Source organism: Gavia stellata, chromosome 33 (genome assembly GCF_030936135.1).
Source record: "Gavia stellata isolate bGavSte3 chromosome 33, bGavSte3.hap2, whole genome shotgun sequence".
Lineage (NCBI taxonomy): Eukaryota > Metazoa > Chordata > Aves > Gaviiformes > Gaviidae > Gavia > Gavia stellata.
The window spans coordinates 2,373,191-2,442,723 of NC_082626.1; the positions used below are offsets into that span (position 1 = coordinate 2,373,191).

At 59.5% G+C, this 69,533-nt stretch overlaps 1 protein-coding gene across 3 annotated transcripts; it reads right to left on the minus strand.

The window, feature by feature from the left end:
- Positions 1 to 13,764: 13,764 nt before the first annotated feature.
- Positions 13,765 to 47,560, minus strand: MEF2D (myocyte enhancer factor 2D). 3 transcript variants are annotated; one of them, XM_059832269.1, is made up of 10 exons: positions 47,419 to 47,560; positions 41,574 to 41,777; positions 34,536 to 34,673; positions 30,603 to 30,813; positions 27,797 to 27,853; positions 23,941 to 24,131; positions 23,546 to 23,566; positions 19,977 to 20,106; positions 15,604 to 15,835; positions 13,765 to 14,116 (listed from the first exon to the last, which is right to left on the minus strand). In XM_059832269.1, the coding sequence occupies exons 1-10, from the start codon at positions 47,470 to 47,472 to the stop codon at positions 13,786 to 13,788; spliced, it is 1,569 nt and encodes a 522-aa protein (XP_059688252.1). In that variant the 5' UTR covers positions 47,473 to 47,560; the 3' UTR covers positions 13,765 to 13,785. The 3 variants fall into 3 exon arrangements, with proteins under 3 accessions (XP_059688252.1, XP_059688254.1, XP_059688253.1); XM_059832271.1 differs by lacking the exon at positions 23,546 to 23,566 and having other exon boundaries at positions 19,977 to 20,103; XM_059832270.1 differs by lacking the exon at positions 23,546 to 23,566.
- Between the last annotated feature and the right edge of the window lie 21,973 nt (positions 47,561 to 69,533).

Genomic DNA, 69,533 nt, shown 5'->3' on the forward strand with positions numbered 1-69,533 from the left:
GCATCCAGCACAGGCGCCCGCTGGTTATTTCCACCCCAGCACGAGGCGAGGAAAGGAGAGCCGGGCTCTGCTGCGACCCCGCGGGACAGCTCCGCCGGGGGGGTCTTTCTGCCCCGGGAAGGCCCATCCGATAATATTTACAGCGAGTAGCTCCCGGGCAGAGGAAGAAGCCGGGCTCCTCTTCTTTGGGGCAATTTGCTCCCATTTTGGCTTAGCCCCTCCTGGCCCCTCAGCGAGTCTCCGTCCCCCAAAAAAGCAGGTTTTTGTGAAGCGGGGGAGCCCTGCTGATGAAACCCCAAGTCGTACGACGACAGCCCGACGTTTAACAAGAAGTTTGCGATTTCCCGGGTCTTTCGCCCTCCAGACCCGTCTCGTCGCCCACCCCGGCTCCCCCCGGACTGTGGCGTGGGCCCCATCCATCCCTCCCCGCACCCACCTCCCACCGAGACGCCGTCCGCCAGCCCCGGATTTCGGACCCGGACCCAAACGATTTCTCCTTTTCCCCTTTTTTAACCCCCAAAAAGCCGAGCCCAAGCACCCCCTAAATAGGGGAGAAGCTTTCGGGCGAGCGGAGACACGCCGTCCCCGACCTGAGAGCTCATCCACCGAGGCAGGACAACGCACCCCAAAGGGCTCGGCGGGCTGCAGCCCCCTGCTAGAGCCAGGCCTGAGGGGACGGTGAGGGTCGCAGCTTACCCGGCCTCTCATAAAAGTCCCCTCCGTTCTAGCAAATAACCTTTCTGTCCAGGGACTCGCAAAGTTTGCTTTCTCCCTCCGGGGTTAGGCACAGCAGGCGCGAAAGAGAAAGCAGCCGCTTGTAGGAGGTTCCCTCGGCATAATAACCTCAGAGGAGTTTAGGTCTAAAGACTAAAAGGCTCTATTTACTTTCACTGACAAGGAACAATCTAAGCAGATGTCCTTTGATGGGATTAGTTATTAATCCTTGAATCATGGGTAAATGGGAAAATGATCCATTATTTTCCGCAAAATCCTCCACGACTTTAGATTTCAAGGATGGGGTGGAGGATTGTGAACAGAAAGGTCTCGACCCGTCTGGTTTTGCCGGTTTAAAATGTATTTTTACAGTTTGTGCCGTGGAGCGTGACTCGGAAAGAAAATAAAATTTAAAAAAAAAAACAAACCAAAAACACCACACGGAAAAGGTTTTTGCTTCCGCTAATGACCGAGAGCAAGGCGCTGTGTCAGACGTTTACCGGTGTACAGGCCCGAGCATTCCTCAGATAATAATACCGATGATGACAATATAATAATAACAATATCATCAATAATATCAATAATAATACCAATAATATCAATAAGACAAGTAATAATACCAACAATGTCAATAATAATATGAAAACCACCAATAATACTAGCAATAATATCAATAATAATATGAATGATACAATAATAACATCAATAATATCAACAATATCAATAATAATATCAAGAATATCAACAATATCAACAATATCATCAATAATATCAATAATAATGCCAATAATAATATCAATAATAATAATAATAATATCAATAATGATGATGATGATGATGCTAATCCTCCCCAAAAGCACACTTGGCGCTATTCCCCGAACAGCTTTGGCGTCTCCGCCTAAATGTTTAGATCCTTCCGCCGCCTCTGTGCCACGCTAGCGGCGAACCCCAAGCCGAGCCGCACGGCGCGATGCTTCGCGGGCGGGCGTGGCTTTGTGTCGGCCGTGTCTTAGAAGCGCTGTTTTATAAATAGGGTGTGTAGGTGGGTGCGATGCGCTCGGGAGAGGGAGGTATGGAAATAGCTGGTGCGACACGCCGGGTTGTCTCAGGGGACCGATTCCCACCGTGCGTAAGGCTGCGCGGGTGCTTTCTGCTGCGGCTGCAGCTGGAGCCACGCGAGCATCGGTCCCCGGGCTGGGTGGGAGACGCAGCGGCACCCAGCGCCGCCGTCCCACGCCGAGGGACCGGAGCACGCGCTGGCGGAGCTCACGGCCGTGGGTCATCCCAGCCCCTCGCCCCGCTCCCTGGAGACGGGGAGAGCGGAACCAGGCGCCGCACATGAAGCAGAAACCAAAGTTCCCGGCAGTTTACCCATCCCTGGGCGCTGCGGCCGCGGCTCAACTTATCAGAGTGAATATTAATAGCCCCGAGACAGCCGCTCACCCCCGAACTCTGCCGCTGAGTCTCCCATGTAGGGAAAGCAGAAATAGCTTCCCAGTGAATAATTTACTCCGCTTTCTTTTGATTTGCCTTCTGATTGTACACAGCGGTGCAGGCTCTGGGCGGCGGGAAAGAAACCCATGTTCTGATTAAAGATTTATACCGGGCATATAATTTTGTTGGTGTTGTTTAAATCTACTTCAAAGTTTGAGTAGGGTGGTCTGTAAAATAAACAGTCAGGAGCTCAGGGACAGCCTTCGGGCTGCGCCAGGCGCGCGTGCGAGTCCGACGGCACGGAATTTGATGGATCCAGGTTTTGCACGGGCTTGCTGGAAAGGTGCTGCCCCAGCCATCCTTCTACCATCAACTACAGCCAAACTGGGGATTTAAAGGCCCTCCGTTATCTCACACTACTGACCCCCAGTTCCCTCTCCTGAGCTAAGACCACACCTCAAATACGGAGAAATCACGGATAAAATGGTGCGCTATTCTTTTACTGTTCTTGTACTATTGTTGTACTATTCTTTTACTGTTCTTCTACTATTCTTTTACTGTTCTTTTACTATTCTTTTACTGTTCTTTGACCGTACAAAGCGTAGTTTCTGGCTGCAGGGAGTGATTATCTCATGAGAGGGAATGGAGACCCGGAGCCGGAAGATGCTTTAACCGAGGGTCACCCGCTACCCCGGGAGGAACCAAACTTCACCTTCCAGCCTCCTCCTTTGCTGAAACTTAGAAATACGGGAGAGAAAAACTCCACGTCCTTCCCAGGCTGCCAGCTGAACCACTCGGGGCAAAGGATTTTCTCTTTCTTTCCTCTCTCTTCCTCCGGCTGCCTCGTTCCCGGTGGGCAGAGACGCTTCCCAGCACGCGCCTGTGCAGAAAGCGGCTCCGGCACCAACGGGAGCCGCAACACAAACACAGTTATCGCTTTATTCCTCAAAGTGCCTTTTGATAAACCCGCGGTATTTACATCCCCACCTCCCGTCGGCTTGGGGAGAGCGAGAGCTTTTGGGCGGTGGGGACCGGCTCCTGCGGCACGAAGTCGGCCTGTAGGAAAAAAAAAAGGCAAATTTGCTGAAATGGCATTTCCCAGCAAAAATGTTGTGTTGGAAATTTTGGGGCCGGCTGCCTGCGTTCAGCCCGCACCGGTAGCGATGCAGCAGCAAGGCCCTCCTACCCTGCAAGGAGAAGCCTTCCGAAGGCGGATGCCTTTGAGCCCATCCTTCAAACCCTCTTCCCCGGGGTGGGAAAACTCATCTCCGCGGGTGCCGGGCTCCCCGTGGCAGCTCCAAATCCGGCGTCGCACACCCAAAGGGGCTGAAAGAGGGGCGATGTCCAGGTCCTTCCCTCACCCGCGTGCCTGGGCAATCTCGCAAGCCGCGAACGCGGGGCAGGTCAGCAGCGACGCGGTCCCTTATTTTTATTTCTTTCCGAGGAATTCGTGCCGAACCCACGAGCTCCCCGGCAGGGGCTGGCGTAAGGTGGAAATAGCCACGCTGGGGTCCCAAACACCCCACGCTGGCAGCCCCGGGCTGGCCCACAGCCACGCACCCACTCAAACCCTTCGTTTCCAGCAGCCTTGAGGGCACGTGCAGTCCGGTGAGTGACAGCTGTCAATCAACGCCGCTGCGCGCTGCGCTCTGCCGCCACCTCGCGGCCGTAATGGTGAAACGCGACGGTGCGGGGGCCCCCCCCCCCGCGCCGCCTGCACCCCCCTCCCTGTCCTGAGTGGGGCATTTAATTTGTAATAACTTAATAAATTGGTATTTTGAGCATTAAAGGGTCGGCTCTGCCTGGGCGGGGGCTGAGCCCCCCCGGGGAGGCTGCGGGTGGGGGGGTTTGGGGGTGAACAGGGGTTTCCCCCCCATTAATTTTGGGGTGGAAAGGTGATTTTTTGTGGGGGGCGGCTCGTGACCCACTTTAGTTGAAATCAGGGGCAACGCGACCCGGTTGCGCTGGGGGGGGGCTGCCCTATAGGGGCCAAATCCTGCCCCAGGCCGGCCCCAGCCCTACAACCAGAGCCCCCCCCCGCAGCAATGGGGTACGGGGCTCTGCCCCACACCCCAATCTGCTCCTTGCCCCGAGGAGCCGGGTGCCGCTGCCCTCCCCACAGGCAACAGCCCCACGACATCCACCCCAAAGGTACCCGGCAGGCGGCCGGGGTGCGCGACGGGGACCCCAAAGAGAAGGCAGTCCTCGGGGGGGGTCACGCTGAGCGGGCACCCTCGCCGGAAGCCCGACCGAAATCCCATCTCCAGGCGGAGGGAGGCCCTGGTCTAATTTCTCGGGAGGCAGCGGGGGATCAGGGGACACCCCGACACCCACCGGGACCTCTGCGACGGGAACCACCGTCCCCCCGCAAAGAGCAGCCCGGGGCGGCCATCACCCCGCATCAGGGCTGCCGGTGGGGAGGGGGCTCTCCGCCAAGCGCGGGGCGCCCACTGGTCCCCAGACTGGTTGGTTCCCTCGTGGACATGGGACAGAGATGGGAGACTTGGGGATACCTGAGAAGGAAAGCGGGGTAACCCCCCCCCCCACTCCAGCCTCCCCGTGGCTGCCCCGGACACGTCCCACCGCCCGGCCACGGTCGTGCGTCCGGGTGAGCTCGTGCCGATGCGCCCAGAGGGAGCTGGGACAGTGGAGTCACCCCCAGCCACCGAGAGCGGGTGACACAGGCAGGACCCCCACCTCACCGGGACGTCCGGCAGGAGCTTGAGCCCTGGACCCGCAGCGACACCCCGCTGCACCCTGCAACGCGGCGGGCTGAGCAGGGTGGGAAAGAAAGAGCCAGAGGCACAGAAAATTATCAGAAACGTGTATTTTTTTTCTTTTTAATAGTAAACCTCTTTACAACAAATATAGTGAAAGAGTTTCCAAACAAAACTCATAAGAATTTTTCATGGTAATTATTATTATTATTATCATCATCATTTTTTTATCTCTTTTTTTTTTTCTTATCGTGGAATATACAATAACGCATCACCATACAGCACAAAAAAAGGAATATTGAAAAAACGAAACGGACGTCTCAACCACGTGCTGCAGTCCCTGGGAAGGAGCCACTGATTGTCAAGGGTGCAGGTGGGGAGCAGGGACGGGAGGGGACGGGACGGGGGGTGACGGCGTCCCCAGGGCTCGGGAGGCTCTCGGCCGGGCCAGACCCCGAGGGTGCAAATACTCAAGAGAAAGATGGAATTAGTCAAAGATCCCCAAGCTCTTGGCGTTAAATCCTCCCTCCCCTCCCAACGCTGCGGCTTGGCTTTCGCTGCACGGCGCCCCAAGAGCCGGATACGGAGAAGAGGACACCCCGGTCCCGGTGTCCCGTCCAGGGGACGAGCGGGACCGTCCCACGGCTGTCCCCATGTGCCACCCGCGGGCGCCGAATCCCTTGACTCGCACACGCACGCACGCACGCACACACACACGTGTGGAGGAGCATCAGGAAAAAAAAAAAAGAGGTTAAAAATATATATATATTTATAGATACACAGGCTGTTTTTTTTTTTTCCTTTTAAATTGCTTCTCAAAACAATAAATAAAACTACTCGGAGGGGGAGTGCACGTCCTCTTTTGTTTCTACCTGCGCAGCGTCCTGGGTGGGGAGAGGGGGAGAGCTGCCTGTGCCGACACGGACGGGCTGAGCTGTGTGGGAGCTCCAACGAACCATCGCACGGAGAAGTCGAGGCGGGGGGGGGTATTCATATATTTTTTTTTCTTTTAGTGCATCATTTAAAGGGTCTATTCTATCTCACAAAGATTGTGGCGGATACCCCAGAGCACACCAACACCCACCTGCTTTCCTTGAGCTACGGGGGGCCGGGGGGGGCGAAGGGGCTGCGGCAAGAACGGGGGGACCCAACGCAGAGGCCATTGGGGAGGGGACCTGCTTGCCAAGGGGGGGCCAGCGGCACAGCCGCCACGGTCCCCACCCGGTTCAGCACCCTATTTGCCCGCCAAAGAGCCATGGGGAGGGGGGGAGTCGTGGCCCCAGCGGGGTGACGGGGTGGGGCAGGGCTGCTTCGCCCCTCGGCCTCGAAGGGAGACGCCGGGAGCCCATGGGGACGTCCCGGCATCCGACGGCACGTTTTCACCCGGGGAACGGATGCTCCGTACCGCTCTGTGGCGTGTTTGAGGCCAGAGAGCGAGGAAGCGCGCCGGCCTCTACATCTCAGTGGGTGGAGTGGCCCCGGGAGGAAAATCCCGCTCCGCAAACCCAGCCGAAGTGAAGAAATCCCGTATTTTCCCCCGCCACGAAGCAGCGGTTGCCCCACGTGCTGGGGGGCAGCAGCCCAGCCCGGCCCAGCGACGCCTTGCGCTTCTCTCCCTCTCCCCGCGGCATCGGGCCGGGGATGTTAGAAAATTTCCCGGTTCCTGGAAAACCATCCCAGCCTGCTCCGAAGCCGCGGCGAGGTGCCCGGTGCAGCTCCCTGAGCCACACCACCCTCTTCTGGCTTCCAGCATATCTCAAAACCGGCATCGCTCTTGGAGAAGGGAGCTCAAGGGGCATAAACTGGAAAATAAAGGGCTTTTCCACCCGCTGGGGAGGAGAGGGGAGCCGGGACGATCCCGTCCGCTCCTCCGAGGTCCCCTATTCCTGCCAGGAGCGTAGCAGAGAGCCAGAGCATCCCTGCGCACCAGGTACCTCCCTATTTCCAAGGCACCCTGGACCCACGGGTGACACGCCAGCGCTTTGGGGACCCTCTGAGGAAAAGCATCCCCGGTTGCTGAAGCCATCGGCAAAGCGGCGGCTCCCGGCCGGGAGCCTGGCAGGATCCGGGTCTGGGACATGGAAAATTGGGGAGCGGGGAGGGATGGGGAGGGGGTTGCACAGGAAGAGCCGAGAGGGTTAAACAAGAAATAGCTGTACAATTCGGCCATGTCCAAAGTCAGTATTATTACAATATACTCTGACAAAAATATAATCTCATTTCATATCAATACAACCAAAAAAAAAACCCAAAAACCAGTTTTCTGTACTGTTACCATTGCTAACATAGTGAAACTCGCTATTTACAGTTACAGTAGCCAGGTAAAATACTACAAGTGAAAGATCAGAGAGAGAGGAGAGGGGAGAAGGACAGAGAGGGGAGATAAAATCTCTGGGGAAAAGGAAAAAATAAAGGGGGGAAAGGCCCTCATACATCCCGAGCATGGCTTCTGGCTTCGGACGGGGAAGGGTGATGGAGGTAGCGAAAACATAATACTTGGTTTATGGGTCTGGTTGAGTGTTTTTGTTGGAAAAAATAAGGAAAAAAAAAGAAAAGAAAAAAAGGAAAGAAAAAAGAAAAGAAAAGAAAAGAAAAGAAAAGAAAAGAAAAGAAAAGAAAAGAAAAGAAAAGAAAAGAAAAGAAAAGAAAAGAAAAGAAAAGAAAAGAAAAGAAAAGAAAAGAAAAGAAAAGAAAAGAAAAGAAAAAAGAAAAGAAAAGAGAAAAGAAAAGAAAAGAAAGGAAAAGAATAAAGAAAAGAAAAAAGGAAAAATAGGAAATAAAAGAAAAAAGAAAAGAAAAAGAAAAAAGGAAAAAGAAAAAAGAAAAGAAAAAAGAAAAGAAAAAAGAAAAGAAAAAAGAAAAAAGGAAAAAGAAAAAAGAAAAGAAAAAAGAAAATAAGGAAAGAAAAAAAAGAAAAGAAAAAAGAAAAGAAAAAAGAAAAGAAAAAAGAAAAGAAAAAAGAAAATAAAAAGAAAAAAGAAAAAAGGAAAAAGAAGAAAAAAGAAAAGAAAAAAGGAAAGAAAAAAGCAAAAGAAAAAATAAAAGAAAAAAGGAAAGAAAAAGAAAAAAGAAACAAAAAAAGAGAAAAGAATTAAAGAAAAGGAAAAAAAAGGAAAGAAAACAAAGTGAAGCGAGAGGGGAAGAGGGAAAGGTGGAGTAAAATGATGGAAAAATGGGAAAGGGGAACAAGAGCAAACCTTCGGCTGAAGCCCAGGGTTCCGGACTCGCCCGCGGCCCCGGGAGAAGCGGCCGGGGACGAATTTTTGCCCCTTCGGGTCTTCAAAATCCCCGAAACATCCCCAAATTGTGCCCTCAGCCGGGGGAAGGCCGAGAAGATGCCGCGAACCCCTTCCCACCGCCACGGGCTGCTCGCCCCGCTCTCTCCAGCGCGGAGGGGACACCCGGCAGCACCCAGCACCCCTCGCCCCGCGGGCGCCTCTCCGAACCCCGGCCGGGCAGCGGCGTCTGCAGCATCTTCCCCAGAGCTGGTGCCAAATTTTCCAATTCCCATCAAAAATGGGGGGGGGGGTGTTCCCAGCTGAGCAAGGTAAGGGGGGAAAAAACTGCAGGAGGTGGAATTTTCAAGGAAAATATGGGATTTTTTTGTAAATTTGATTTTTCCCTGGTTTGCTGAGATTTTTTTTTTGGGGGGGAAGAGGAAAGTGAAAAGGGGGGCAAGCAAAGGAAACATTTTTCTTCCTCCTTGCCCCACATTCCCCCAGCGACCAGCTCTGGTTCGAACACCTCCATCCGCCCTCGGACCCCCAACACCGGCAGCGGCCCCACGGCGACACACCCCGTCCCCAAGGGTCTCCCCGCCACACCGCAACCCCCCGCCGGGGCTCGGGGGTGCCCCTGGCACGGACTCACCCCCCGCCCCGGCCCCGGCCCCAACGCCCTCAGCACCAGCAGCCGGGCTCTTCGCCGTCCCCCCAAATCTGCCCCGTTAGCGTGGGGTCACCCCGTCCCCTCGCCCCCCAACCCGGCGCCGGCTGACCCCTTGGCAGCCCACCCGGGAGTGGGTGAGACCGTCCCCATCCATCCATCCATCTCCCCCCCTCGACGACCCCGCCTGATGCACCCCGGCAACCCACCCTGATATTTTAGGTTCGAGGCATCATTTGGGGTCCTGCTGCGCCCCCAAATCTCCCCCCGGGGTGGGCAGGTGACCTCCCGCCCCGTCCTGCGGCTACGGCTGCCGGCAGCAGCATCGCCCCAGCCAGACCCCCGCGACCTCCTTCCATCCTCTTCCTCCCTGCACCAGCCGGGGGCAAAACCCCCGGTACCCCGGCACACGCCGGCGGCAGAGACCTCGCCCGCTCCCCGTGGCCCCCGGCACATGGACGTCCCCTTCATTGCACGTTTGCCCCCCGCAACGCCGCTCTCCCCGGCGTCGTCCCACCGAGGGATGCCGCGGAGTCGACCAGCTCCGTCCCCACGGCTGCCGGCACCCCAAAAACCAGCCGGCTTCGGCTCTGCCAAACCCTGGGAAAGACCAGCCTTCCCAGGCCGGGGGTCACAGCCGGCCCCCCAACGCCGGCATCACGGCCGCACCCACCAGCCCCACGCCCCCCCCCAAAAGCAGCCGCCCCGGCGCTGGGCTCCCACGTCCCCATCGCCCCGCGGGGACCGGAGGGGTCCCGGAGCGGGCGCGGGGAGAGGAGGGGGCTGATGCCGGCGGAGGGGGGGGGGGTCTGCACCGCTGGGAGTGCAAACCGCCCCGGCTTACCTCTGGATCCGGCCCGCGGCGTCGAGCCCCGGCGTGCGCGTGTTGGGAGGGGTCCGCAGAGATTTCAAGAAGGTAAAGATCAGAAACAGACTTTGGTAAGTAACCACACTTTTAGAAAGTAATATATCATTTTTGAAACATATCAGTGCATACTTCTTATATGAAAATATACACAATTGTATTTCATTCTCCAAAAAAAGGAACAATTAAAAACAAAAGCAAACTAGCCCAAACACAATATATTAGCTGTTTTTTTGTTTTTTTTTTTTTTTTTCTCCTTGTTGTTGTCATCCTTTAAAATTTTTAACGCTACACTTTGTTCAGGTTACACTTTTTTTGTCTTTTTTTTTTTTTTTTTGTAAATGTTTTTTTTTTTCTTCATGCATTTTACACCTTTATAGCCTTTGAGAATAAATAAGCTCCATTTTGCTTCCACATCTCTAAAAACTGCAGCATTTTAACTATTGTCATTTAAATCGTGCAATTTTTTTTTTTGCAACACCCCTTTTTAAAAAATGGAAAATATATATATATATATTTTAAAACTAAACCCTATACAACGCAAAAATTCCAAATTAAAAAAAAAAAATTATACACAATTGTAACTGTCAACAGTACAGATGAGCACGAGAAATAAAATTAGATCAGAAACGTATTTATAGAAGCACAAAGGAGGGTGTTGGTTTCTTAGATTGTCATTCTTCTCGTTGTCTTTTGAAAATTAGGAGGAGTTTACCGGATACTACAGTCTGGGGGGGGTGTGTGGAAATAAAGAATAATGACCCGGACACAAAAAAAATAATATAATAATAAAATAACCCCAAACCCCCAAGAAAATCAAGCCCCCCGACAAAGCAGCCCCCCAAACCGTTTCACCGCCACGGTGAAGCTAATGCCGTATCCGACCCAGGGCGTCCCCGCTCTCCCCACGAGCCGTACTTGCCCGTGGCACCAGCCCAGGGGATCGTCGAGTCTCGCCGCCGCGCTGCTGCGGATCCGCTCCGGCACGGCACGGCGCCGAACCGCTGGCGCTTTCCCCTCCGGCTGGATCTAAACCTGCATCTCTACGTAACCCGGCGCCGGTTTATGTCTTGGTTTGTGGTTTGGGGTTGGTTGGGTTTTTTTTTTTTCCAGGCTCTTGGCTTCAAGGTAGAAGCGTGAACTTGGGAGTCAGGGCATGAAGTTAATGAGCAAAAATGGTTTTTTTGGTTTTTGGCCCCCCTCGGGGTTGCTCTGCACCGAAGCTCCGACGGCGTCGAGTGCCGGGGGGGTGGTCTTCACCGTCTCCTCCCCGCCGGGGTCTCCGGAGCAAGCCGCTCTGCCGGCACCTCCTGCCGCGCCGCTCCCCAGCGGGGGGAGAAACCGTTTGGTTGGGTTTATTTTCTTTTTTTTTTGCGAAGACAAAAAAAATAAAAATATAAAATGAGACCAATGAGACGTCGTTAATCCCGCCTAATTTCCAAAGCAAGGCCGTGCAAAGAGCTCCGGTGCGTGTCCGGTACGCCCGGCGTCGCCGGGTCAGGGTGGGGGGTCAGCCTGGGCGAGGAGGACCACGGTCCGCAGCGTCTCTCCCGCTTCCCGGATGGACAAACGGAGGCGGAGGGAGGGAGATCCGCTTCTGCCGCCGATGCCGCGCCGGCGTTTTGGAGGTGAGATCCGAGTATCGCCCCAGCGCACCGCGGTTCCCACTGGGTACGGCTCGGGGAGGGGGAAGATGGGGTGGGGGGGGTTGAACCGCACAAAACCTGCCCGGAGCCCTCCCCGGTGCCGCGGGGCTCCCACCGCCCGCCCGAGGCCCTCCGGAGCATCGGTCCGGGAGAGGGAATTCAAAATTTATCAGTTAAACCAAAATTTCCATCATTTGGAAAAACTTTTGTGGCAGCAATTCGGTATTCCCAAGATTTTCAGGGGGGAACGGTAGCCAGCCCCTCTCTCGGGGCCTCGTTCCCGCAGGCAGGGATTTCGGCGCAAGGTGCTCGCCCCGGGCTTCGGTGAGCCGCCGGTAGCCGGGCAAAGCTCGGCGTGAGCCGGCACCGCCTCGCCTCACCGGCTCTCCGCACCCAAATTGATTTCATCGCCGGGGAGAGGAGGAAAAGTCAGGGTAGACGTTAGCGCAGAAGGGACGTGCCGGGAGACTTACTGCAACCCTCTTTTTAGCCAGCGGCTCGTGCACCGCCGCGCCCGCCCCAGCAGGATGCGGCCACGTTTTCCCTCTTTGGCCATCGTTTCTCACAGCTCTTAATTTTCACCCAATTTTTGGAGGATCTCCTCTCCTCCTCCAACCACTCACTTTAAGTTGCCCCCCTCCGTTGATGTCAGAATCATCACCAACTTTTTTTTTTGCTCTTGTTTTTCCAGTTAGAAACTTCGGGACAAACGCTTGGTTGGGAAAAGTTTGTAAAACCCCATAAATTGGCGTGTTTTGCCATCATCGCCGTACGGTTTTATGCGATGCGCCTCGTTCAACCCGCTGAGCTGGACACGGGAGGTTTGGCGGAGGGGTACGAATCCCACCGTGACTTTTTGCTCCTCTCTCCTTGCACCGGCTCAAGGCGGGGGGAAGCCGACCCCAGAGCAGCTCCCGGCTCCTCCGCAGCCCCCGGAGCCCATCCAGGCTCCGGCCGTCGAAGGAACCGTTTGGCAAAGGCGGCATCCGGGCAGGTTTTGTGTCGGTTTGCGACCGCGACCCCCGGGGTCGCAACCGGGGGTTGCGACCGCAGGCGGTGTCGGGGTGACAAGGCGGCAGGCTGGGACGGGGACGGGGACACTGGCATCCCGGAGAAGAGCGCCTGCAGGGAGAAAGCCCATCCCTAAAGCCCACGCCAGCCAGGAACAGTCCTTTTTCCTCCAAACCCTCGCGCCCTGAGCTGGCTGCTGCATTTTGGTGTCAGGGAGCTGACGCCCGGCTCTGGGAAAGCGCCGGAGCAAGCGGCAACACGAGGAAACTCCTCGGTTTTTCCTCCTTTTTCCTTCCACTAAATCACCCCGTCGAGACTTCAGATTTCACACACAGCTCACCCTCGCCTCTAGAAACCTTCAGGCAAAATCCCAGAGGATAATTATTTCAGTGGCATCCTTCAAGAAAACCCATTTATTCCTATTTTTCTAATTTAAAGCTTTGGCCCACGTGGAATGGGAAGGCATTTTTAAAATGCATTGACAAATGTTGTTTGGTCAAACCCACAATTTGCTTTAAAAGCAGCAATAACGCATCCTTCCGCTTCAAAGCCGCTGCGCCCGGGCGGCGGCAAAGCTTTCCCCTCCACGTTTGGGAAAAGTTAACTGCAATTTTACAATGACAGCGGCCAGAAAGAGCGGAGTTCCCTTATCTGCCCGAAAGGATGCTGCCTGCATCGACTCTTCAGGCAAACGTAAGGATTAAGCCTTAAAAATCTGCCTCTTATTCCCCCGACACACCTTTACGGGATCTGGGCAGCACAAGCAGGCTGCGGATGAGTCTGCATCCCGTTTAATTTTGAAGCGGGGCTCTCCGTGCCGCATCCCAGTCGATGCCAGCCTGCCTTCCCAGCCGGTTTAGGAAACCCTTTTAGGAAAACCGGTTTAGGAAAACCCTGTTTTAGGAAAAGCGGCGCCTGCCAAAGCCCTTCAACCTTTCCGAGAGCTGGATCGTGGCCGAACCGTCCCTCCCTGCACGTGGACCTCGGGGAGCCCAGGCACTGGGCGAAGGCGCCTTTCGGGGATGCTCCGTGCCCCGTCTCCCCTCGGAGCCCGTCCTGCCGCAGGCGCTCTTCTCTAGGGATACGGTCCGACCTCCCGGTGGGGACCAACGTCCCCGGGGTCTCACCGGTCAGCGGGCACCGACCGCCGCCTGGTCCGCCTGCCCGCGCCGGCTGGCGGGGATGAGCGTCGCCAGGGACTGCTTTTTTTTGGCGGGGACGCAGCTATTCGATTTCCGTCCCCCCCCTTCCCCACGCGTCCGGCTATTCCCGAGCCTGCGGCCCCCGGCCAAGGAGCGCCGTATGTACTGCGTGCGTCGCCTGCTGCGCTAGAATGAATGCCTACAAAATCCTAAAGCTATTTCTCAGGCAGTTTACGATAATTTTCCCCCCCACCCCATCCCATCCCCATAACCCGTTTCGCCCCCGCTCCCCCCCACCTCCCCACCCCTCCCGCCCCCTCCCCGCGGCCCCGCTGCGAACCGGCGGCGTTCCCAGGGACGGCGGGGACCCGTTATGTGACCCAGGTATCCAACCGCATGCGCTTTACGGAGGGGCTCTCCCCCTCGGGCTCGCTGGTGGGTCGCAGGAGGCCCAGGGATGAGCCGAAATCGGGGCGGGCGGGATCGTCCCGCTCGCTGCTGCCTTCGTAGGAGCTGGTGTTGCTGCTGAGGCTGTCGACGGGCGAGCGGCCGGTGGGCTCGTGCCGGGGCTGGTGGGGGAAGGTGCTGAGCGGGGTGGCAGTGTTTCTTTCCCGGTTGGGCGAGACGGGCTCCGACTTGATGCTGATGTTGGGGTTGGTGTTGACAGTCAAAGTGGTGGTGTGGGACAAGTGACTCCCTTGTCTGGGCGGCGGGGTTGGGAGAGGAGGAGGAGGAGAAGAGCAGGAGGGGAGGAAGGGGGAGAAACGGGGAGGAGGAGATAACGGGAAGTCTCTCATTATTCATCTTCCCGGTGGCCTTTCACCCTCCAACCCACAGAATTCATAACCCACACACCCCGCGGCTGAATGAATCCAGAATTACGAATCTGGATTGGATTATTAATCTGGATTAGGTTACAAATCCGGATTCATAATTAGAATTATGAATTATTATGACCCCAGAATTCATAATCCACCCACTCACCATGGCGCATCACTGCCGAGCCAGGATCAGACCCCGCGCAACCCTGCGGGCAGCATCCCTCCTCCACCAGCAGCCCCCCATCCAGCCCCGATCCCACCCGCCGTCCCCGCAGCAGCGACCCAAACACGCGGAGGAGAGGGACGGGCTTTGACACCCCCGTCCCACGGGCACCCCTACGGCTCTGCCCCAGCGCCCCCCCCCGTGGGCTGCGCAAATCCGGCGGAGGGCTCGGACGGGTGGTTTTGCTCCAAGCTGGGAATCTCTTCAGCCTCTTTACTACAACCCGAAATTCCGTCCGGGCTCTCCGCACGTCCTGCAGCCCCGCTGGCGCAGGGTTCAGGCAGCGGCTGGGGAAGCTGCCGCCTGTCCTGCCCGCAAAACGTGCTGCAGGCGGTGGAGGAAGGCATTGCAAAAGCCTGGTGCATCCATCCATCCATCCATCCATCCATCCATCCATCCATCCGGCACTTCATGCTGGGCATGTCAGCGTCTTACTCCTAAGCTGGCTTTGGGACAAAGTCACTGAATCCCCCACTTCAATTCCTGCCTCTTTTCGTCCCACGGTCTTAGCGTGATCGTGGGCAAGTTGCTTAAATCTTTATTTTGACCAGGATACTCTGAAAAAGCTCTGTGTGGACGCTTTATTCCAGACGAAAAGCAGATCCACTTCAGAAAACCTGCTCCGATATGCAAGTGCATATATTTTTTCCGCCTGGAGTAAAGCAATTAATTTCCAATATTAAAAGCTACCCTCTTTCTACGCTAGCGGGACCGCTGTTTCCAGACACCTCACTCTGCAGTGGCCATCCCATTTAACTCTGCCTCTTGCCGGATCTCAGCTCGCCCCACGTGAGGTGAAGAGAGCAATCCTCCCGCTGCGGACAGACAGCAAGAAGCAGCTCTCCGAGAGCATCGCCGCCGCCCTGATCTCATCTGGGGACTCCAGGGTCACTCCTACGAGAGCGGGAGGGACCGGATTCCCCAAACTGGCTGGTCTGGCTTCTCCTGCAGCCGTGGCCACGTCTGCTCCTGCCTCCTAGAAGCGCGGTGTAAACCCACTGTAATTGCCGGGGCCCCGCGGCGGGAGGCTGACGATAACCCAGGAGAGGTGACAGCTCGGGTTCTGCAGGTTTGGCACCTTGGAGGAATTGCCTCTTGACTTTTACAACATCATCTGAGTGGCCCCTGGTACCCACTTCACTTACATTAAATTTCCTAGCGATACGGGAACCAGGTGCTGCTGCTGCTGCTGCTGCTGCTGCTGCTGCTGCTGCTGTTGCTGCTGCTGCTGCTGCTGCTGCTGTTGCTGCTGCTGTTGCTGCTGTTGCTGCTGCTGCTGCTGCTGCTGCTGCCAGGCAGAGATGTTGCCAAGGGACAGCCCGCCGGGTGAGCTGAACGCTGGCAGCGAAGACAACTCAGCGCTCGTCAGCTGATAGTCTGGGAAGGAAGGAGCCCGTCAGTCATTTCAATGTCAAACCTCCTGCAACAGCGCCCCGAGCACTGCGGGAAGATGGCGAGCCGCTCGAGAGACGCAAACCAGCCACGGCTTCCAGAATATCAGCTACTGCTCCCAGTTGCCCAGGGATGCTGGCTATGGGACACCTCTCAGAACCACAGACTGGTTTGGGTGGTGGGAAGGGACCTTTAAAGGTCAGCTAGTGTGTCACCCCCCCCTGCCACGAGCAGGGACATCTTCCTCTGGATCAGGATGCTCAGAGCCCCGTCCAACCTGACCTTGAGGGTCTCCAGGGATGGGGCACCCACCACCACCCTGGGCACCCTGGGCCAGCGTCCCGCCACCCTCGGCGTAAAGAATTTCTTCCTTTTCTCTAGTCTGAATCTCCCCTCTTTTATTTTAAAACCGTCACCCCTTGTCCTACCGCTACAGGCCCTGCTAAAAAGTCTGTTCCCATCCCCATCCCTGTCCTTGTCCGCATCCCTGTCCTCGTCCCCATCCCCACCCACATCCTTGTCCCTGTCTCCATCTAGTCCCCCCCCAGCACGAGCAGGGACATCTTCCTCTGGATCAGGATGCTCAGAGCCCCATCCAACCTGACCGGGAATGTCTCCAGGGATGGGGCACCCACCACCTCTCTGGGCACCCTGCGCCAGCGTCCCACCACCCTCAGTGTAAAGAATTTTTTCCTTTTACCTCGTCTGAAACTCCCCTCTTTTAGTTTAAAACCATCACCCCTTGTCCTACCGCTACAGGCCCTGCTAAAAAGTCTGTCTTCGACCCCATCCCTGTCCCCATCCCCATCCCTGTCCTCGTCCCCATCCCTGTCCTCATCCCCATCCCTGTCCTCATCCCCATCCCTGTCCTCGTCCCCATCCCTGTCCTCATCCCCATCCCCGTCCCCATCCCTGTCCCCATCCCTGTCCCTGTCTCCATCTAGTCCAAACCCTCCTGCCACGAGCAGGGACATCTTCCTCTGGATCAGGATGCTCAGAGCCCCGTCCAACCTGACCGGGAATGTCTCCAGGGATGGGGCACCCACCACCTCTCTGGGCACCCTGCGCCAGCGTCCCCCCACCCTCGGCGTAAAGAATTTCTTCCTTTTATCTAGTCTGAATCTCCCCTCTTTTGGTTTAAAACCATCACCCCTTGTCCTATCGCTACAGGCCCTGCTAAAAAGTCTGTCTTCGACCCCATCCCTGTCCCCATCCCCATCCCTGTCCTCGTCCCCATCCCTGTCTTCATCCCCATCCCTGTCTTCATCCCCATCCCTGTCCCCATCCCCGTCCCCGTCTCCATGTCCCGGCCACGAGCAGGGACATCTTCCTCTGGATCAGGATGCTCAGAGCCCCGTCCAACCTGACCGGGAATGTCTCCAGGGACGGGGCGCCCACCACCTCTCTGGGCACCCTGCGCCAGCGTCCCCCCACCCTCGGCATAAAAACCCTCTTCCTCGTATCTAGTCATCTTCCAGCTTCAAGGCACGAGTCGCTAACAGGACCCCCCCACCGCCACCCCACCCCACCCCCACTGCCGACCACCACAGCCCCCCGAAAGCGCAGCCGGGGCAAACACAGCCCTGTGCTCCAGCCGTGCCCCCCCCATCCCACCCAGGAAGGACCGTGGGGGGGTGAACCCCGCCCCACAGACACCCGCCGGGGGGGGACGGCCGGGTCTAAACCAGACGGACCCCCGGCAGCTGCTGAAACCCACCCGTGGGTGGCCCCGTCCCCGCGCCGCGTGGCGGCAGCAGGGGGCGCTCCCCGCCCGCCGCCGGGGACACGCAGCAGTCGCCGCTCCCCCCCCCCCCCCGCCCCGCCCCGGGTCCCCCCCCCGACCCCGCTATAACCCCCCCCCGGCCCCGCTATACCCCCCCACGGCCCCGCTATACCCCCCCACGCCCCGGGTCCCCCCCTCCGGCCCCGCTATACCCCCCCACGGCCCCGCTATACCCCCCCACGCCCCGGGTCCCCCCCCCCGGCCCCGCTATCCCCCGCCACGCCCCGGGTCCCCCCCCCGGGCCCCGCTATCCCCCCCCCCTCAAAACGTCCCGGACCCCCCCCCCGGCCCCGCTATCCCCCCCCCCCCCGCCTCGAGCCCCCCCCCCAGCCCCGCTATCCCCCCCACCCCCCGCCATGGGCGCCCCCACGGCCCCGCTATCCCCCCCCACGCCCCGCCCCCCCCCCCAGCCCCGCTATCCCCCCCCCTCAAAACACCCCGGACCCCCCCCCGGCCCCGCTATACCCCCCCCACACCCCGGACCCCCCCCCCCGGCCCCGCTATACCCACCCCCCCCCCGGACCCCCCCCCGGCCCCGCTATCCCCCACACACACCACGGCCCCCCCCCCGGGCCCTGCTATCCCCCCCCCCACTTGCATGGGGAGGGAGATGCTCTTCCCACGCATGACTCCGGGAGCCCCCCAAAGTCCAGCCGAGCATCCCAAAACCGGGGGTGAGGAGGTGTGGGGGTGTGTGTGTCATTTTTACGAAGGGTGGGAAATCCTGCGGCGTGGGGAGGGGGGGCGGAAAGCAACCGCTTTGCCAGGAGCTGGTGGAACCCCGGGCCGGCTGTTCCCCCAGAGCATCGTCCGCAGCGTCCGCAGACACCCACAGCTCCCGAGCGCTTCGCCCTCCCTCCCCGCGCCCCCCCACCCTCCCCATTTCTCGCTGTCGTTTTTGGCGTCTGCTGGTTTCAGCCTTCCCCACCCCAGCGGGGCCAAACTTGCCGGCAGCGGCGGAACACAGAGGTGGCTGCGAAGGCGCTGAACCGCCGCCAACGCCGGCGGGGCTGATTGGAGGCACACCCTACAGAAAGTCCCGGATGGGGTTCTTTGCCCTCCGCGGCTCTGTACCCCCAGCACCAGCCGTTCTGGTTTAGGGGCTCCCGACACCCACTGGTTACGACAGCCGCCTCCGCCGAGAGCTTGAACTGGAGCCATCTCCTATCTCAAAGCCGCAAACCATCGGGTTCGACTTAATCGGGCTGCAGAGCGAGCACGGAAAAGGGCACGCGACCCTGGCCAGCGGGAAGCTCAACACAACCTCACCGGCCTGGAATCAGGACAATTCCCACCCCGTTCAGAGGTTAGCCCTGGAAAGAACAAGGGGCAACACCCCAGGCTTGGAGTTTGCTCCGGGCATCTGCACCCTACAGCGATCTACGCCACGATAAACCCCTGCTGCAGTATCTCAAACAAACATCCCAGCCACAGACACCGAAGGCGCCCGAGTGGGAACGTTTCTCTGCTTGTGGTCAACTGCAAGAGAAAAATAAATACAGAAAGCTGAAATTCAGCCCCCCGCCTCCGCCCTGAGCGGTAGCAGCCCAGGGCTCAATTAAAACCTATTTTTGGGGACGTCGGCTGTACGCAGACTGGCTGGTGGACCACACGGCCGACGATGATTTCCACGCAGGGAGAGGAGCCTACTCGTCCCGCACAGGCATCTTCTGGGCTACACCTACTAATTAGGAGAGGGAGTTCCCAACACGCCTATTCTGGGTCCTACCAGACAAGCAGCTCTTTACATTTTTGCAAACTTTTCTCTGAGCGGATGCCAAAGTGAGTTACGCAGGAAACCAGCAAGTCCTTGAAGTCTCGGCGGAGGTTTGACAGGTCGCAGGGGAACAACCCCTTCGCTCGGGCAAGTCTGCCGTAACCGTCGCCTCGGGCCGGTTTGAACCCCACCAGCCCGAATGTGACGTGCCTACGAGCAGGCTGGTTTGCATTCTTCCCAAACTTTTGGGGGCCGGACGCTCATTTTCATTAAGCCCCTATTACAACATCACCCGGAGCTCTCCGGAGCCTGGAGATGGGTGTCGCTGTAATTAGCATCCACTGAAAAGCACCTTCACGCTGCCAGCACGGTGCAATGGGCTATAGCGTGACAGAATCAGGCCCTCGCAGACCTTCCGGATATGACAGTGAGTTCTCAATATTTATATGAGTTTCCCCTTGATTTTAATCCTGTGAAACTCTCGGACTCGACCACGTTCTTGCGGCAGCGAGTTGAACGAGCGGTGACGCAGCTGCTCGGGGAGAGCCAGGCACGTGCTTGCAGCGGCACGTTTCCCTCTCGTATTCAATTATCCGTCGGAAAGCTCTTACGCTGCGCGCTCTTACCTGTGTTGTAGGCTGTGGGCATGGCAGAGAACGGCAGCCCCTGCGTCAGCAAACTCGGAGTAGCCACAGAAACAACCGGTGTGGTTAAAGAGTGAGTTGCTTGGGAGACACCTAACCGCTGCGTGTTCTGCTGGGGAAGCAAACGGAGAAGGGCGTTACAACCCAGATGTGTTTTACTCTGTCGTCCTTGGGGGTTGTGACCCCCCAAAAAACCTCGGTCTGCAGCTGCCCCCCCCCCCGCCCCGGGCATGCACCAGCCTTTGAAGCGGCCGAGGCGGATCACGGAGACCGTGGGAGCAGGATTGATCCATTGGCCATTCCTCACTGCAACAAAGTGCAAACCGCACCGGTTAGAGACCCTTGGGACCCTTGTGACGTTCATTTGCAGGTCACTTGGCCTCGGCCTCGGGTCACCTTCCCACCCCGGGCTGGGCATCACCCGCGAGGACCAGCAACGTCCCTGTGTGCGTGGAGGGGGAATAACAGCGGGCTGCCTTGCTCTGCGTTCCTTCTGATGTAAAAAAGAAGAGCTGCTGTTTTCCAGAGGACGCACGTGAGGTTTGCTGTGCTGCTCAGCGAGTGAAAAGGGACCGAACCAAACCACGGCCGGCTAACGCAGCGCAGAGCTGCCACATCCTCCTCCTGACGTCCAAGAATGACCCCCCCCGCCTCTAAGGCAAGCTGAAGATGCTGAGCATCCGTCTCAGGATTTTAAAGGCACTCCGGCATCCTTAAACTTAAAAACCCAGTGTCGGCAACCTGCCGGCTCGGTGCCCTCATGAGGTTTGGGTGACGCAGGCTTTAGCAGGTCCACCGTGGAAAAATTCTGCCCTTGGACCGGTGCACGGCAGCCTCCCCCCGTGGTTTTCCCGGCAGTTACGTGGGAGGATCTACGGGTCAGATTCAGCCCCTGTTTACAAGGCAGATAATCTGGGCTGTCTCTGCTGATCTGATTTAAATCAGACTCAAGAGGCTTGACTCTAATCTGAAGCACCCCGGCACACGTCACCCTGTGAAGACTGGGGCAGTGCCCAGCTTAAATCACGCCTGGCACCAGGTTGGCTGTGTCCCCGGGGACACGGCGAGGAGCCTTCCTCCCGGCTCGCTGCGAGGCGCCGAGGGCTCCCAGCGCCTTTTAGGGCTGGGCATGGGACCCCACAATGGTTCCCGGCCACGCAGGACTCTCCTGGGATAAGGCCGGAGGCTAAAACCCCTGTCCCTGCCACCTCCGGAGGGTGACGGCACCCCGGCGCGCTGGATTTGCAGCACCCTGCGCCCACATGCTGCCCAGCCCGCAGGTCCCTCCCCGTAACCTGGGGAAGGCGATTACCGGGGCTCTAATTGCTAAAGCCCTGGGGATGCAGGAGCAGGTTTTCCTGGCACAAATCCTGCTGGCAAGCGCCTCGGCCATGCCCACTGCCCACCGGTTAAGGACGCTGCAGAGAAATGCCTTCACGGCGAGCAGGATTCAGCCCCGTCCCTCTCCTGCCTGCGCCGGACCCCAAGCCAGCCCAGCAGGATGGGACCCACAGCCCCATCCCCTCCACCCATCCCGGCAGCCTTGCGCCGGGGCTCTGCGGCTTTCCCGGCAGAGCGTCAGCATGGGGATGAGTCCGGCCGCAACGGAGGGCTGGGGCGGTGGGATGCCGGCTGTGCAGGGGTGTATCGGCCGCGGGAACAGGGCAGCAGCCACCCCGGTTACACCACGAGGCGAGCGCGGGGATGTCAGAGCCGGCTGCGCTGTAGGAAGCACCCAAATTTTCATCCCGATTCATGCAGGTAGTAGGTGCTGAGGCGTGCAAGCTGCCCCCCCGCCCCGTGCCACTCACGCCGCCCTGCGCCTTGCAAAATGCTCCCGGTTGCAAACTGCCAGGCTCGTTACAAAACCATGCAGGCATGCTCCCGGGTGAGACGGCTCGTCGCCTTCGGCTCGATGAGCGGATCCCGCTCTACCCTTCAGATGAGGAGCGCGTAGGGAAAACAGGGGGGGACGCCTCTATGAACCCACTAAAAGAGCAAACCGCGCTGGGAGCCTAAAGCTGCCGGGAGCAAACCCAGGAGGGGCTGCGCCTGCGGGCAGAGGGTTCAGGGGACAAGGGGACAAGGGGATGAGGGGACAAGGGGACAAGGGGACGGGGCAGGTCTCGGCGGAGGGGCGGCTGACTCATCCTGCTGCCTGCGTCTAAAGAGGCGGGAGCTGCCATTTAGAGAGAAGATCTGGTGTGTAGGTTGAGCAATATGGAGGGAGCAAATGTGGGGAGAAGGTTAGCAGAGTGGGAGGGGGGTATCTGCACCAGGCGGGATGAATCCGCAGGAGACGGGGCTCTGATTTCCCTTTCCCCACGTCCCCTTCCTGATCCAGCTGTGCTGAGGTCCCTCTCCCCCCCCATCACAGATTTCATCACCCTCCACCTCCCCGCTGCCAGCTCGGCTTGGGCGAGGACCGTGCTTCACTTCAGGCAAAAATCAGCCGGGTTAGCGCAGAAACAATTAAAACTGTTAATGCCAACCCGGCTGATTTTTTGCCTAAAGCAAGCTGCTCCTCCAGCTCGGAGACAGGCAATGCCCTCTGGCAGCGGGAACGGTGATGAGCAGATGGGGAGGCGGGTGGTGACTGTTTTCACTCCACAGATGGGGAAACTGAGGCACGGAGCTGCTGGGAGGGAGGGCATTAAGCAAGAAGGGGTTTGGGGCATGGAGAGCGGCAGAATTCAAGTCTGCCAAAGCCCTGGCCAATCCTTCCCCTGGCCAAGAGTGTCTCCTTGCAGGCTGCGAGAGGTATTGGCTTACTCCTGTGTTTTTGGAGAGCTTTTCCCTGGCTGCGTTAGCTGCATCCTACAGCGGCTCTCGCCCTTTCCTCGCTGCGCTGACCTGTCGCCCATCTGCCCTGCACCAGAATAGCAACAGAACAGGGTGAATCATTGCCACAAACAAGGTGGTGTTCACTTTGCTGGCGGGGGGGGGAAAAAAAAAGCCATAAAAATAACATGGAAAACTGCCTCTGTGCACAAAGGAGGTTTAGGGAGTGCGCTAGCCAGCCAGTGGATTTACACAGGCTTTAAATAATATCCTTAATATGGGAAGAGCCTGATTTACTCCCCATCTCTCATGTGGTGGCAGTGGGCCAGGTCTTCCCGTGCTGTAAACTGCGGTGGCTCCAGCGAAGCCCACGGGGCAGGTCCCCGGGCGGTGCCGGTGCCCAGGCTGGCTCCACGCGGCACCGGCCCCAAAAGGGACCTGGGCTGACCTCCCCCGGGGAAACCAGCCCAGCTTTTTTTGGCCTTGGTGGAGAAACAGGCACTTTACAGCTCATGTCAGCTCCTTCTTTTCCATAGGGAACCTGATTTTCCTAAAAGAGCGTTTTTCTCGGGATCGATTTTCTGTGGCAGGACTGGCTGTGACGTTTGCGCTGGTGCCCGCGTCCCGCCGCGGTCCCAACGGAGGGCAAAGGGGCCGGTGTCCACCCCCTACGCGCGCCCCACGCCTTCGCCGAGCCAGGGCAGGGTGCGGGGACCAACGGGACAAGCGGCCCACGTCCCACCCCGATGCGCGCTCAGCAGGGAACTCACCAGAGCCAAGTGGTCCTCCGTCTGCCCGCGGGAGAACAGAGAGAAAACCGAGAGGCACCGTTAACTCGACAGCCCCGCCAACCGCCGCGCCGCCACGCTCACCGGCACCGCGCCCTCGCCTACCACGAGGCACGTACAGTGCCTATGGGTTACACTGCTGCCCGGCGCAGGGCTTTGTGCCGTGCTGTTTGCATCCGGCACGGTGCAAACAGGAATCCAAGCCTTCCTCCTTGGGTCTCCCCGCCGGCACAGCCCCGGCCAGCTCCCACCGCTACGGCACAGAATAGGTGCCCGCACCACATCTGCTCCAGCGCAAGGTCCACCCTGCAAGCCGTCTGCTGGCGGGGGACGCGCTCCCACCCCCGGCTCCTCGCAGACCTCTGCCGGGCACTCACCAAATGGTGCATTAGCCCCTTCCCGCTCTGCGAGGTGATCACGCGTAAATCCGGCTTGCGGCTGTTGGTGGCGAGCTGCGTGCTGTGGGAGGGCGGTGGCGGGGACTTGGCCGGGATGATCTTGCCCAAGCTGCTGCCGTTGGACACGGGAAGGAGACCCGGAGAGGCTCTGGCACTCACGTAGCCATTTCCTGCAGGAAAATGGGTGACAGAGAGGTGAATGCACGGTGGTGAATGCACGGTGGCGAATGCACGGCGGTGGCGAAAGCGTGCACGGCGAGCGGTGCCGCAGCGGGACTCCGCGGGCACTCCTCCCCGGGGCGAGCAGCACCGCATCCCCCCAGGCTCCCCAAAACCCTCCTGCACACCGAGCGGGCTCATCCGCAGCCCCCGGGCAGGTACCTGCCTGCCTACCAGCAGCGCGGCGCAAGCTCGGCAGCGCCGACAGCCGCTCGGATGCCTGCAGCGGGTGCATCCTCCCCACCAAGACCAGGCAGAGCTGCCCCGGGCAGGGCAGGGGCAGAGGCAGGGCAGGCAGCCGGCTCCGAGCTCCCAGCGCCCGGGGCAGCTCCTCAACCTGCAGCAACCCACGATCGGTACTGCAATAACAACCAATAGATATTACAGGCCTCTTTACGTTGCTCTGGCAGGGTACTGGGGCCCTTGCGAGGGGGGATAATTACTGTTACGTTCACTTTTAAGGTCTCTTTACGGCACCGGAGCAGCGAAAAGGGGCTGTGGCAGAGCGAGGACTTGGTTCACTGATCCCACTGCCCCTTTGAAGATCTGAGGTTCCCTCCTCCTCCTCCTCCTCCTGCTGCCCCACTTAAGGATTTTATGTGCAAAGAGGGAGGGGGGGGAGAAGAAAGGAAAGGAAGAAAAAAATTTAAAAAGGAAAAGATTTGATGAACATCAGGAAAGGAATAAATTGGATCAGATTACTGTTCTGATGAGGGTTGTTTTTTTTTTTTATGAATAGGCCCCAAAGATAGAAAGGCGTTTAGCAATCACCAGGATTCAGCCCTCATATTCATTGCACATTAGACCGGGAAAAATAGGTCGCTGATTGCATTATTAATCACATCTACCATTGCGCTACATCTGCATTTCAGCAGGCGGCTGGTGGCAGTGACGCCGCAGCCGTGGCGCGTGTTCATCTGGGGCCGAGCGCCAGCCGCTGCCTCTCCCGGAGCTTTCCCGGGGCCGGACACATCGGTGATGGGGTAAACCGGGCCCGGGGGAACAGCCATGCACCCTGGGAGCGGCGGGTCTGATCCCACCGATGCCACCGGGGACGAGAGACGCTGCCCCAGCGGGTGCCGGGGAGCCGCCCGTCGGGGATGCCTGTGGTGGCCGGGCTGCTGCAGGCTGGCAGCCCCGTACTGCAACTCCTGCATCCGTGTCCCTGCCAGAGGGAGGGGACCGGCTTTCCTGTCCCCAGCGAGGCGTCCTCCCGGTCCCGAATCACCGGGAGCAGCTGTGCATAAGGCACGTGCCTGGTGCATCAGGTCCCGGGTACCTCCACGCACCGTGAACTACACGCATTTCGCTTGCAATGCCACTGGCTTTTCCATTTATTAACAACAAAGGTGCATAAAATTCCCCGGGTGACCTTTGGTACCCACAGTGCCAGTGGCCACGCAAAAACCGACGGAGGCAAAGCCAGAAGAAATATTGAACCCCTTGATATTCTCCTTCCCAAGGTGGCAGCGACACGGATGCAGACGCAGCTCTTACGGCAACTGCCGCTTTGAGGTACGGCACGTTATTGTGCGCATCAGTTGGGGTGTGGGTCGGGATGGCCCCGGCGCTGGAGGGGAGCAGGTTTGGGTCCCAGCGCCACCACTCACCCCCGAAGGGGCTCCCCTTGGGCGCTGCCGTCGGAGGAGTCCCCCCAGCCTGGATCCGGCCACCCTGGCGAGCTGGGGAGAGAAGGGCTGCGCTCCCGCTAGGATTTCGGGATAACCCTGACCCCAAAAAAAGCATCCAAACGCGGAGCGCTCCGGGCTGCCTTTGCACCGCTCTGGTGTGAATTTGAGCCTGGCAGCGCCCCGTGCCCTCGCAAAGCTGGGGAGGGCCAGGACAGGGCATCCTCCGGTGGGGCAGGCAGGGTGGGCAAGGTGCTTCCCACCCCCCGAGGCACCAAGGATGGTGCACGCCACGGCGTGCAGGCAGGACGCGGGGACGCAGGACGCGGGGACGCAGCCCGCATCACTGCAGGATGCGGCCAGAGGCACCCGGCGGCTGATGACTCAGAGGCAGCAGGTGATCGCTCGGTGCTGCAGAGATTGCAAGGGAGGAGGAGGAGGAGGAGGAAGAGATGTCCCAGGTATTTGAAAACCGCAAATGCGATGCCAGAGCCACACTCCGCTCCCGCAGCCAGCGCGGGGAGCCCTGGGAATGGCGGGGGTCCGGGGACGGTGGGTGTCCAGGGACGGCGGGGGTCCGGGGCTGGCTACGGCCGGGCTGTCCCTGCTCCTCACGCCCGTTTCCTGGAGCGGCGGCAGGAACGCGGGGAATGCTCCGGTGACGTCAATGCTGACATTCATGGGCGCTGCCAAGCTCCACGCCGCAGCGGCTGCTCCCAACAGCTGACGTGGGGGCGGCTTTGGGGGTGGAAAAAGGGCCGCGAAGGTGGCTGGGGGCTGTGGGACGACGGCCCCTTCCCTCTGCCTTCGAAGGAGCAGCGAAGCTCCGTGTTGGGCGCTGCAAGGGCCCCAGGGAGACGCCGGCCCCACGAGCTGCCCTGGCAGGGTTCGCTCTGGGGGCACAGCCGGGGAGAAATTCCCCCGGCGCTGGCACGGCTGCTGCCCGGCACCGGGAAAAGGCTATTCCCAGGAGCAGCTCCAGTGCAGGGGATGGGGACGGGCGGGCACGGTGCTGCAGAACCGCGTCTGGACCAGCCCCATCCACGCAACCGGTGGGACCCGGGCTCCAGTTTGGTTTTAATTGGGGCAACGCTGAATTTCACACTCCTCCTCCGTGCTGAGGGCTGGATCCCCACTGCAAAAAGCGCTGGAGGGGGGGTGACGAGCCAGGCTCCTGGTGCAAGGCTGCCTTCCCCGCTCCGCCTCGCCCGGGGATGGTCGGCATCCACCCCGCTGAGCCCTGGCCCGCAGCCCGCCCTGCCCCAGCCCGCAGCAGCGGTGCCGGTAGCGGCAGCTGCTTCCCAGCGGGACCCGGGGGCTGTCGCTGGCTTTTGGGTTGTACCTACGCAAGCGCCAGCCCCAAAGACCTCACCCTGCAGACAGCGGAGGCCGACCGCGGGGAAGGAGGTATTATTAGCGCATTTTATAGCTGGGGAGCTAAGCCACAAGGTCTGAGCCTCGTTAGCACTGAGGCTCTCGCAGTGGAAAGGGACCTTAATGAGCTTTTTTCCTTGCAGTAAAGTTCCTTTATAGGGCCCAAATGCAACGAGGAATCAGGTGTTAAGTGACTCACCCGAGGTCAGGGGAGGGACTGGTTGCAGCGTGGGGAGCGAAACCCAGAGCTGCCCAAACCGTGGTCCTCCGTGGCCGTCTCAGCCCGCCCCTTGATTTGCAGCTCTCCCAAAGACCCAGGGGAGATGCTGGTCCCCAGGACACGCACCCCCCTCCCGCCTCGGTCGCTGGGGTCTCCACCGAAACCAGCAGCCCCCAGCAAAGGCGCTGGCCTGGAGCTCCACGTCCCAAACCCTGCCGCTGCCAACAGCAGCAAAATCCTCCCCGGCGCTTCTCCATCGACCGATGGCGCCGAACGGCAAAGCAAAACCCTATGTTACGCGTGGGGAAACTGAGGCAAGGAGCGGCAAACAGAGCCAAGGGCGCAGGTACCGGCGCCCGCACTGCTTGCCGAAAGGCAACGGCTCCTCACTTACCCACGGGGCTCGGGCAGGCTCCGTTCGTGTTGTTCAGGTCTCCCCCAAGCATCGCCCCTGCAAAGCAAGCGGAAACACGGGGTCACCATCCGCTCGGAAACAGGGTGAGCATCCCTCCTTTTGGCAGGGAGGAAGAGGGGGAGCACGAGGGAGGAAGGCAGAGGAAAATGAGCGGCGTTGCCTTCCCGGGGAGAAAGTCCTGGGCAAAATGAGCAGCATTCCTGGTGATCAGGTTGGGAAACATTACCCAGGCAGATCCGTTTCCTTTGGGCAGGAGCCAGGCAGCACAGGAGCCCGCTCCAAAGGAGGCGGCTTGGAAAACACTGCGGCTATTTTATTCCAAGCCCCGCTTTGGGGGACACGGGGCCGGTGCTGCCGGGGAAGAGAGCCCCAGCAGCAAGACGTGAAACACTATCTCCCCTGTAATGTTCGCACCGAATGGAAACCATCCCCGCGCGCTGCCAGGGCGCTGCTACAATTTGGCCTCCCACGGTCCCAACGCTTGGAAAGCGCCGCCGCTCCCCGCCGTGCGGGGAAAAACCGTACCAGAGGCACTTTTATCCCCAATAAACCCAACGTTTTGCCTCGCCTGCAAAAAGCTTTCATTTTTTTCTGCCTTGTTACTGAGTTATTTCTGAAAGCCACCTATTCACAGCCCGGGGCTGCCTGGCCACGCTGCGGGCGGTGATTTCGGCCAACAGCCGGCACGGAGGCTCTGGAGCTGCAACCGCAGTCATCCCGGAGCCCTGAGCAGGGGAACGAGGAGCCTCGGATCCCAAACCCCACCTCTTAACCACCGCCCAACCCTTCTCACCCCAGATGGGGAAACCTGAGACAGAAACCTTTTTTCCAGCCCCCGGCTCTCGGGTCTGGGCTTGCAGCGAGCCCCTGAAAGCGGGAGGAGTGCTGGAGGGCTGAGCTGCTGCCGTGCAGGGAAGCGCGTTTGCTCCCCACGTGGGAGCGTGATCGGGGATGACGGTGGTCCCAAAAATCTTTTACGGCTTGAAAAAGGACAACGTGACCCCCAAAACGTGGCAGCTGCGGCACCGCAGCATCCGCTCTTTAAGGGATGGGGATGCAAAGTCCCGGAGGAGGGACCCCACCAGGATTTGGGGGCTGTGCCCTGCTGCGGGACCCCACTTGCACCCCAGACCGCAGCACCCACACTGCCGAAGCGGGCTCACCCCCTCGGGTGAGTGATGCCGACCCCGTCCCCAGCCCCGTAAACCCCCTTGGCCGCCCTTCTCCCGCGCCGTCCCCGAGCAGACGGCATCGGCCAGCGCCGAGATACCGACCCAACGCTCTGCTGCGCATGTGCTTTGGAAACAACGCCGCAGCGCTCTGCTCTCAGCTCGAGTGCATTGCTAAAAAAAATAATTTTAAGGAAAAAAAAAGGTTCTTCTAACATGCAAGGGCCTGGCTCCTATAAACAGGATTTCTTCCGTGTCCCAGGCAGCGAGTGAATGAGACGCAGATGGCCGGACTTGGAACACCTCTGCGCTCACAACCGCAAAATTATCCCCCTTCAAACGAACGGCGAGCGAGCGAGATGGAAACGGCGAGCCTCCAGCAGATTCTGCGTTACCACGAAGCCTCTTTTCTTTTTTCGGCAGAGGGGCCTGCGAGAGGGCAGGGGAGATCCCTGCAGCCGGAGCTACGGCTGCCCGTGCCCGAGGAGGGCTCTGCCGCCCAGCCTGGAGTGAGATGTTGCTCTTTGGCACCAGCCCTAGAGCAGAAAGACCCCTCTCCCTGAGGTCTGGGGGCCTCGTCCTGGTATCTGAGCGCTTCGAGCCATCCCCGAGACCATGCGGAGAGAGCAATAAGCAAACAAGCCGGCATCGAACCACGGCTCCTGTTGCATCCCAGCCCAGGCACCTCTTTCTGCTCGCTCTGACCCAGGCACCCAACCTGCTGCTGGAGGAACCTCCCAGCCCTTCTCCCACCCCTCCAGCCCCTTTGCAAAGCTCCCCCCCGAGCTCTCACAGCCCCGGGGGCCGCAGCCGAGCGCCCACCACCCAAATATCCGGGCGGTCGCAGTCATCGCCTCTGCCATTTGCAGCCCGTGCGATTTTTACAGACCATCTGTGACAACCAAAATAGCAGGCAGGGGCTTTCTGCACGCTATTATTATTTATGATCGCACCGCGGGAGAGCCGGGCTGTGGTCACACGTCGCCGTCGTCCCCCCCCTGCTGCTGCAGGGGACATGGGTGACGAGCTCCTCTCCCCCAACCTGCCCTCCGCCACCCATCGCCGGTCCCCGCTGGAAACGACTGCTCCCTCCGATCTGTCAGCAGATCCGCATGAGTAATCGCTCGGCGACCAACTGCAACCAGCACGGCCCGACTCAGAAAAGCCCTTTTTAGGCAGCAGTCCCGTGTCACCGGAGTGCCACCGGCGAGCGGGATGCCAGCAGCCACCCCCAAGCCTGGGAATGGCGCCGGGTGACTCATCTCCTTGCGCTGCCCAACCTCAAAACAGATCCCTGCAGGGATCCGGCTCTCAAAAAGACCTCGGTAAGGCGGGGGGTCACCCCCACTTTGGGGCCAAGGCACAAACTGGCGGCATCGTCCTCTGCCAGGAGGGACGGAACAAGCGCCCATGGGCGACAACAACCCCTCCAGGCTGCTCCTGCCACCCACGGCTGCAGGGACACGTCCCTGCCCGGACCCCCGGGCAGGGGCTGGGGGCAGCAGGGGTGTCCCCTGCCTCCCGGGATGCCCCGTGCTCGGTGCTGCACGCCCAGCAAGGCTCTCGCAGGGAGGATGAGGAGTAGGGGGGCTGCGAAGGGTGACGGCATCGCTCACCTGCGCTGGCCGGCCTCTGCGGCAGCCCCGGGGACACGGTGTTTCTCTGCAGCGCCGGCTGCTGCGGCGAAAGGAGCCGGGGGTCCGTCAGCGAGGAGGTCACCAGGGACTGGGTCACCAGCGAGCTGCCCGGGTTGCTGAACTGCAGCGTGTTTTGGTTGGTCACCGGCACCGTCACGGGCATGGCGAAGTTCGGAGCGGGCACTGCGGACTGAAGAGAGAGCAGGGGGTGAAGGGGAGCAGGCGCCGCCGGGCGAGGAGCAGGGGTGAAGTTCCTCGCTTTGCAGGCTCTTTGCATCACAGCAGCAGCAACACCCCACTGCTGAAAAAGATGGGGGACAGTCCGGGGCCCCCCCAAGCCCCCATTTCACCTGCACTGCTGTGCTTGCACCCTGCCCACGCTGGCATCTCGGAGGGATGCACCGGAGCCCGGACCCGCCCAGGGAAGACCGGGAAGAGCAACCGGCTGTTCGCTTGGACACGTCAAAGCTTTGCAACTAGCTGCTTCGGTCTCATTTTCAGGCTGTATTTATCTACCCCCCCTGTTTTCGGGGCAGCCCGTGGAGAGGTGGCTGGAAACACCCCAAAGCACCAAGGCGGGCAGCAGCATGGTGGTCTGCCCCCACCAGCACCGAGAGCAGCCGAGCTCGGTGCTGCCCTTCATCCCACCGCAGAGGCCAAGCAGCCCGCAGGGATTTCACGAGGCCGTTCCTCATCCAGTGGGATGGGAAGAGCCCTCCCAAAGAGCCAGCGGCGGATCACCGGCTTGAGCTGGCACTGCTGCCGGTGGCCGAGGCATCTGGGAAAGGCTCGTTTTGCTCCGCACAGCCCCCGGCTGACACCGGGATCCATCCTGACACCTCCGGGAGCTGCTGGGAAGGCGGAGGAGCTGACCCCAGGGAAGCAGGAGCATCGCTAAAGCCCTATCCTTGGCCGCAGGTCGAGGACCAGCTTCACCTACCAGCGTCCCCGCGGGAGCCAGGCTCGCCGTGATTATCCTAGCCGTCTGTCTTATGTCACTGATTTGCTCTTCGTTAACAGGAGCAGGCACCTGCTTAGAGGCTTTAGCAGGGGCTTTGCTAAAGTCCCGCTTTAATTTGCTCAGGGCTGGAGAGGCAGAGCAGCCCAGTGCCGGGGCCGGAGCTGGGACCCCGCGGGCTGCACCGGTGAGGGCAGAGGGAGCACTGCCGCTGGGGGGGGGCTGCTGCCCCTGACCCCCTCCCCTCCAGAAATCTGCTCCCGGATGGGTGATTTTCTTTCGGGGTCGAGGGGAGGAAGGGGTGGGACGGTGCTCACCCACGTCTCGCTGCAGGAAACCCTCCCCACCAGCCTCCCAAGGGCATCCCGTCCTTCAGAGCTATCCCGTGGCTGCAGCCAAAGGACGACGGCTCTGAGCCTGCGCTGCGGCACCGCTCCGAGGGCCGCCAGCCGCTCACAGGAACCGGGCTCGGCGTTTCCCAGACCTTTACAGACTGCCGGGGAGAGCTGTAACGCGGAGCCCTCCCTCTGCTCAGCCCCGGGAGCTGATTTCTGCACGGCTGCAAAACCGGGAGGGGGAAGGTTTCTTCGCCGAAGCAGCGTTGTGTAATAAATCACTGCAAACGCGTCTGCGTGCGTGCACGTTCCCGGGAAAGGAAAGGCAAAGCTAACCCCCCGTGCGTCGCATCCTAAGCAACGCCGTGACAAAGCCGGGAGGTTGATACGCCAACCGGGGAGCAGAGTTTTGCTTTTAAGCCGTATCTATCCCGTTGCACCTTCAAACAAGCGTCAGGCTGACGCTGCCCCGGCGCGCAGCGAGGTGCGCACCCAGGCCACCAGCTAAGTGGTCCCAGGTCCCCCCACCCCGCCCCAGGGAGGACACAACCAGGGAAGGCGGCTTGCACATCAGTCCGAAATCTGGGGGAGAAGATGCACACATCAGCCAAACCTCAACGATTTCTTGTTTTCATGAAAAGCCATTACAAACACCAAACGCAGAAGCCACGCCGAGGCCTCTCTTTAGCAAACAAGGCTGTTGTTAAAGTTCCCCGGCCGCCGAGCTTGGTTAGTTCTCGTCACACACAAAACCAACCCAGCTGGTTAAAAAGGAAAAGCATCTTCTTCAACCGCACACGCTCCACCCGCACCACTCGGTCCCTTGCTGCACCGGGAGGTTTAGTGGGGGAGCCGGATGCTACGCCCTGACTACGAAGCGCCCAGCACCTGAATGCCACCAAAACGACTTTAGGGCACGGACTGTTCCTTTATGGATGCTGCCTCCGGCGATGGGAGCCTGCTCGGACCTCTCCCTTCGCAGCGGATAAATACGGACGCTAAGCAGTCCTTGCTTTCCGCGGTTGGTTTGCACCAAGGAGAAAGCTCTGCTGGCTTTTTGACCTATTCTGCACCGGCGGCACCAGCCGGGGCCGTACCCCCACCCCAACGTGAGCCTTGGCGGGGTGAAAACCTCCCCCCCCCTGCTAGTGAAACCAGGGAGAAACCTCCAGGAGGACGAGGCAGAGCCAAGCCTCGCAGGAGCTAATCCTGCACTAAAGCCACCCCGGAGAGCTGGGCTCGCTGTCACAGCAGAGCTGCGAGCAACCATCACCGCCTGCACCCCGTTTTGCTCCCCAGCTCTCCCAGGGCTCGGGGCAGCCACCCTCCCTCCCGCCCCGAGATGCAGGGGATGGAGGTGCGGATTTTGGGGTTCTCAGGAGGCTCCCGGAGCGACGCAGCGCTCACCTGCTGAGTCAGCAAAAGAAAGAGCCGTGAATTTCACAAGACCCAATTCTCCAGAAAAGCCAGAATTTTAACTTGTGGGGGCTTGCGAAGCACAGAAGGGCAGATTAGCTTTTTTTGGGGGGGGTGTGTAACTGTTGCAGTGCTGCATCCAGCCCTTGAAAATGAGCCTCATTCCTGCTCCCGGCAGCATTAATTATGGCTGCAGCGACTCGGGGCTAATCCCTCTGAAGAAGCCTTGCCCACATCAGTCGTCTCCGCTCCCTTGAACTAACAACTAATTTGAAACGTGTCCCCCTCCTCCTCCCGTCTCCTGACACAAATCCCTTTCAGCGCTGTCCTGATGCCACCCCGGTGACGGCTCCGGGATCACAGGCTAAAACCTCCCTGGATTTCTGCCAGGGCCACCAGCTGCCCCAAGGGCTCGGTGGATTTGGGGGAAATTAATGGGAAATAGCCCAAATCGGGCTGAGTCTTGCAGGGATGCGAGGGGCGGGCACCCGCCGCCGGCTCGCACGAACGCTGGGGTCTTAACCCAGGCAAAAATCCTTTTTTGGGGGAAAAAAGGGTGAAAAAGGAGGGCCTAATCTAGTATTTGGAAGGGAGAACAGCAATATCCTCCTGCGCTGCCCGGCCGGAGCCAAGGAGGCTCAGGAATGCCGGAGCTAATGGGAACGGTTTTCCCCAGGGTTATTCCTGCTTCTCCGGGTGGGAAACAGGAGGGACCCTCAAGACCCCTCGTGCATCTCACCCCGCAGACCCGGGGAGCATTCGGGGCTGGGGGGGGGCTGCGCGCATCGGCTCCCAAGGCACGGCACGGCTCCGAAGCAAAGCCATGCAAAATCCACCCCCCCGCCCCGTCACCTGGAGGCATCCGGGGGGGGCAAAGGAGGGGGGCTGCAGACCACCAGCTACTCACTGCGAGCCGGTAACTCTGCATCATTTTATCAAACTCCTCATCAATCTTTTTATATTTCTCTTCCGTCTGCGGGGTCAACGCAAACACTTCATCCCCTTCCGGGCTCTCGCACTCCCTGTGCTTCTTGTTCAGCGCCTGTTACGTTTTGGGGGGGACGGGACACGGGGACACGGGGACACGGGGTGGGTGTCGGGGTGGGATCAGGGGATGAGGTCGGGGGGGAAATCAAACGGAAGAAAAACAAAACAAGAAAGAACATATAATGAAGGTTTTCCGGCCAAGGGGCAGGTACTTACACCGTATCGCTTGAACAGGATATCCAGATCCTCGCTGCCTTTACGGTATTTATCCTCCATCAAGGGGCTCTGGTCTATGGAGTCATCGCCGTCGGGCTCCGGGCTGTCACAGCCGTTAAAACCTTTCTTTCTTAACGTCTGAAAACACAATCGGGACAGTTTGAGATCTGGGAGTGGGGATGGGGAACACGGGCAGCTGCCTGAGACGGGCAGGTCCCCCCCGAAACATCCCCCAGACCGTCAAGACGAGGACTCGCCCTTCGCCCCAAGATATCATTGACCTCAACGGGGTTAAAGGGTCAGGATCCGGCCCTCGGGATTCGACGCCGGGGTGTCTCTATTTAAGGAATTACAAGGCGAGGATGGATGGAGAGAAACTCCTTTGCTTTCAAAGGATCTGTTTACGCCGGAGCTGAATTTGGCCCCGTACCAGCTCAGACGCATTCGTCACCTACAATTACTACAACGCCAAGGAAAGGAAATAAACCTTAATGAGATCTGCTCTCCTGCTAAAAATAGGGAAAAACCTTACAAATAGGAAAATAAACCCCAAAATATGAAGCAAAAAGCGGCTCGCCCCTGGCGAAACCAGCTGGGTGGCGTTTACCGAATGCAAAGGTTGCGCCACAGCAAGGGCATCGCGCGGGAGGGCACGTGGCACGGCCACAGCCCGCGGGCGCCGGAGAGGGCCAGCCCTCTTGGGGGTGACACGGAGGGGTGACGGTGACAACGCCCGGGGAGCAAACCCCGCACCGAGAGCAGCAGCAAAGGTCCCGGGCGCTGCCGCAGAGAGTTAACGAGGCGACAGCTCCTCCGTCGTTAACAGCAGCCCGGTAATCCCGCGTTCGGGCTCTGCGCAGGGTATGGTGAAAACCCCCAAAGTTCCTCTTTCCTGCTCGGTAGCCAGTTTGCAGATTGCGTTGCACATGCACATTTAATTTAATTCTATTTTCAAAATACCAAAAGCAATTAGGCGTTATTATGGAACCATCACTTGCCAATTTATTTTTTTTAGAAGTCAAAGCTACAGAATTTCCTGGAAGTCTTGATCTCTTTTCATGCCAGATTCAGCAGGGGGAAAAAAAGAAAGAGCCTTGACAATTCTCCTCTGTCTTCCTAAACAGTAATAAACATCTTTATTTTGAGGCCAAAACGTATCCTGGAGCGGTTCATCATCTACCTGCGAGCTCCGGGAAACACGGAGCTTGGAAGGGCATTTTTGCCGGAGCGGTTAAAAACCGGCGACGTCTCCGGAAGGGCTGGGAAAGCGGGTTTTGCCCGGCATCGGTACGGCACGCCGCGCCGCAGGGCTCTGCCTCTCGCCGCAGGTCTCCGTCCGGCTGGAGCTTCGCGCCATATCTGCAATTCAAATTATTCCTTCGCGGTCGTGATTTTAACGCTGGTTACTTGGATTTCATCCGCAGAGGGGAAACAGCCTCGTCCCCATCCAGCTCCGCCAGCGAAGGATCTGGCTCGCTCTTGACCATGGTGGCACCTGCTTGGTGTTACCAATAATTCCTGCTGCCTAATAATTATTACCTAATTACCTAATAGTAACTCCCGGCACCCCTAATTCGTGTTATTTGTTGTCTCTTTATAGAGAAGTGCAGTGGGAATCCGAGTCGTTTGCATGAACAGGAGATTCCCAGGGCTTTTTCTGCAGGTTCCCGAGGATTTTTCCCTATTATTTTTCTATTTTTGCATGTGTCCTTGTTTGTTTTTAGAATGGGCCAAAAAAAGGAACGGGTGCTGCCGGTGGGGAAGGAACGGCTTTGCTTTTTTTTTTTGGGAAACTGCTTGTTGCGGATTTTTTTTCCGAAACCTTTTGTTTCGCCGATGCAGCCGAAAGACGGAAAGTTGAGCCTTTCTTTAAAAAAAAAAAAAGGTTTTTTCCCTCCTTCTCTTTTTCTTTCAAAGGCAAAATGGAAAAAGTTGTTCCATGAGCAGTGGAAGGGATGAAGCCGGGTTTCCTTCGGGTGTGTGCAAAGCTGGGGAGAATCTCCGGTGTCTAATAGGGGGCTGTGCCCACCTCGCAGCGGTTCTCTCTGCAGGGACAGTGACTGGATCTCTCGCCTCTGCCCTCCCATCCCTGGTTGGGAAACGTGAAGGCAAGCCCTCGCATCCCTGGAAGCTCTTCTCCTCTGCCAAAGGCTGCCGGTGGGTTCAGGAATCGGGCGGTCCGACGAGCAACCTCCATTCCCGGGACCCTCGAAGAAGGGAACGTCACAACGGAATTTTCGAGAGGTTTCAGCCGAGCAACAACTTCCTTCTCCTTTCTAAAACCTGCAGCGATGAAGTGGCCCAGGAGGTTTCAAGCAGCTTCCAGCTCCCCCGGCTCTGCCCCGTGTTTACCGCCCCAACAAAGCGCAAGCGAAAAGCAACACGCAGACGCCGCCGGCCGCGGCATTTTGCCGTTTCTAAGCCCGCATGAAATCGTCCTGGGGGTTGTTCCCGCAACGACTCTACGGAGGAAAGCGGAGCAGTGGGGTGAATGCAGCTCTGGTCACCCAGACCCAGAAAACCCCCTCCGAGCAGCTCACAGCATCGCCCCTCTCTGCGTTTCCCAAGGTCTTTCTCCTCTGCGGGTCTAATATACCCGGTCTCTAATACAGCTTCAGCTTAGGAGCTGTTGCCTCGCTCCCTTCCCTCTCCCCGGCCACTAACTTCATAAAATTAGTCCTAACTTCATTGTCTTTGGGACCCACGCCTCCCTGCCGAGTTCGGCTCGCAGCATCCCGAGCTGCGAGGGGCAGCCCCGGTGCCACCGTCCCCGCTCCCGTAGGAAACCCGCCGGCAGCCCCAGGAAGCATCGAGCCGGTTGTGCACGCTGGGAGGAAAAACCCTTCCCGGGCGTCGCAGGCAGCTGCCTGCAGCGTGAAATTGGGTTATAACCCTCGCCACAGCGCGGGGCTGCCGGAGCCGCGGGCAGGGAGGGGAAGACGGGGACGGGGACGGGCTCCCGAGCTGGCACAGTGGAGGACGGGGACGATCTGCAGCGCGGCGGGATGGGAAGCGGCGGCAAGCGGTGGGTGACCGGGGCCCGAGTCGCAGCGGGACACGAGCCAAAGCAGGGCGGCTGGCAGCAATCTGCTGCTCAAAAAGAGGTTTGGGACGACACGAGTGTCGGCTGCTGGGTTTTTTCCTTTTTTTTTGACCAAAAAAATGTGTGTCCCACATTTTCTGCTTTTTGACAAGATGATGTAAAAGGGAAACAATCCTGCTGGAGCGAGAATCAAACCCAAAGATTCCCGTTTTCAGGATCTCTGCGAGGTCTTTTAGAAAAGAGCTTTCCTTCTCGTTCCTCCTCATTCCCTTTTCCAGGGGAAAACCAGAAGATGCAGAGGCATGAAACCTTCTTGTCACTGGGTCGCACCCAGTGGAATGACTATTTTTCATATAAAACAGATTTAAAATCAATTCCTTCACAGCAGAAAATTTTCAACGGAGAAAACCAGGGTGAGAACTTCACGTGGGGGAAAAAAAAACCCAACCCCGCTCATCATTGACCCGTCTCCCTGCCGTCCCCAGGTCCCCCCACTCTACCGGGAGTCCCCCCATGGCAGGACCCGCTGCAGGTCCCGCTCTTCCAGGCAATGCTCCCACTCCCGTGATCCCAGCTCATACGGGAGCAGACGTCCATCCCGAGCAGCAGGAAACGCAGAACACGTGAGAGGAAACGATGCTCGACCAGGCTGTGGTCGACTTCCCTTAGAGGAGGGAGACTCAACCGCCCCAGGCTTTGGGGAAGTCTGGATGAGGATGAGGATGAGGATGGAGGATGAGGATGAGGATGAGGATGAAGACGCAGCACCTACAGCTGCCTCTGCACTTCGCCGCCTCCCCAGCGTCCTGCAAAACACCCGATTTTACGCACCCTGGGGAACGACAACCCCAGGAAGGAGAATTAGGGAAAAAATCAGCCCCCCCGGGACATTCAGCCAAGGAAAGGAAAGAAATTGCTGTGTGACTTTAACTGGCTCCGGAGCATCGCCGTGCCCGCCTAGCTCCGCTGGCGTCCAAGTCCCTTATCAGAAACTGGCACGTCAGGCGGGCTGCGAGGAAACGAGAAGCGACAGCGAGGAGCAAAGCCGGCGTGATCCCAGCCCGGGCGCGCACGTGGCACCCAGCGTGCCTGTCTGGGGGCCTCAGCTGTCCCCCGCCTGATTAAGGAAACCCCCCTCTCTGCATTAAGAGAGATTTTCTCAGACTTAAAAGCTTGCAGTGGCCAGGACTTTGCTGGGCACAGAGAGAGCCACAGGGCTTGCGTGGCTGAATCCCGCTCCCAACGGCCGCTGCCGATCCCCGGCACGGCTGAAACACAGAGGTGCCCCCACAGGGGATGGTCCCCAAAAGGCAGTCGGGGTGTTGAGCCCCTCTTGAACCGGGGCCGGGGAAACTCATCCCGGAGCAGCTCTGCCTCTCGCTAAATATCCAGGGGGATAAACCCCTCAGGGGGAACCCTGTGCAGCATGTGATGGGGTGCCCCCAGAGCCCCCCGCGGACCCAGAGCCTCCCCAGGACCCAAAAAACCAGGGGGATCTCATGTTTACTGCGGTTTAAAAACAAAATTTGAACAGACCAGCTTGTACCGCCCGGAGTTGGTGGTCCCAGCGCCTTTGGCCCCAGGAGCCCTCCAGCCCGGCCGGGAGAGGAGACCCCGGCTCGGCCGAGCCTCCGGAGCCACCGCTCGCTCCCCCTGTGCTGGGAAAATGAAATCAAGAGGCTTCTGCCTCGATTCCCCCAGGTCCCCGTGGCTCCTCGTCCTTTCCAAGATGCTGCCAGAGCCATTCAGGGTTGCGGACTCCGGTAGAAAGGGACCGCAGGCGTTACCGGGAAGGCAGTCGCATGCAGCGGCCCCTTAAAATCCACTTAAAATCATCCTCGGTAGCAAATTCACAGCCTGTACCTTCACAGCTCTATAAATGCTTGACGCTGGGAAAGCTTCGCGGATGCAAAGAAACCCCTGGGAGAGCCAAGTTCAACTGGGAGCCACCAAGAAACATGAGATAAACTGGGGCTGTGCGTGGCGGGGACAAAGCCCGGCCGGTGGGACCTGACCTGGGCGAGGGGAGACGGCAAGCGGGGAGATGGAAATCAGCACCAGGAGTGGGAATGGTCTCCCAGGGGTGGGATTTGGGAGAGAAAACAGTAAAAAATCTTAGAGCAGCCCTAACCCTGCTCCAAGACGAGACGAGGATGGGGAGGGATGCTCGAGGGTCTCAAAACCCGCCTGCGCCCCAGTGGGTTTTGCTCCGAGGCGGCTCTGCCGGCGAGACGTGCCGAGCCCGGCACGCTTGGGCTCTTTTTCTTGCCATCCACCAATATCCTTCCGCTCCCGATGTTCCTCTCCTTGGCTTTGGATGCAGATCCAGCTTTTCATGTGGTGCAAACACAGTATTTCTTTGGGTGCCAAGGACTGTGTGTAACTTGTCGGCTTGGGAGTGTTTGCATCTTGGACCATAAGGGAACAGAGAACGCTGCCCAAAATGTTTACGGTATTTTTAGGCCAAGACAAATCTGTTCGACGCTGCGAGCGCCGCAGTCTGAGCATCCCGGAGAGGCTGGGTGAGGCTGCGCTGACTAGCATGGCGAGGAACAGCGCTTGCGAAACCCTGGCATTTTCACAGGGGATGGGCACTACCCGGCTCAAACAGGCCAAAAAGGACATTTTGGAACCATTTCTAAGGCCTCTACGCAACCGTGCGCCGGCAGAACTGTCTCCAAACCCCGGCGAGGGCAGGCAGGTGCTGCCGGTTGCTTGGCCATGGCTCAACCCGCTTCTGCTGCGGCGGCACGTCGGTGGGAACCGGGCGGACAACGAGGTGAAAACCTCAAGTCTGAACCTCTCAAAAAGACACGTTTCGCAGAGGAAAAAAAAAAAAAGAGAAAAAAAAGAGAAAAAGAAAGATTCAGGAGGTAGGTTGCTTTTTTTTCCTTCTCCTTCATGAAATCAAAGCCTGAGCCCGCTGCCCGAGATGCACCAAAGGGATTCAAAGGCAGAAGCAGCACGGCCCAAGCGGCAGGAGCAGCCGATTCCTCCAGCAGCGCTTTGAAGCGGCGAAGCTTCGTGCCGCGCGAGGTCCGAGCCAAGCGGCTGCCTCCGATCCGCCCAGGGCCCTCCCCGGAGCCGTGCCGCTCCGCTCAGTCGCTGACGGCTCCGCGGGTGTTCGTTTATGCCCGCCCGTACTGTCAATAATTACCCAGCCAAGCCTTTCATTTGCCTGCCTTTGCCCAGGCGTAAAGGCAGCTGCTCACACGCTGAAAAGCGACAACCGAGTGGCTCCCATCTTCACGGGTGCTGCCGAGATGGCCGAGACACCGCTGGCATCCTCCTGCGAGCCAAATGCCCCGTGCTCGAGCCCAGCGATGCTCTGCCAGCGCCAGGGACGAGGACAAAGCGGTGGGGAGGGCCAACGCGGGGTCATCGACAGCAAACGGCAGCCGAGCACCTCCTGCGATGCCGGCTCGGACACGGTGCCCTCGGCGGTGCTGGGGTTGGTCAGACTGGACTCACCATCCTTGGAGACCCCCAAACCGCAGCCGGACAAGCCTTGAGCAACCCCACCGACCCGTGAGGTTGGCCGTGCTTTGAGCAGGGGTTGGACCAGAGGCACCCAAAGGTTCCTCCCAACCTGAATCACTCTGTGATTCAGGCGCTGGTGCCCTCCTACAACCCCACCGTGCGTGTCTGGGCGGGGGCAACATCACCCGCTGCGCCAAGGCACCCCCAGGAGATGCCTCCAAAACCATCCCGTGGTTTGCCTGGACCACGGGAAAGTCCCACGAAGCAAACCCGCACCTCAATTTTACGGCAGTAGATCAACACGTACCTCGAGACTGCTTCAAACTCTACCCCCCAGACCAGAGTACTTTTGTAGGCTGGACCAAAAAGATGCAAAATCAGGCGGGCACCGAGTGTCGGAGCTCTGCTCGCTCCCATCCCCGCCCTGCACCCACCTCCTGCATCCGGCTGCGGTGCCAGACCCGACCCTGGCTCCACCGCAACGGCAAAGCCGGGGAGAGGACGGGCGGCCTCACCTCGATGATGTCTGCGTTGGTCCGGCTCTCGTGGGGCTCGTTGTACTCGGTGTACTTGAGCAGCACCTTGTCCATGTCGGTGCTGGCATACTGGAACAGCTTGTTGGAGTGGTTGAAGATGATCAGGGCGATCTCGCAGTCGCAGAGGACGCTCAGCTCGTAGGCTTTCTTCATCAAGCCGAACTTGCGCTTGGTGAAGGTCACCTGAAAGCAAGGAGAGCCGTGGTCAGAAGCCGTGCCCGTGCTGCCACGGACCGGACACCTCCTGGAAAAGACTGGGATGACCACTGGAGGAAGAGCAAAAGGAAGGGGAGGGCAGAGGGCATCTTCTGTCCTCAGTTTCCCCAACCGGACACCCACCCCAAGCTTTCCTCTCTCACCTCCCTCTTCCAACCGGTTCATATCTCTGCCTATTTTGGGATCTTCCAAAGGCAGACACTTCACAAGCACAAAGATGATTATCAGCGTTGGAAATCACATAGCGCCAAATCAAGAGAAAATAAATTTCAGCAAAATCCCCAGCAGAGCTACCATCTGTCCGGGGGCTGCGGGTTGCTGGGGTGGTTTTTTTTTTAAAGTTGAATATTCAAGCAGTGGTGATCTCGTCCTCGCTCGCTGCAGTAGCGCTGCGAGCACCCCACCCTGGGAGCCGCAGAGCCGGGGGGCTCGGCCGCCCCGAAGCAGGTCAGGGTGCTGCTCCACACCGCTCACCCACCCCACCCCATCCCTGACCCGCTCTCCTGCTTCCCAGCACCCACTTCTCCCGGGAAGCCGTGCTTCCCCAAAGGCACCCCGATCCCCTCGCACCGGGTGCCCAGCCGGCTGCTGCCTCCCTCTTGCTGTCCCCGTAACCTTGTTGGGGCATTTCTCCGCCTCGGAAGCCCACCCGGGGTCACCGCGCTGGTGCCTGCGTCCCCTGTCCTCCCAACCTGCCCTGCCTTGAAACGAGCCCTCATTAGAGCTACCAGCTAACGAGGCATCTTTCTCAGGACTGATCCTTGCGAGCTGGCTGGGGGACGGGGACGGAGATGTGCGCGGGCTCCAAAACCCGCTCCGGACGGACGTCGGGCTGCATTTCCCAGCCCAGGCTCGGCTCTCGCCACGCCGCTCCTGACAGGACCCAGCTGGTGGGGAGGGAGCTGGTTTGGGGCTCTCCACCCCGGCTGCAGCGCAGAGAGCCGCTGAAGGTCCCTCACCCCCCCGCAAGGAACGGCACGCCGCCGGGGAAAGGCGCGATGCTTGGCCAATGCCCTCTTAGCAAATAAATAAAAAAAGAAAAGGAAAATAAAAGGCAGGGAGGTCACTGCTTTGCTTTAAGCATTGCTCTCGGGGGCGAAGCAGCAGCCCGGGGAAGGGCTGGAGATGAGCCGAGATGCCCTTGGGTGCCGAGAGCTGCTCTCTCGCCGCGCGCGTGCATGGGAGGGCTTGACCCCACTTAGGCCCTCCGCCGCGGCATCGATTTTGCAGCTGAACAGCCTTAATTTGCAGCGTTGAGGGAGGAGAGTGAACGAGGCTGTTGCCTTCGCTCAACTCGAGTTAGTGGCGTAACAGTCGTGGTCCAAAGAGCTTAACATGGAGCTTCCCCGTCCACACCAGCAGTGACGAGCACTGCCGCCGCGATGCCACCGGCAGCACCCAGCATGCACCCACCGGGGTCCTGCACCCACCGGGGTCCTGCACCCAGCGCCGAGCACCCCTCGAGATGGAGCCGCATCCCTCCATGCAGCGAAGGGGAAAGCAGGGGCAGCCCTGGGCGCGCACAGCGCGGGGAGCTGCCCGCCCCTCCTCGCCATCTCCCGGAGATGATTAAGCAGTAACGAGATTCGGCTCTAATCGCCTCATCCCCTGGAAAGTGCAGGGCTGGCACCCCGTGCCGCCGCTCCCCGCCACGTGCGCCCGCTCGCACCGTGGTCGGGCTGCGAGCACCGGCGCTCACGTTGCCAGCGTCCGCCCCAGCTCCGGCGTGCTGTGACGCAAATTAGATTACTTGAGGGCCAGCGCCAGTGCCATTGGCAATCCCCCCTCTCCGGTGGCATCCCAGACCTCTCGGCCACCCAAAATCGCCGCTGCCAGGCGCTGGCCCTGGCTGCTCCCAGGACCGGGACCGAGCCGGCAGCACCACATGGCAGCCGTTGCCGCACCTTATGACTTCAGGTGGGACTCAGCTGCAGTTTTGCTCCTGCAGCCCGCGGTGCGATGGGCACTAAAACCAACCCGGGGCCCCCCGACGCCGTGCCAGCAGCGTTTCTGGTCTCGTGTCCCCGCTAGAAACTGGCTGCTCCGCCACAGCTCCGGCAGCAGCCGCAGCCCGGCATGGCGTGCCTCGCTGTCCCCTGCCGAGACAGCCCCGCTGCTCTGACTCACGCTCGAAGCAGCCCTCGGAGCCCTCGGGAGGAAAACACACGGCATCTCCGCCAAGACAGAGGGAACAGCCGAGGGCGGTTGTTTCTGCAGCCGCCGGTGCAGGGGACACCTCGCCAAAAAACATCTTGCCGGGTGCCACGAGCCCGGTCGGCCACCAAGACCAGAGGCAACGGGGTGAGGCCAAGGCGTGCGAGCAAGAGGGTAGCTCTTGGCCACGAAGACTAGAAACAAGCGTGGTTTGGGTACTGTCCTTGAGCAACAAAGGAGAGCGTGGGGTTACCTGCCCAAAATCAACCAACGACCCGAGCAGAGCCAAGCAGAACCCAAAGCACTACATCATCCCTCCACGGACGAGGGGATGGATATTCCCTCTGCAGACAGGGGCAGGGCGGAGGAGCGTCCCTCTGTCTTGGCACCCCTGCTTCTTGCAGGGAAAAGCGAAGATCTGCCATTTAGCCAACCCCGTCGCACAAAAGCATCAACTAACACCGCCCTGCACGTCTACCCGTGACCCGGGACAGAAACCCCAAACCTTCCCCTACCGCCGCGCACGAGCCTCATCTAGAAGAATTAACCTTGTAAGTCTAAGAGGGTAATCAAATCTCATGCTTCAGGGCGTAAGCCGATCACCAAAGGGGTCAGGAAGGAATTACTGCCCCACACTAGCAGGGGATTTTTGCCTTTCCCCTGATGCAGACCATATTGGCTGTTGCCGGAGTCAGCAGGCTGGCCCTGAAGGACTGATGGTCTGATCTGTTATGGCAAATCCTCTCCAGTAATTCCTCTAATGTCATTAGTGACTCTTACTTGCTCCCCTCCCCTGGTTTTGGCTTCTGCTGTAATTCTGGTCTCCTCCCCGCGGGCTCGTGGTCCGTGCGCCCATGGGAGGCAAGACCCGGGGCGTGAGCAGGGCCGGACTCGCTGATGCCATAGGTTGGGTGCGAGACGCATGGGAAGAGCTTCACCTCGCAGCGAAGGCTTTGGAGAGCGCCTGTGCAACCTTAACTCTTCCTGGGGTTCGCGAGGCCCCGGCGGCCCCAAAACACCACTACTGATGAACTCCACTTGCAGAGCGAGCGGAAACCCCGGCGTCGAGACCGGCTCTGCCTCCCCGTCCCCGCACGACCTCTTCTCCAGCGCATCCACGCACTATTCCCATTCCCCATCCCTTTCTCTCCCAAGCCACACAGGTGCCACGGGAGCCAGCCGGGCACCGGCGCATGCCGAGGACGATGCACGCTCGCCCGCCGCGGCCGGAGCTGCAAGACCGACATTTCCAGCAGCAGCTCCGCGGCGTGAAACCCCATGCATAATTCAGCAGCGATGGGCTGCTCAGCTCCTGGGGTGCGGCACGGGAAAGCTGAGCCGTGCCCCCCGCGTCGAGCCTCGGGAGGGGCTGTCGTGGAGACAGGGATGGGCTGAGGATGCTCCCTGGGTTTAAACCAGCTTAGCCGGCAGCCCGCAGCCACGGCGGCCACGCGTGCGTGGACGCTTCTCGTCTCTGATCTGGAACAACAGCAGGAAAGGAAGGGAAGGGGAATGAGATGAAGGAAGACGGGACATTTCTGAGCCCAGGGACCGGCTCCTGGCGTTGCACACGTATAGTGCAAAGCAGAAGGGTTTATCACCCCCTTTACAGAGGCGATAGCTGCCCCAGCCCCACGCAGCTCCCACTGCGGTGGATGGAGCGGATCAGCAACCCGCTGCCTGGAGCAGCCGTTCGTCACGAAATGTCCTCTCTTCTCGGCGTGTCCTTGTTTCCCAAAGAAAGGGAGCAGCGAAAATAATTGATTGCAAAGCCTGCGCTGCTGACCGATTAAACAGCTGCTGCTGCGCTGACACCCGACTTAAACGGGGCTGGGGGGTCGGGAAAACAAAGCGATACGTGCCGCACTCGCGCGGGGAGCGCCGCTCCCGCGCTGGGTTTTGGAAGAAGCGGCCCGGCCGGGGACGCGGCTCCCGTCAAGGGAAAACCGACGTCCCCCAGAGCCGGGAGCTGGGCTTTGGGGACAACACCTGACCTCTGCGACCTGCTAAAACCCCGGCACCCGGCCCTGCTGAGCGACTCCCGCTGCTAAATCCCACCCGGGCTCGGCTTAGCCAGGGAGACCCCAGCACGGGTCTGCATCTCCAGCCCCCCTCGGCCGAGCCCTGCGCCGAGGAGCAGCTCACGGCCCCCCAAAAACGCCTCCCACCACTTTGGCTTCCGCCTTTTGGCAGAGGAATGCCTCTTTCCTTTCCTGAAGGCTTATACAACAGGGCTCGGCCGCGCCACCAGCCTCCAGCATTACCAAATATTTTCCGTTCATTTGAACTTCTAATGGGGCTCCGATAGCTGCGAATCCCACTCTCCCCTACGCACCGCGCAGCAGCGCTGCCCCATAAAACACGCTCCGGCTTCTTTAATAACCCCTAACGCCCCATTTCCCGCTAATGATGGAAATAAACGGTGCCACGAGCAACCGGGACATTATCAAAAAACATTTTATGCCCATCCCATCCCCCAGCCACCAAATAAAGCTGTAATGAAGAAAACCTGCAATTTCCTATTGTTTTGCCGCGGAGCAATAAACCAGTTCATCCAATTCTCTTATTTGCCACTTTTTACTCATTAGGGACATATACCCACATATTTTTTTCCTTTCTTTTGCTGGAATAAAAGCAGTAGGGAAGAAGCGCGGCGGGCCACGCTTGGGGCATCTGCAGCAGTGGCTGGACTAAAGGCAGAGGCTCGGATCCGCCGAGCCAAACTCAAGGACCACGGGAAGCCATGGAGCAAAGGGACCCGCCTGAAAGTCTTGCGGTTACGGGGAAAATACATCGATGGAGTCATCACAGAGCAAACCTGGACCGGCAAAGCGCTGCCGCTCAGCCGGTCCGACTCCAGGAACACGTAACTTAGGGAGAAAGCTTCTTTTTTCTCCGCTGAGATACGGGCGTGTATTTCTACACACATGCACATGCGTGCGTGTCGAGGGCTTGGCTTCAACAAAGCACAAGGGAAAAAAACCCTGGACCCATATAAGTTTTCAATTGAAAAAAAAAAAAAGAATAATTTGGGTTGTTTGCGTTCAGAAAAATGGATACTTGTTGTGGCTGTTTTTTATTGGAAAAACCTCACGGAAAATGTCAACTGAAATATATTTTCTGCAAGACAAAAAAAAAAAAGGAACTAACTAGAGAAGATACTTTCTTCTGGAAAAGAGCTTAGATGGAAACGGCACAAGGAGCTCCAAGACGAGGAGCAACGCCTGGGTGGGGGCTGCGGCTCCCCGCCACGGCAAAACGGGGCCGTTTGCCTGGTTTTGGGTATCCGCCTGAATCCGGCCCCGGTGCCGAGTTTCACCCATCTGCTTATTTTATGGGTTGGGAAATAAAAGCACCGGTTGGCCCAAAATGGGATGGAAATGGGGCGTTTTGAAGCAGGACCCTTAAAATACCCGACGGGAGGAGAGCGGAGAGCCGAAGGGAAAGCACCGACCTGCCGGTTGCGCTCGTCCGTGATCCGCTGGATCTGGATCTTTTTTCTCCCCATCTTCTCCGGAAATCCTCACCGCACCCGGGACGACTTCGGTTGAGGGGAGGGGAAAAGTAACCCCCTTTTAAAACGCTTTCATTAAAGAGCGTGGCGGGCTTTTTTTTTTTCGGATGAAAAACAAACCAAAAAAAAAAACAAACCAAAAAAAAAAAAAAAAAAGAGAGTTCCGCGTCGCTCTTTGCTCAGTTCATGGTATCCTCCGGCGCGGCCGGATCCAGTGAAGCTGAGTCGTCAGCGGCTGCTCAGAAACCTGTGCAAGGAGAGAAACAGGAGTGAGATGGTTTGCCCCATCCAGGATCCGGCACCCTCCCGGCATCCTCCCCACCGCCGGCACGGCTCCTTCCCTCCCAGCCCAGGGGAGGTCTCTGCTCCATCCTCCCCGCTCGGCTCTGGGGCCAGGACGGGTCGCAAAGGGGTTTATCCAACCTGGTCTCGAAAAACCCCCAAGGATGGAGCCCAAAACCGCCCGCGCCGCAGGACACGTGTGGGCCGGGCACGGCGATGCTCGTCGAGGAGGAGGAGATGGCAGCAACGAGCTCGTGAATCATTATTCCTCCGTGACACTCCAGCCTTTTTTATTTTTTTTTTCTCTCTTAATAAAGTCATAAGCAGTCGAGTGGCTGGTGATTAGCTTGGGCAATTTCAATCCGTCTCCAATTTCTGCATTAATCTTCAATTTGGAATTTTAAAATGTCTTTATTTGATTACTTAAAAAAAACCCCATAATCAGACACAGAAACCTAATTCTTACGGGCGAGGGGAAGGGGGACTCCGAAGGAAGCCGAGACATCCCGCTCGAACCCCGGATTGCCGGTTGTTTCCATCGATCTGGGGGGGGCTGCGGATGGACTCGGGGGTAGCGTTAGCTCTCCACCTCCCTCCCCGAAGGGGCGAGGGCTGCAGGTCCCGGGGGACCCCCCCGGCTCCTTTCTCAGCCTCGCTCCGTGACCCCGCACCGGGTAACGGGGCAGAGGCTCAGCCCCACGCCGGGCACCGCATCCCAGGGCACCGCATCCCAGGGCACCTACCGCCACAGCCCCCCCCGCAGCCCCATTTCACCCCATTTTTTCAGCGTGCGCTGCATTGCGGTGAGGGGGATAAAGGGGGAAACCCGGCCAGTCCATTTGTCCGCAGGTATGCTTTTCTCCCGGTTCTCTCTCCGAATGGCCGGATAAGAGCAGGGGTAACGTTGCATTTAAGGCGCGGGTGTCCCGTGCCAAGAACTGGGCAGAGGGAAAAGCCAGTCCCAAAAATAGCTTCCTATCTGCCTCGACGTGGCAGCCCCCAGCCCTCGGTCTTGTTACGAAAAGCGTGAAAAAAGAAAAAAAAAACCAACACCAAAATGCTTTTTCTCCCTTCCCATCATCCCAAATTCCCCCGCAGCACGCCCCGGCCGAGCTCCTCCTGCTCCTCTCCCACCCCAGAGCATGGAGCCCCCCCCGACCCCGCTGAGCCCCCCCCGGGACCTTGGCCCCGTCCTTCGCCCCCTCATCGGACAACGCTCCCACAACAAACAAGTCCTGACGGTCTCACTCCCACACTTGTTTTTTGGGGTTCAGTGCATCGTGTGAGTCACTTCGTCTTTTTTCTCTGCCTTTTTTTTTTTCTTTTTGGGTAAAATTATTCATCGCGCGTCGTGCTCTGGGGTTTCGGCGCTGGAATGGGGGGACCTCCCCCCCCACCCGACATCCACAATTTGCTCTCCAGGGAAGAGGAGCCACAGGGATCCCAGGAAAGGCGGTTGGCAGGAGACCGGAGAGATGAAGGGCAGCAAAAATCCCTTTTTTTTCCTCATAAATCCCACCAGGAAGACTCTTTGCAAGGACAAACCATACAGGGATGACATTTGCTGCTTGAATCGTTATTTCTCAAAATTGGTGCGTGTTTCCCCTCCCAGCAGCAAATGGGAGGGACCGTCCGGCTGCAAGCAGCACCAGTGCCGGGGGGGATGCCGAGCTGGTGCTGGGGGGGGATACCCATCGGCTGCCTCTCCCTGTCCCTCTGTGCCAGTCCCAGAGCATCGCCAGTGCCGGAGCTTTGCCAGTCCCGGAGCATCGCCAGTGCCGGAGCTTTGCTGGTCCCAGAGCATCGGCAGTCCTGGAGCTTCGCCAGTGCTGGAGCTTTGCTGGTCCCAGAGCATCGCCAGTGCCGGAGCTTCACCGGTCCCAGAGCATCGCCAGTGCCGGAGCTTCACCGGTCCCAGAGCATCGCCAGTGCCGGAGCTTTGCTGGTCCCAGAGCATCGCCAGTGCCGGAGCTTTGCTGGTCCCAGAGCATCGCCAGTCCTGGAGCTTCGCCAGTGCTGGAGCTTTGCTGGTCCCAGAGCATCGCCAGTGCCGGAGCTTCGCCAGTCCCAGAGCATCACCAGTGCCGGAGCTTCGCCGGTCCCAGAGCATCGCTGGTGCCGGAGCTTCGCCAGTCCCGGAACTTCGCCGGTCCCGGAGCTTCGCCAGTCCCAGAGCTTCGCCAGTCCCGGAGCTTCGTCAGTCCCGGAGCTTCGCCAGTCCCGGAGCATCACTGGTCCCAGAGCATCGCCAGTCCCAGAGCTTCGCCGGTCCCGGAGCATCACTGGTCCCAGAGCATCGCCAGTGCTGGAGCTTCGCCGGTCCCGGAGCATCACTGGTCCCAGAGCATCGCCAGTGCTGGAGCTTCGCCGGTCCCAGAGCATCGCCGGTCCCCAGAGCATCGCCGGTCGGGCTGGCTCTGGTGAGCAGGGGTTGCAGGCGCCGGGCTGCCACGAGAGCATCCCTCAAAGGCCAATGATACAGGAAGAGCCGAAAAGAAAATGAGGATTTTTGCTTCATCCACCCAGGATGTCCGCCGGCACTTCCACCACCGCGAGCCCACGCAGGAGAGAGTCCACGGCACCGAGGCCGGGGGCCGAGACGAGGATTTTGCAGGCGCAGAGAAAATTTGGCGGACGAGGAGCTTTCCGCCCCATTTGCTTTGCAGCTTTTGCCTTGGGAGTTGCCATTTCTTTAAACTGGCTGCAAAAATATTCACCTTCACCGTCTTCAAATCCGGCAGCGTGAAGTAGCGACAGCTCCACATCCGGACCCAGGGCAAGATGCTAATTCTTTCCTTGTGCTGCAGCTCTTGGACAGAGAAACCCTCTGAAAAGACTGCGGATTTACTGTCCAAACCAGAGAGGAACTCTCCAGAAGCAACAATAAACACTGGAGAACAACGGGCAGTAAATTTAAACCAAGTGAAAGGAAACATACTTTAACACAATTCGGTTGTGGGACTTCTTCACAGGATGCTATCGTGGCCAAAAGCTCCGCGGCATTCGAGAAAGAGATAGGATGTTTGCAGGGACGAGGAGAAAACCCCGGCGCTGCTCATCCCTGCCCGGAGCTTCGCCCGAGCCGGTGCTTCTTGCATGGGAGCGGCGGCATTCAAACCACATTCCCCTCCCTGTGCTGCAAATAAAACCCAGGTGTTTTGATACAAATCACCTTTTTTCAACCACCAGACCACGTTCCTCTTGCTGCTCTCAAATCCCGACTCCTGGGTCCTCGGCACCCGGGCTGGATGGGGAGCATCGTCCCAGCCTCGGGGTTTGCTCATGCCACCGGATAAAGTTCCCCGCAGGGAAAAGGCGACTTAACAACACTTTTTTTTTCGCTTGTCATGGTGGGGAGAAAAGGAGTCGTGTGATGCTCTTGAGCCCTCTCCCCTGCATGGGAAGGAAAACACCCCACGGCGGGTGCGGTCCTCGGATGGGATGGAAAGGAGGGATGAAGAAAAGCACGGCACTGTTTTCTGCCCCCCAGTCTCATCCGACGGAGGGGATTTAAAACTCCTCCTTTTTCATCTTCCCGGTGCCGAAGTTGGGGTTTTGGGGTTGGTTTATTTGTTTTTAGGTTGGGTTTTTTTTTCCCCCAACATATTTTTAAACCCAGGTATTTTCACGTTTCCTGCCCAGGTGGCTGTTTCAGAAAGGCCAACCACAGGCTCCAGTTTCTGATCAGCATCTGCAAGCGCAAAAAACCTGGGGAGACTCCCCCGCTCCTGCCCACCGCGCCGGCACTGCCACCGGCTGCTCGGACCCAAGCCAGAACCATCCGCTCCGCGCCGTGCGCCGAGCCGAACGCCTCCGGAGCTCCCTTTCCTTCACCAGCAAATTGCTCTGGCTCCCTGATTGCCTATCCCGACGCATCAGGATCACCCACGACCCTCCTTTGTGACCAGGTGGAATTTAAGCACCTAAACATATATATAGCACATATAAAATATATATATATATATATAGTGGTGGACTTAGCAGGGCTTGGTTTACAGTTGGACTTGACGATCTCAAAGGTCTTTTCCAACCTAAATGATTCTGTGATTCTATAGCCAAGCACCCAGAGCGCAGGACTTCTTTTAAAAGGAGTTAAACTCCTCAATAATTTCTAACGTTTGGGGTCTTGGGTGTTTTTATTCCATGTAATATCCCCACTCATTAAATCATCTTTTCTTCCTTCTGAGACAGCAGCTTCTTTCCCCTTAGCCTGGTTTTCCAAGGAAACGAGGCTCACGCCATCCCATGGTGCACGGGGGATGAGAAGGCACCCAACCCCACAAGACCTTTCCATCCCATTTGGGATGAGGCGCCAACACTCCCCAAGCCGCGACACCCCAGCGAGTCGCACGAACACCGGCGGATGGGTTCAGCCCTTACGAGACACTAGAGAATCTCCGCGGCCCTGTACGGCAGACCGGCTTGCCCAAAATGTCACCCAGCACCGTCCCAAACCAGACTTGGGATGGCTCAAACATCACGGGGTGCGGCTGGGCTCGGGGCCACCCTGGGCACCCGCAGCCTCCTCCCCACGCCGCCGCCGTCCCCAGTGGTACCCGTCTCCATGGTGACCATCTCCGCGCAACCACCGAGCATCTCAGCTGCTACACCCCGCCAGGAGGAACCGCCGCGGCGCAGGGGTCCAAGGGCATCGAAGGGGACCTACAAACCCACTGTAAAACAAATCACCGGCGTCGCACCGAGCAAACAGCGCCGGCAAAAAAGTCACCCAGTCCCTCTGCCGGAAACCTCGGCAAGGATCAGGAAAAGGGAAATTCGGCATCGCCCCGGGGAAGCGGCGAGAAGCGCTGGGACGGAGGCAGCCCGCTAGCGCCCGCACCCCTCCCTCCTGCCCGACACCCCCTCGCGCGCTCGCACAAGTATGACTATCGCAGCAATTAACACACATGCCAATTAACGACAAGCAGGTGCTGGTTAACTCCGTGCTGAGTAATTCATACCCGGCTCCAAGTAAATTGCTTTAAATTGGAGAGACGGGCGAGGGAGCAGAGTTAGCGTTTCGCAAAGGGGGGAAGAAGAAAAAGCAAAGAGGAATCTCAGCTGGGAGATGGTTTTACAAACCAAGGAATTTGGGGGGGCTGAATCCACAGCTCCAAGAGCTGGGGCGGCAGGAGAGCCGATCTCTCTCCCAAGTCTTTATTTCTGGATTTTTTTAACCGACTACACATATTTCCGATCTCTTTTACCCGTTTCTACGTGGTTTCACCTTGGCATTGCACGAGCAGCAGGGCTCTTTGCACCGCTCCGTAATTTGTCACTTTTCCACTTCTACTAAACAGCCCCACGTGTCTCTCGGCGCGAGTAGGGGCACTTAAGAGTCTCATATCCACTTTTTACAGCCATTTGCTATTTTTCATATACTTTTATTGCATCCCTTTTTACTTGCCTCCTTACGAAAGTTAGCCGCACCGTGGCCGTTCCTCGCGAAGGCGATGCTATTAAGCTGTCCTTCCTTAAAACCCCACCTTGTAAAGCCTTGTGCTCTCAGCACGACGTCAGCTTAAATAAACCGAACGTTGGCTGGGCAGCTGCAAAGGAAAGATCAAAAAGACGAATCCAAAAGCTTTAGGAAGATAAATAAAGGCAAATAAACGCATCCTTTCCAAAAATGTATTTTCCTTTCGAGCTCTGCGTGGCTTTGCTTTTCCCGGCGTGCTGCCCCTGCGCTCACGTGCGGCACCGCGCTCCCCGATCCGCCCGCGCCTGGGCAGAAATAGACGGCGGAGCCAGCGTTACGTGCGACGGCAAAATCTGGGTGCGTTCATCGCGGCGCCGGTTCAAGGGACGTTTTCCCCATCTCCATCGCCTAAACCGGGGCCAGCGCCACGGGGACGTCCTTGGCCACGGGGAAACGCAATGGGACGAGGGGTCCTCCCCACTGGGCGTCCTCCCTCGGGGAACAGGGCACCCGATGGGACCGAATTCACCGAACCCAGCCCAGCAGGACCAACATTTTGGGGGGCTCAGGGTTATCGACTTACAGAAACGACGTCCTGGATGGGCACCTTCCCCCATCTCGGAGCATCTCCGGGTGAGGCGGGCGATTGCAAGGGAGCTTCGGCACGCAGCGGGGTTTCCCGGTGCAGGATTTGTCCTGGCCTCCCGCGGCAGGAGAGAGCCCGTACTGGGGAAACACCGCTGCGCTGCAAACCAGCCTGTGAGCTCAGCCTGCCATGGGAAGTGGTTTACACCCGCCACGCCGACGCCGCGCCGAGCCCTTCGCCACCCCGTGCTGGGGTAGGGGCGCGGCGGGGGAACGGGCTGAGCGGAGGGAGGGAGCGATGATGCTTCGGAGGTGGCGAGAGCAGCCCCACGCCCTGCTGCCAACGCTCCCCGCTGCAAACTTGCAGCTTTTACCAAGAAAAGGGGTTGAATCGAGGCGCGACGTGGCTGCGCTGCCACGAGGAGCAGCCGCGCAAAGCTCGGACTCTCCACCCGCTGCAGATGAGCGATTGCAAATACAACAGCAAACCGCAGCCAAGGTGTCCGAGCCTCGGCCTGAGGCTCCCGGGTCTCGCGCCGGCACAAACCCACAGAGCCGCTTCCCCACCCGTGGACGGGGCTGGAATCCCATCCCTTAAGGATACGGATTTAGCTCGGGTCACCTCTTGAACCCGACTGTTTAACTGCAGCGCTTGCCTTCCTGTTTCCTTTCTCGCTGACAGCCGGGCCTGCCTTTTGTGTCTTAATTGTTGTTTTTTTAACATATCCTCCACGCTGACACCAAGGACTTTTAGTTTCCTTCTTGGTGGTTTCTGCATCTGCGGGACCGGCTTCCTTCTCCTCTGCAGAGCCGGGAAAAGCCCCTTTCCCTAAAATCCAGCACCTGCATCCATGTTAACGTCGCTCTTCCTACCCTGCAAAGCCACCGGCGTGGGGACTTGCCATCATCCCACCGCTGACGGACCGAGCCGGCTTTGCCGCCGGCTGGGGGGCAGCCCCGGCTCCCCGGGCGGGATACAGCAAAGGGGAGACGCATCCGCGCAGCGACGGCCTCGGCACGGCAGCGAGGGCACGCGCCCGGGAAGGACTCCGACTCGCCTTAGCATTGTTTAGCACCTCTTTATCTACAAACCGAGATCAAAACCGCACAAACACGCTAAAGTCTCCTCCAAAGCTTCTATTCTGGTTTCAGGATGATGCTATCTGGGTTCCTGTGTCGAGGCTCCAGATGCAGGCAGGGGGAGGGGAGAGGAAGGCGGCCGAAACGCGGCTCCGGAGCGAACCTCCCGCTCAGAAACGCAGCTGCAGAGCCCTGCTCGGCCCAAGCCTCCCCGGGGTCGAATCCTGCTCGCTCAGCAGGTGCAAAGCCAACGCCAAGCTGCAAATCCTCCCGCGCACCTGACGCCCGCGGGGAGGGCCCCGATTTCCCCAGGATCCGCCGGAAAACCAGCGGCTGGGGGGGTCCTGCTGCCCGGGCAGGATCCGTCCCACCGGCTGCAGGTACAAACCTCGGGAGAAGGTTCGGGAGAGCAGAAGCGAGGCTGGATTCGATCAGGCCCCTGAGGAATTTGCAAAAGACACATATATTCCTGACCCAGATTCAGGCGCTCTCTGGAGAAAAGCAGATGCCAACGGCGCAGCCAGCTCTGCTGAGCTGTAACAAAACCACGCGCCGTGCCAAGATCGGCAGAGTCTGGGGGGGGAAAAAAAAAGCACAGCCCTTAAATGATGCTGGAGAACTGGCATTTGCCCATGCAAGGAGGAAAGAAAGGATTTGGGGGAAGTTATTAAACCAGGCTTGATTTCCCTCTTCCAGCTCATGCACCCCTTTGCTGGACCCAGACAACACAAGGGTGACAGCCCCGACGTTGGCACAAGGACTGGAGGCACCGCGGCAGCACCCAACCCAAACACCCTGGTCCCCTGCACCCCGAATCCCACCGTTTCATCCCACGCCGCAGCTAGTCAGGGATGCCAGCAGCCCTGGAGCGCGTCCCAGGCTGGGGATGGGTGCTGCAGGGGCTGGGTGACGGTGGGCACAGCCGGTGACCTTCCCCGTGCTGCCAGCACGGCCAGGGCCAGCTGAGGCTGGAGGGGACACGGGGCGGTTGGCAGGAGAAGGGATGCTGGGCAGGAGCCCCGGGCAAGGTCACCGGCAAGCCCGTGGCGCCGCACGCCGCTAGCCAAAAGCCAACCGGGGAACCGTCGTCACCCCGTGCCAAGGCGAGGAAAAGCCCGCGGGAGCAGGGCAAGCGGGGACCCGCAGCCCCTCACGCAGCGCTGTGTCCCAGGGTGGCAGCCGGTCCTCTCTCCCGGACGGAGATGCCGCAGGGAGGGACCGGCAGGGACGAGCAGCCGCACGGCATGGCGTTAAACCGGGGGGGTCAGACAGCCCCTTGCTAAAGTGACCTTTAAAGCACCCTGGGAATGACGATGTGCAAAGGCTGATGCAGCCGCCAGAAAAGCCCCGCGACCTTGAGCAGCGACCTTGGCGGTGGCACCCTCGCAGCGCGGGGGGGTCACCCATCACCCCGAGCCCTGGCTGTGGTCTCCCGGGCGGCTCAGCAGCTTCCCTGGACGTGCACACCCAGGCCGGGGACCCCACAAACCCCAGCACCCCGCTACGGGCACAGCGTCCCCTGTCCCAGCCGCTTGCACGGAGCAGCCCTAAGCCACCTCCATCCCCATCCGCTCCCAATCCGCCCTCCATTCCCAACCGTCCTCCATCCCCATCCGCCCCCCATCCCCATCCGCTCCCGATCCGCCCCCCATTCCCAACCGTCCTCCATCCTCATCCACCCCTCATCCCCATCCGCTCCCAATCCGCCCCCCATCCCCAACCATCCTCCATCCTCATCCGCCCCCCATACCCATCCGCTCCCAATCCGCCCCCCATCCCCAACCGTCCTCCATCCTCACCTGCCCCCCATCGCCATCCGCTCCCAATCCGCCCCCCAACCCCAACCGTCCTCCATCCTCATCTGCCCCCCATCCCCATCCGCCCCCCATCCCCATCCGCTCCCAATCCACCCCCCATCCCCAACCGTCCTCCATCCTCACCCACCCCCCATCGCCATCCGCCCCCCAGCCCCAGGGAGGAGCAGCCGGACCAGGCAAAGCCGTTCCCCTTCCCTCCTGTCCTCTATCCATCACCAGCTCCCAAGCTGGAGACCGGGAGTAATTTTCCCCTCTGCACTAAGTAGGGTTTTCTAAATGAAGGGAAGCCAGAGCCCATTATCCGGCTCCGTCGCCCACCCCCACGGCTCCCTGCAGGGCATGAAATAACCACCTGCCAGCTCCCCATAGCCCCACGCCGTGGCAATGATATCGCAGCTTCCCCTGTCACTATTGTCAGAGCAAAATTTAGATACCTGGTAATGAGGAGGTTTAATATGACAGATGAGAGGTTGACTCATTAAAAAAAAAGAGCGAGAAGGAGAGAGAGATGAATTCGGGGGTCGGATCCTGCGCTCGTAAATCGGGAGGCTGTCAAAATCGTCCCCGTGCCAGTGGGGAGCACAAGCAGCTCTCGACACCCAACCAGACCCACGGCGGGGACTTTTGCCGGTGCTGAGGCCACAGGGAGGAAAAGGGGGGGACGGAGCGGGAAGACACAGCTACAGTTTTGGGAGCCACCCAGCCCTGTTCCCCACCGAGCTGCCTCCCACCCCCGGGAGTGGGGGGCGGTTTGAGCCCAGGAAAAGCCTCGGCGCCCGACGGCAGCGATGTTTCGCTTTGAGGGTTGGGGTTTTGGGTTTTTTTCACGCTAATGGGAAACTGTACGGCGAGATGCAAAGCCAGGGCGGGGGCAGCCGCGGCTCCCTGCATCGCCAGCACCCAGACCCCAACATCGCCCCCCATTTCCTCGGGCGCCCCGGGGTGCGCCTGTCCCCCGGTGCAGCCCAGCAAGGTCCCCGCTGCCAGCACCCTCGCTACGGTCATGGGAAGGATGTCAATGACTCACGAGCCTCAAAACACAACACGCCGAAGGGGGACAACCGCTGCCTGGGGGGCAGGATCCCACCAGCGGGACACGGGAAGGGGGTCCCCAGGGGTGGCTCAGCAGCGTGAGGAGGGCGAAACCCTCCCTGCAGGGAATTTAGGGGCTCTCCATGCAAGGGGACAGGATTTCCCCCGGTAGTAGAGGGGACAACTCTCTCCCCGCGATGGGTTTTACCCAGGGGAAACTCCATGAGACCCGACTGCTGCTCCGAGCCGTCCGCGAGAGCGACGGAAACCCACGGCATTCCCACGGGACACAGCGGAGAGCGAAACTGTCCCAGGGGAAACACTCCTCTTCCCTCCCATGTCAATGGGATGGGATGGGGGGGGATGCATCCTCCCCAGCCAGCCCAGGGCATCCTGCGGTCACCTCCCCTTCGCCCAAGGGCAGCGTGGCACAAATCTCCATCCCCGCCCCAGCAACACTGCCGGGGACCCCGCGCCCTGTCCCCACCCAGGAAGGGACACCCGAGAGCAGCCCTGCAGACCCTCCGGCACCCAAAGCACAGCGTGGGCTCAGCCTGGGAGCCGGGGCTGCCGAGAGGCCGGAGATCCCCAGTGCCGTCCCGGAGCTCAGCCCTCCAGCACGATCCTCCCTCCCAGCGCGCGACCCCAGCAGCGCCGTCCCCAAAGGCTCAGCCCTTCCCCAAGGGCCACCGAGATCTTTCAAACTGGCCTCCCAAAACCACTTCCACCCCCGAGCACTGGTGAGTAATAGCAGCAACGCCAAAAGTCACGAGGCCGCTAATTGTATTTGCATCTACCGACTGCTAACCGCTCCTATGCCCAAAGCAGCCATCACATCCATCGGGTCCGAAGACACCAAGGCAATGGAGAAGCAGATGTTGCTCCTGCGTTGTCCCATCCCACGCTCTCGGTCAGGGTTTACACGGCCTAAGCTCCCAGGCAGGGAGCACCGGGCTCCCCAGGGTCCAGCACGCGTCTGGGGTGTGGAGGAGCTGGTGAAGCCAGGAGCTTCCCATCGTTGGGAAGGGGATGGTGGTCACCAGCTCCACTTGACCACGAGAAGAAGGGCAAGAAGCAAATGAGCTTAATTTGCCGCCGACGTGGCAGTGCTGAAATCTGGGAGGGTGACGCCGGAGCAGAGCTCACCGGAGAGTCCCCTGGAGAGATGGATGGGAAAGATCTGGCCAACACCACCAGGAATGGGCAGGACCAGGCTCCTGCCTCCATCCCAGTGCCGACTCAACCACTGCAGCTCCAACCAGCCCCTGGCACTTCCATCCTGGAAACGAAACCATAAAAACGGGCGTCCTGGCCATCTGCTTTTCTCAGAGGTGGACCTGCCCATCCATCTGTACCCGGCCCCACTGTTTCCACCCCAAAACCCTATTTTGCTCCATAGCCGCAGGCTTACGCTCCGAGCATGCCGCCGTCTAACAAGTGGAAGCTTCCCACTGGACGCCACCGGGTTTTCTTAATAAAGAAAACAAAGGTCCACAAACAGCATTAATTATTTGGGACTATAACAGCACCACGATTTGCAAGCAGAGACCAAAGCCCCGGGCACGAGGAACCGAGCAGAAAGAGCCGTCCCTTGGCCCCGAGAGCCCAAGTGCCATGCGAGAAGGAGCCACCGAAGCCCACCGAGAGGCACGGACCGGGGTCCGGCCGCCACCAAACCCGAACCAAACTCACTCTAAGCGAATGGGAGGAACCGGGACAAGATGCCACATGGCTAAAACGGGTTTAAAATCCTCTTTCCCTGCGCTGCCTTGAAAATGTGGTGGCTCCAACCCCGCACCCGGATAATGTTGCATCAGCCGCCACATCTGCCGCTGGCACCGGCGCTCCGGGGCCACCTGATCCGGAGCTCGGGCACGGCACCGCTGGAGCACCCCAGGGACCGTGGGGCACCCAGAGCTGCTGCAGCCAAATCTGGGGCGGGGGGGGACACACAAAAAGCGCCCAGTCCCTGGCGTGACTCACGGCTGCTGGGTCTGGGGGTTGCCCACCGCGCCACAGAGGCTTTGCCGTCTGCCGGGACGCGGTGCGGCCCCCGCTCCCCCGGCTCACCAACAGCTTGCACGCACATGCATCTGGAGGCAAAAGGTTGACGAGGGACGGGGCCGGATCCTCACCCCGCGTTCCCAAGCCGCAAGCCAGCGAGGCGGGCGGGTGAGGATCCGGCCCCGGCTCGTCAGGCGGCCAAAATACAGCGAGACAGCTGGCTCTCAGCTGTTGCCGCTCACTCACAAGGCGCACATTCTAGACACAGGCGCACAAATCCTGTCCTCCCCGCTCCCCGGCACCGGCCGGGCCACCAAAACCAAGCCAAGCCGGGCACGTGGCGCGGTCTGCCTGCGCCGATGGCCGTCGCTGGCAGCTCCGGCCGGCTGGGTGATGGTTCCCATTAGCAGGGGGAGGCGGGACTCATCCAGACCCCGTCCCAGGATGCATCCTCCAGGAATAAGCGGGGAAAATTATTCTGTTTTAAAAGGGTTTTTTTTTTAATTCACCCAAAGCTTGTGTTTTAGCAGGGAAGATTTAGGCAGGGGGGAGTCCCCTGCCAGGGTCCCCGACCGGCCGAGCACTTCTCCGCGGCTGTGCCAAAAGGGAAATCACCGGCGAGGCGGTGATTTCGGCCAGCCCTGGGTTTTGGGGGTGCGGATGCTGCCCACGTGCCCACCTCGGGCACCCCAGCAAACGACGGTGGCGATGCTCAGGAGAGCGACGGGGATGCCCAGCCGCTGCGGGCAATGCCAAAATTCGGCACTTTCCACTTTTCCACACCCCGGCTTTGGCACCCTCCACGCTCCCGTGCCGAAGCACCGCCAGCACGCGGCTGCGGTTGAAGCCTGGTTGCGGGTCCCAGCCCGGATTTCCGGAGGGATGGCAGGGAAGTCACTGGGATGCTCCTGCGGCACAGAGGAGATGGACCGGGAGAGCTCAGGAGCCATCCTGAGTGCAGGAGTGTCACGGATAAACATGACTCCTCTTGGAAAAGGGAAAATATTGGGGAAAAAAACCTAAATAAGGTGGGTTTTTTCTGCAGGCTTGCAAAGGGGGCGAGAGAGAAAGCGTGGTTTTCAGAAGGCACAAGTTTGTGGGTAGAAATGAAAATACTTCAGTCAAAATTTTTGGCTTCAGGGTGGGGACATAATAAATAAATAAATAAATAAATAAACATTAATAAATAGCTGCTCAAATCGACTGTTTGCCCGAAAGAGATGCAGGCGGCGGAGGAGGAAAGGGCTTTGCAACCATCGTTGCTCCCGCCGCTGCCCAGGGCAGTACCGCGGGCAGCCCTTCGGTTTCGAAAGTAGCAACCCGGGACCCCGCAGCATGGACCAGACCCGCAGCCCCAACCCCGTCCCCGAACGGGGCCGACCCCGCTGCGACGGGGTCCCCGAGGCGAGCCGGGGGGAGAAGCCGCCTCGGTCGCCCCCCGTGATGGTTAAAGGGTTGGGTTTAACCCAAAGAGTGAAGTTTATCCTCCAACCCCGGTTGTGTTCAAGCCGTCCACGAGCATCGGAGCTGCACACGCGAGCGCGTCTTGGGAGGGAAACACTAAAAGCACTTCTGAAGGATGTGGTGCTCCTTCCTATGGGTTTTGCACCTTAATTTTCACCTAAGTGGATATTAAGTTTATCACCATTATTAACTGTAAGCCCAGGCAGGATCTGGGCAGTCCCGGCCCCAAAGCCGTAACAGCGCAAAAAAACCCTGAAATAAAAAAAATCCGAGATGGAAAAAGCAATTTTTTCTAGGATGAGCCGAGCCCAGCAACGGCCCCAGCCCCACCACATCCATCCCTCGCGCCGGAGCGGTCTCTGGAGCAAACCAAACATTTATGAAATAGTTAAAGGGGGAGAAGGAGGAGGAGGGAGAGCCCCGGCGCGATGATGCTCCTGCCGTCGCCCGATGCGCGGGTGGAGAGGCGCGTGGCACCCGGCTCACCTCCCAGCACGAGCCACAAGCTCCAGACGCACCGAAAGACAACGGCACCGAGCAGGAAGGCGTTAAAAAACCCCGGTACCAACCTCAGAGGAGCCACAATAAATAACCTCCCCGAGGCCCCAGTAAATACGGCGGGCTGTTCCCCGCTCGCCTTCCTGTTTGCTTTCGCAGATCCGGGCTGGGACGGCCACCTCCAACCACCGGCTCCGTCCCGGCATAGCAGAGCTCTGGCCGCGGCACCACGGCGGCTGCGGTGCCCTCCACCCATGTCGGTCCCCGGTATCGTCCCTGCCGTGGGGGACCGTGGGTGCCGGTTCCCCGAAGGGCTGGATTTTATCCCCCGGGGACAGGCACCGATCCGGCATCTGAGCCCGCGCCCGCTGCGTTTTCCTTGCTCGTCTATATTTGTTTTTATTTTAAGAGGAGGAAATCCCGGTTCACCCACTCCCCGTCGGTGAGCCACGTCCGCCCTCCGTGCCTCAGTTTCCCCCTCTCTCCATGCAGCTGATCCTCCCAACGTGGGAACTCCCCCCCACCGCCCAGACCCCCCCTTTCCCTCCCTACCCCCGCAGCCCTGGATAAAAAGCAACGGGTCCTGATTTACGGGCACTTTCGTGCTTTACCACGAACACAAAGGAGAGGGAAAAAGAATAATTAGAGGCACACTCACATCGAAGATCTGTGTCAGGAGCAAAAAGGGGGTCTGGGGCAAACAACCCCGCCGGCAGAGCAGCGGCAACGGCGGAGGCTTGCCAATAGATAAGGGCTCTAAATTCGGCACTGGGCTCCGGCACCGGGCTCTGTAAGGCGATCGGGGTGAGGGCGCGCCGGGCTGTTTATTTGGCTCCAAACTCCGCACCGCCACTGCAGCGTCACCCGTGTTTAAAAAAGGAAGGAGCGAAAAGAGGGGGGAAAGAGAATTTGAAAAATTAAAAAAAAAAGGGGGGAGAAAAGTGTGCACATACGTTCAACAATAACAACAAACTTAAAAAAAAAAATAAAGAGAAAAGGAGCTGGGGGGGGGGAGAATAAAAGGAAACCCAGTTGGGCTGGCAAGGTTTAAAGCGACGCCTGTTTTAAAAAAAGAAGTTGCTAATTTTAACTCTCCAGTGGAAAGAGTGAGAGGTACTTACAGGAGACAGGGTGGCTGCGTCCTTCTCCACGTCTGCTGCGCGCCGGCGGCCGGGAGGAAGCGCGCGGGATGGAGCCGCTGTCCCCTGCGCCGTTGCCACCCCGAGCTGCCGTCGCCGCCGCCGAGGCCGCCGGCCAGCCCCCGTTTCCCCCAAAACCCTCTTTGGGGAGCGCCGGGGCGCGCGGCGGCGTCTAAAGGGCCGAGGCAGATGCGAAGGCAGGAGATGGTGGTTGGGCGCACGCGGGGCGGGGGGGAAGGGAGCGGCCGGAGCCGCTCGCTTGCGAACAGCTGCCGAAAGCAGCCCCCGGCTCGCTTCCTCCGCCGCCCTGAAGCCGGAGACATGGCGGGACGGGAACCACGGTGGGATGGGAACCACGGCGGGACAGGGATGGACCCCACCGGCACAGCGGGACCCCCGGGAGGACGAGCCCGGCTGCTGGGTCGGCGCGGTTAGACGACGTTTCCGCGCGGACATTGCTGAGCGAGTTGGCTTTTCCCCACGGGAAAAGGGCTTTGGAGACTATTTTTTTCTTTTTCCCTGTCAGTGGCAAAATAGTGGATGAGGTCAGAAAACCAAAGCGTGGGGCAGAGCCGGGACCGCGAAAGGCCACCGGGCTCTGCGGCAAGTTAAAAGGTGACCTCCAGCAGCACGATCGCGTTTCGGCGGCCGCGCGGGCGGCAGGAAACCATCGCTTCACCAAACCCAGGATCCCACCTCTCCCGAAGTCGGGAAGGGGCAAGAAGCGGGATTTTTTTGGTGAGCCCACCAACCAGTTTTTACAACCTCTCCCTAGAAACAGGGATGATCCTGCCGGATGCAAAGAGCTCGGTGCCGGGCGAGGCGGCACGCTCACACCTAGAGCGCGGTGGGAGCCCAGGAGCCGCAAACTCAAGCCCCCACCAGCATTAAACCTCCAAGAAAACGTGATGGGAGGCCTCGGACCGCAGAGGAGCGGACCCGGCGACCCGAAGGCTCTTCCCAAGCAGCTGGAAATCAACCTCGGGCTGCAAAAATCTCCCCGAGAGAAAAGCAGGCTGGCACGGACCCTGCAGCTTGTGCATGCGGTAACGGACACGTGATTTACCGAGCATGGCTGCAGCGAGATGATACGACCGTCTTCAGGACATGAAAGAGTCGATTCAATTAAGGTCGCAGGTCCTAGAAGAGTTTTCTGCAGCAGATGCGGTTGGACAGAGAGGTTTTCCCGGTGCGCCTCAAAGGGGGTTGGCCTCAGGGAGACAAAATGCCTATTGATCGCGGGCAGCGATGCTGCACGTCGCAGGACGCGAGGACGGGGCTTCGTCGGTATTAAATTGCCCGGTGCCGGTCGTCGCACGCTTCCGAGGCAGGGTCGATATCACTTCTTCTAATTGCTCAGCTCCTGTCGCTCGCAGGGCGAAGGGGACGAGTTTCAAAGCAGCCCCCGGAGCTGCTTTTCAAAATCCTCCTCCCCAAGCCGCACAACTGGATGCTCCGCTCCTTGGAGCGAGCAATTACGCAGCTGCAGAAACCGCTAAACTGCTCCTCCCCTCCTCAAAACTCTGTGCCGGCACCGGCAGCAGCACGGGGCTTTGCGGGAGGACGCTGCCGACCCAAAAAACTAGAATTTGCGTGAGCCTAAAAAATAAGGAGCTGTTGTAACCGGTCAGGATGGAGTCGGTGGAGCTGAGCATCCCATCTCCAGCAGTGAGCAGCGATTTGGGGAAGAAGCCACGTAATCACAGAGTGATCCCGCCACTGCCCGCCAGCATCCGGGCCGGGGGGCCGGGACGTGCACGGCGCATCGGGACCGCGACGCTCGGGAGCCGTGGAGGGTCCTGCCCTCCACTCCCAGCCCTGAGCTCCAGCACACCCCGCGGCAGACAGCCCCATCGTTCCCACGCTCCGTTTAATTATACACCGCACTAAAACGCGTGCCCCTCGGCGGGTATTTGTGTCTGAAGTGAGCGGACCAGAGCCGGTCCCATACCGGCACCCGGCACTCTGCCGCAGCACCGCGCTCAGCCGAACCGCAGCAGGACGGACCCGCCAGAGCCTTCCCGGTCCCGTTCTCCTCCGGCACGCCGCGGCCCATCGCCAGCACAAACCGAGCATCACCGAAGATACAGCGGGGCCCTTCCACCGCTTGCACCCTGACGCAAGCCTGTGGAGCTGCTCTTGGTTCTTATCGGCGTGACCGACGGCGAGATGAAGCCCTTGGTCCTGACCTTGCGGAGGAAACGGCGAACGCTATCCCCGTCTCCCAGCACCAAGCCTCCAAATAAATCACCTGCCCCTTCTCCGGCATTAAAAAGCCATCTCAACCCAGCGAAACTGCTCGCTAAGCAGCGACGACAGCGTCCCCTCCTTTCAGGAGCTGGGGTCAGATTATTTTTGAAATCTTTCCTTTTATTGATTTCAATAGCAGGTACAAAAGATACATTACACGAAACCGTCGAGCCCTCATAAAACGGGTCCGCGGCATTGTCTCTACCACAACCTCATTGCGGACCAGGGAGATGCAAACATTTACTGTAACAGCAATAAACAGGCAAAGAAGGTCGAGAAAGGAGAAAACCTGGACGTGGGGCCCTCTCCCCGCGGCACCTTATTTCTGGGGAACGCAGGGGGCAAAATAACAGTGGGTTTGGCCACAGGTCTCGTCCACCCAGGGAGAAACCAGGGAGGAAAATTCTCCTTTGCGCCGACACCCCCGCATTGCAAAAAAAACCCAGGGAGCCCCAAATCAGTGCGGCGGCCGGGATCCGGCAGAGCCGCGCCAGGCGGCAAAGCGAAGGGGAAGATGGGCGTTGGAGAACCACGGAGGCACCCGCCGTTGGGTGCGGGGCTGCTGCCGGGCTGCAGGACCTCGAGCGGGCGCTACCTCCCTGCTCCGCTCCAGTTTTGGGGACTCTGCTGTCCGCTCCCGCTTACCGGGACCCCCTCGCGCTCGCAGCAGGAGAGGGGTGCGCAGCCGGGCAGGGTGCTCCCTGCCTCCCTGCCGGCACCATGACCTGCCACCGGAGCAGAGCTGTAGGGTCAGATCCTGCCCCAGTTTGGGAGTCCGAGCCCCTGAGCTGCATCCAGCCAGGGTGACCTCCATGGGGGCCCCCTCCTCGCCCCCAGCCCCGAGCGGAGGAGAGGCACGGCCCCTGGCAAGCGAACGCAGCAGGGAAGGCGGCGAAGAGCCGGAAGGTTGGGATTTCCCTCCCTACCTTCTACGCGGACTCCTGCATCTTCTGCTCCTGCCGGAGGACGAGCTGCGGCCACCGCTCCTCGATCAAACTGCAAAGAAAAAGCGAGCAGCCATCAGTCTGAGGGGACGGAGGCAAGGACAGGGCTCCCCGCACACCCCGTCCGAGCACGGCCGGCCGGAGGGGACAGCGAGGGGCTCCCGCTCCGCGCCGCAGCAGCCCTGGCTGAGGGGACAGGAGCCAGAGGGGTCCCCCCTCCCACCGTGCCCTGATCCTGAGCGTCGCTGGAAGGGCCGCGGAGGCCGGGTGGGACCTTGCCGGGCTCCGGCAAGGCAACCAGGAGCCCTGATGCTATGAAATGCGGGGAGCATCCTGGTGCCTGGAGGTGGGGACGGGATACGGGAACTTGTGGGACCGCAAAAGAAAGGGGGGGGAAAAGGAGCAAGAGATCGGGGGAAAAGGAATTAAAAAGAGCTCAGGAATGAAACAAACCATAAACCAAAAATTATCATTAATGAGGGACAAGATCCAGCCCAGCCGCGTGGCCGGCAGCGAGTCAGTCAAGTGAACTTCGTGATCTCCGTGGAGACCCCCGCGCGCACCCCGGGGGGAAAAGCACTGCCCTGCGCGCTCGGGTGCTCTCCCGGGGAGCACAGCCCGCGCGCTTGGCCCAAAGCGGCCCTGGCCGAGAGCAAAACACCGCGGCCCAGAAGGAAACGCAGCTGCTAAGTTCATCTCACTCGCCGCTCAAAGATGGGAGGCGATCCACGGGGCAAAGCGCCGCGGTTTCAGCCAGCCTTGTGTTGACCATTCCTCTACCGGTGGCCGTCACCGTCTGGCGTGGGATGGTGCCTCCCCTGTGCAGAGCCCGTCCCCCACGGCACGCTCCCGCGAGCGAGAGGAACGGCGCTTTCTCCCGCCGAACAAAAGGGAAACTGAGGCACGGAGGCCAGCACCCGGCTCTCCGAACACGCTGCGAGCTCCCGCTCCCGCAGCCGAGCTGCAGCCTCACCCCCCGGCTCCTGCAACACAGCGAGGAATTGTGCTCGGCTTTCCGGCGTCCTCATCCTCTGCTTCAACCACAAAACCAGCCTTCCTCCCCCCGGCTGCCTCCCCTCCCACGGCCAGCTCATTTCCTGACATTACAAAATTCAGCCCGAACAAAGCCGGAGCGAGGAGCGCGTGGCTCCGGCCGGGGCTGCACCTACCCCTCGCCCCCGAGGAGCCACGCAGAGGGGACACCCCAAAACAGCCGGGGTACAAGCAGCTTTCCAGCCTCCCAAGAGCACCAAACCAGGCTGGGGTCCTGCGGATGGACGAGCCGCAGGGTTTCCCCGCCATCAGGACAGACGGACGAGTCTGCCTCCGTCACCTCCGTGATGGGAGAGCAGCATGGACAAGGGTGGGGGGCTCCAGCTACCCCCTGTTAACCATCTTGTTGCCCCCCCCCAGGACTACCCCCTTTATTTCCCTTAATAAAAAAGAGGGTCCCACGTGGGGACAAGGACACCCACAGAAGCAGCGTCACCTTGCAAGCGCCACGCTCCCAGCCGGGACAAGTGACGGCGCTACCTGTGCTTCCACCTTCTGCCTTACCTCATCCGCCAGCTTGGGGGTCAGGGGCTGCTCCTCTGCAAATGAGCCCCCCCACCGCACCGGGACGCGCTGGGCTGGCGTTAGTGCAAACCCAGGTGATACCGGCAGGGACCGGGGCCGGTGCCGGCTCCGAGGGATGGAGACGTTAGCGTGAGCGGGCCCACCCTTGCACCAAGGGGCTGCACCCGTGCCACGGAAGCCGTCCCCGGTGTTTAATGCAAAGGGTCTCTCGACGGGCACCCAAAACCCCCCGCCTCAGGGTGGGAGCAGCTCTTGCTGGTCTCAGCATCGCAGCGCCTTGCAGGGCTGGTGGCAGAGCACCCACGCTCCCCGCCACCGCCCCGGCGTGGGGACCGGGGACCGCGGGCTGGGCGGGGTGGAGGATGTGTGAACACGTGGGTCAGGTCTGTGCCCGGGGCTGGCTCTGCTCCGGGCAGCCGAACCCCCGCGGGCCCTGGGGCGCTCGCGGCCGGCTCCGCCATCCCACTGGGATGCAACGGGGGACACGCGGCCAAGCAAGACCTCCTACGTCCGTAATGGAGTTGTTCCCCCTCGGTGGGGGACACCAGTAGACAAGTCGGGAGCACCCCAGCGAGCTGCAGGGTCCACACTTGCATCCCACTTGAACCCGGAGCCACGCGCCCGCGGTGCCAGCCCACACACCACCACCACGGGAGAGCCGGTACAGCCATGCCACGCCGCTCACATGGACCCTAGCACCGACAGCAAAAACATCCATGGCTGGTTATTCGCAGCAGCCTACACACCCGGCTCCCAGAGCCGACCGGGCTGTTATGACAGCGACCGTCGGGCAACACCCGACGCCATGCAGCCCTCGGCCGTGTCGCGGTCCCCAGATCGTGGTGACTCATGGCAACGCCTTTGCCGAGCCATTCTGGCAAACCAGCTCTCCCTTCGCCGCGGCGAGGTGGGAAACCCAGAGGGGACAGGATCGGTCTCAGGCTCTTTATTCCAGCAGGCAGCTCTGAGGGAGCCCGCGCACTCCCCTGCGAGGGCCTGATCCCACCCCAGCGCAGGGGCACAACCCGGCGTCACCCGGCTCTGGATCAGGCCCCGAGACGGGGATGAACGGCACGCACAGGGAGACAGTCCGGAGACCACGGTGCGCACAAACGTGAGCTCCCGGGCCCGATCCTCTCCAGCCCCACGGCTCCAGGGTTGCTTCACACCCCGGCCAAGGTGCAGAAGCCACTGCCCTTCGGACCCGGTGGTACATCCAGCACCAGTAAACCCCAGTGAAACCCCCCATTTTGCAGCATTTTGAACTGGTGCAAAGGAGCAAAGCCCCCACCCGCCGGCACTGCCGGCTCCCCGTGTCCATCCACGCACATCCTGTGCCCCGGCGGGTGAGCATCCTGGCACGGCTCCCAGAAACTCCGGATTCCGGGGTCTTTCGAAAGGTCACCATCCGACCCACTGCGGCATGGTGAGACCAAGACCAGGCAAAAGGTTGGGGCCGGGCCGTGCCAGCGGCAGCCCCAGGGGACCCTGTGCAGCCCCCAGGTCTCATCCCCGCGGCACCGCCTGCGTTTCGAAGCCTTTTTGTTTTAAAGAGAGAAACGTTGCCCAGGAAAGGGGAAAAGCATCGCGTTTTCAAAATGCTCTGTTATTTTATAAGCTGGGGGGAAAACAATCACATAGGGGAGGGATGGAGGCAGCAAAGGCAAGTGAATTCCCTTTTCTAAGTGAAAAAAAGAAGGGGAGGAAAAGGGAGAAAGAGAAGACAATCTTTCTGTCCAGCTTTTGGCCAGAAACGCTGAGCAGACGATAAAATTGTTCCTGTTTGAAAACCGAAGCTTCGGTTTCGCCCAGAGACAAACCAAAACGCCTCAGGGCGGGATCTGCCCCCAGAGCAGCAGGACAACCTCCCTGAGGTGGGGGGCACCTCTTGGGACCCCCCGTTTTTTAACTGATGTAGTTGGGCTGGTGCAACCTGCCGTGCAAAGGCGGCGGGGTGGCTGGT

Excerpts from the sequence above, each read along its gene's own strand:
- MEF2D (XM_059832269.1), bottom strand. The coding sequence starts at position 47,472 with ATGGGGAGAAAAAAGATCCAGATCCAGCGGATCACGGACGAGCGCAAC. Across the intron at positions 34,674-41,573 it reads CCAACGCAGACATCATCGAG|ACGTTAAGAAAGAAAGGTTT; the intron begins GTGAGGCCGCCC and ends TTGTGTTTTCAG. Across the intron at positions 27,854-30,602 it reads GCAGAGGCCGGCCAGCGCAG|GGGCGATGCTTGGGGGAGAC; the intron begins GTGAGCGATGCC and ends CTTGCTTTGCAG.